This window comes from Salvia splendens, chromosome 2 (genome assembly GCF_004379255.2).
Source record: "Salvia splendens isolate huo1 chromosome 2, SspV2, whole genome shotgun sequence".
NCBI classification, from domain to species: Eukaryota; Viridiplantae; Streptophyta; class Magnoliopsida; order Lamiales; family Lamiaceae; genus Salvia; species Salvia splendens.
Window position 1 is genome coordinate 14,593,324 of NC_056033.1, and position 71,839 is coordinate 14,665,162.

The 71,839-nt window shown below is 38.4% G+C and overlaps 5 protein-coding genes across 22 annotated transcripts; 4 read left to right on the top strand and 1 right to left on the bottom strand.

The window, feature by feature from the left end:
• Positions 1-8,493: 8,493 nt before the first annotated feature.
• Positions 8,494-9,952, top strand: LOC121768406 (zinc finger Ran-binding domain-containing protein 2-like). Of its 2 annotated transcripts, XM_042164917.1 has the most exons (4): positions 8,494-8,937; positions 9,029-9,340; positions 9,464-9,526; positions 9,707-9,952. In XM_042164917.1, exons 2-4 carry the CDS (start codon positions 9,045-9,047, stop codon positions 9,711-9,713), a joined length of 366 nt encoding a protein of 121 aa, XP_042020851.1. In that variant the 5' UTR covers positions 8,494-8,937; positions 9,029-9,044; the 3' UTR covers positions 9,714-9,952. The 2 variants fall into 2 exon arrangements, with proteins under 2 accessions (XP_042020851.1, XP_042020843.1); XM_042164909.1 differs by having other exon boundaries at positions 8,498-8,937; positions 9,464-9,952.
• Positions 9,953-16,337: 6,385 nt separating this feature from the next.
• On the top strand, positions 16,338-24,892 carry LOC121789587 (tRNA (cytosine(38)-C(5))-methyltransferase 2-like). Of its 15 annotated transcripts, XM_042188057.1 has the most exons (15): positions 16,338-16,540; positions 16,610-16,720; positions 16,996-17,089; positions 17,187-17,305; positions 17,653-17,775; positions 18,045-18,178; positions 18,330-18,439; positions 18,775-18,840; positions 18,954-19,018; positions 20,256-21,344; positions 21,966-22,448; positions 23,081-23,326; positions 23,569-23,662; positions 24,109-24,220; positions 24,582-24,892. In XM_042188057.1, the coding sequence occupies exons 1-8, from the start codon at positions 16,469-16,471 to the stop codon at positions 18,789-18,791; spliced, it is 780 nt and encodes a 259-aa protein (XP_042043991.1). In that variant the 5' UTR covers positions 16,338-16,468; the 3' UTR covers positions 18,792-18,840; positions 18,954-19,018; positions 20,256-21,344; positions 21,966-22,448; positions 23,081-23,326; positions 23,569-23,662; positions 24,109-24,220; positions 24,582-24,892. The 15 variants fall into 15 exon arrangements, with proteins under 15 accessions (XP_042043991.1, XP_042043986.1, XP_042043984.1 ...); XM_042188052.1 differs by lacking the exon at positions 23,569-23,662; XM_042188050.1 differs by having other exon boundaries at positions 23,569-24,892.
• A 2,563-nt stretch (positions 24,893-27,455) lies between these two features.
• LOC121761731 (GTP-binding nuclear protein Ran2) lies at positions 27,456-29,404 on the bottom strand. The gene is made up of 8 exons (XM_042157358.1): positions 29,187-29,404; positions 28,985-29,054; positions 28,612-28,668; positions 28,393-28,510; positions 28,203-28,292; positions 27,945-28,124; positions 27,784-27,861; positions 27,456-27,700 (listed from the first exon to the last, which is right to left on the bottom strand). The coding sequence occupies exons 1-8, from the start codon at positions 29,187-29,189 to the stop codon at positions 27,631-27,633; spliced, it is 666 nt and encodes a 221-aa protein (XP_042013292.1). The 5' UTR covers positions 29,190-29,404; the 3' UTR covers positions 27,456-27,630.
• A 23,683-nt stretch (positions 29,405-53,087) lies between these two features.
• Positions 53,088-57,515, top strand: LOC121771313. Of its 3 annotated transcripts, XM_042168108.1 has the most exons (5): positions 53,088-53,215; positions 54,008-54,278; positions 54,366-54,461; positions 54,909-54,962; positions 56,991-57,515. In XM_042168108.1, exons 2-5 carry the CDS (start codon positions 54,166-54,168, stop codon positions 57,382-57,384), a joined length of 657 nt encoding a protein of 218 aa, XP_042024042.1. In that variant the 5' UTR covers positions 53,088-53,215; positions 54,008-54,165; the 3' UTR covers positions 57,385-57,515. The 3 variants fall into 3 exon arrangements, with proteins under 3 accessions (XP_042024042.1, XP_042024032.1, XP_042024035.1); XM_042168098.1 differs by lacking the exon at positions 53,088-53,215 and having other exon boundaries at positions 53,593-54,278; XM_042168101.1 differs by lacking the exon at positions 53,088-53,215 and having other exon boundaries at positions 53,593-54,278; positions 54,405-54,461.
• A 3,072-nt stretch (positions 57,516-60,587) lies between these two features.
• On the top strand, positions 60,588-61,997 carry LOC121774386. Its single transcript, XM_042171274.1, has one exon. It carries the CDS (start codon positions 60,588-60,590, stop codon positions 61,995-61,997), a length of 1,410 nt encoding a protein of 469 aa, XP_042027208.1.
• Positions 61,998-71,839: the final 9,842 nt, after the last annotated feature.

The following is a 71,839-nucleotide window of genomic DNA, read 5'->3' on the forward strand; positions in this document are numbered from 1 at the left end:
CGGGCTTTGGCTCTTCGGTGGGCAGAGGGTTTTCTGCAGCTTCATTACCCAGTGGCTTTCCTTGATCAAGCTACTTTGCTAGGCTAGATACTTGAGCTGTCTTACCTGACCCAGTTGGCCTTGGACGTTCGTAAAATTCTGTTATTGCTTCTGCGACGGCTTGGTCGTTCATTTCTCCGACCTTATTTGTCTCAAACCACTCTTCTACTTCCTTTTCGACCTCTTTATCTACAGTGGAGTCCGTGAACTGCCTATTTAAAAATTCTTCTTCCAAAAACTCCTGCACTAAGGGTTCAGTTACATCCACGGAGTACACGTTTTCTCCATCGGCTGGCCTCTTCATGGTCTCATCGATATTGAACGTATACTGCTCTCCTTTGAAGTCCAGGCTGATCGTCCCATTACGGAAGTCTATGATAGTGCTGGCTGTGGACAAGAACGATCGTCTCAGTAGGACTCCACTCGACTCTTTTGCTGTGGGCTCTGTCATCTTGATTACAAAAAAATCAGTTGGGTATAGAAAGTTATTCACCTCTTCCAGAATTCCTTCGGGGTGAATACATGATCTGTCGGCCAGCTGTATTATTATATCCATGTCGACTAGCTTGGCCTCTCCCAGCTTCCGATAGATGGAGTATGGCAGAACATTGATAGATTCTCCCAAGTCGCACATGGCGTGCTCTACCTGAATGTCTCCGATTGAAATGGGGAGTGCGAACATTCCTGGGTCGGTCTTTTTTGAAGGAAGATCATTCCATTGGATTACGGCAGAGACAGTCTCATCTGCAATCATTCTACCCTCCTCATTGACCTTCCCTGCCAGGTAGTCTTTAATGAATTTGCTGATCTGGGGCATTTTTAATGCCGTTAAAAGCGGCACCTTCACGTCTACATCCTTGAACATATTTGCCACATCGATTGTGGCTTCTTTCCTTCTTGTCACCATTCCGCGATACGGATATGGCTTAACCTTCTCAGCTTCTTTTTTCTGACTCTCTTTCGATGCTTCACCTCCCACCTTTCCCTTGCCTTTTTCTTTTGCTCGATCTTCAACTTTGGATCATCCTTCTTTTTCATGGCTTGGTCCAGAATTCTTTGCAGGAGACATTGCAGGATAACTGGGCCCTGTAAAACTCTTCCCGACCTCAGAGATACTTTGCTGATGTGCTCACGACCAGACGACTGTACAGTAGCCGGGATTTGTCCTTCATTCCCCCTTAGCTCACCCAGCGACATCGCAACTTGAGAAAACTATTTTGTTAGCATCTCCAATGCCTCCCGCTGCTTTTTCTGAGTCTCCTGGATTTCCCGCATCGCATCATTTGGATGGTGCGGTACCATTATACTGACTGGGCCATCGTTGGGGTGGCGGTTAAATCTCTGATTCTGTAGCCACCCTCCGTGGTAGTTAGATTGCTCGTAGTGTTCCTGTTGGTATGGTGGTTGATTGTAGCGTTGATTTCTCGGGTGCTGATTTCCTCGTTGGTGTGGCGGGACATAATTCACCAGTTGATTGTTTGGCTGCCTTCCTTGATTGCTAAACTGAGGGATTTGATGCTGGTACCCCCAGTCTCCTTCCTGTTGTCGGTTTGACCAGTTAGGTTGTCCTCCACTTGACCAGTTCCCTTGAGATCCATTTGACCATCCTGCCTAACCTCCCTGCATTCCGTTCCCTCCAGTGTTTGGCCTTTCCTGGATTCGAGCGGGCCAGTTGGGCTGCCCTTCAGATGGTTGCGATAGTTGGCTCTGATTCTGATAAGTCCACCTGAAGTTGGGGTGGTCCCTCCATGGATCATCCCTTTGCTTTCCCTGGATCTAGTTGCTATTTGCGTTCCAGTGGCCCACGGCATTTACTTGCTCCACCTCAGGGGGAAACTCGCAATAGTAATAGTGATGCTCTTCTGGTAGGGATGGTTGCGGCAATACTACGTTTCCTTTGGTGCAGGTGGTGGAGGTGGTCTGGCCTTTTCTACTGCCTCCAGCAGCTTCTTCTCCATCTGCTCAAATCGAGCCTCCAATTTTTCATCGTTACGTGCCTCCGCCACGTGCACTGCCCCTCTTCTATACTGGCCTCGAGATGTCTCATACGACCGCTTTGCCTCGATCAGCCTCTCCAGTATATTTTTGGCTTGGCTAAAGAGTTACTTACTGTCCAGGGAACAGGAACCATTTATATTTCACCCTCTCTAAAAGTCTCAAACTGCCTATATGTGCCGACCTTGTCCCATAAATTATTGGCAGTTAGTCATATCACGAACGAACTGAATTGTACCTTACTAATGCAACCATCTTTTTGTATGTTACAGGATATTCAGACGGGGACGATTGTTGGGCGTGGCACTGAGCGAAGTGGTCTCTACTGTATGGATGAGGTAGCTCAACAGAGTATCACGATGCTGACTCACGGATCTACAGACAGACAGGCTTGGCTATAACATCGTCGATTAGGACACCCATCACTAGGTTATCTTAAAGTTTTGTTCCCTAGTTTTGATAAAATTATTCGTATGGATTGTGATACATGTTTTTTGGCTAGGAGTCAGCGACATTCTTTTAAGTCTAATAATACCCGTGAGGACCAAGTTTTTTCTCTTATTCATTCTGATGTGTGGGGACCAGCGCCTACTACGGGCGGTCAAGGGTTTTGATATTTTATACTTTTTATTGATGAATGTTCACGCATGACATGCATCTATTTCTTGAAATCTAAGTCAGAAGTCTTTGATAAATTTGTCTCGTTCTACACTTTCGTTCAAACCCAATATAAGAAAAATATACAAATCCTTAGATCTAATAATGGGGGGAGTATGTCAATGCCCAAATGCAACAATTTTTTGCCAAAAAGGGGCTTGTACACCAGACCACTTGCCCTCACACCAGAACAAAACGGGGTAGCAGAACGAAAGAATAGGAAACTTTGAAATGACCAGAGCTCACCTTATAGAATCCAAAGCCCCAAAATCCTTTTGGCCCGAAGCCATGGCCACCTCTGTCTACACCCTAAACCGTCTACCCAGTAAATGACTCAACAAAAAATCTCCTATCCAAGTCCTATCTAACCATACCCAAATACCTCTCCCATTCACCCTTGAACTAAAAATCTTTGGATGCCCTACCTTTATTCACATACCTAAACACCAGAGATCCAAGTTCTCTCCTTGCGTTGTGAAAGGTGTCTTCCTAGGATATGCCCAACAACAAAAAGGTTACCGGTGCTACGACCCCAAGACCAAACGCATGTTTATCACAATGAACTGTGGTTTCGTAGAAAATGAGTATTTCTATCTCCAACTTAGCAGTCAGGGGGAGGGAAATCAACCGTCAGAAACTGTAAGTGACCCGCTAAGTTTGCTTCCCAGCATCCTTACCAGCCCTACGCCAAGTCCCAGTCTCGATGTGGGTCCAACAGAGAAGGTTAGCTTTAACACAGAGCAGGCCTCAAACACACTGTTAGAGGCCACTAAACCTAGTGACGAGCTCGCAATCGACTCAACTGATAATCCTGAGGTAAGAAATTCTGATCCAAGTGAATCGACTGTTATTGAGACTAACCTTGAGCGTAGAGAGGAAACCATCCAAGATGAGCCAGACACATCAGAACAGCATGCCCTTCCACCATGAAGCAATAGAGAAGTTCCCCCAAAAAGATACTCCCCAGATTGGAAGGGAAGAAAAGCTCGCTACCCCATTGCCCACTCCATGACTACCCGGATGACTGAAATGGCATGAGCATTTGAAGCTGCCCTATATGAGGATGAAATACCAAACTCAGTGGAGGAATAAATGAAGCATAAACACTGGAGAGAAGCCATGAAGAAAGAGATGGATCCTCTTCTCAAGAACAATACATGGGAGAAATGTGTACTGCCAGAAAGGAAACGACCAGTCGGATGCAGATGGATCTTCACCATGAAAAGACGAGCTAATGGTTCAATTGAGAGATACAAGGCAAGGCTGGTAGCAAAAGGCTACACTCGGACTTATGGGATTAACTACACCGAGACATTCTCACCAGTAGCTAAAATGAGCACAGTAAGAATTCTATTGTCTGTTACAGCAAATCAGAATTGGCATCTACATCAGCTCGACGTTACTAATGCATTCTTGCATGGAGAACTGAAAAGGGAAGAAGAAGTATACATGGAGGTCCCCCCTGGCTATTCAAGTGAATTCGGCCCAAGAGAAGTATGTCGCCTAAAGAAGACGATGTACGGTCTGAAACAATCACCCAGAGTATGGTTTGGAAGGTTCAACCAAGCAATGCAAAAGTATGGATACCAGCAAAGCAATTCAGATCATACTCTTTTCCTCAAGAAAGAAGGTGACAACATAACTTGTCTCCTAATCTAAGTGGATGATATGATAATCACAGGAAATGACGCAGCTGAAATCAAGAAGCTACGAGAAAATCTTTCCCAAGAATTTGAGATGAAGGATCTAAGAGACTTGAAGTACTATCTGGGAATTGATGTTCTACGATCAAAAAGGGGAATATTCCTGCGACAGAAGAAGTACGTCCTCGATCTACTAACAGAGATGGGGCTACTATAATGCAAGCCAGCAGAGACACCAATGGTATAAAACCATGGTTTGAAGATAGAGAAAGGAACAAAATCAACAGACAGAGAACGCTACCAATGCTTAGTTGGTAAATTGATCTACCTATCTCATACAAGGCCAAATATCGCATATGCAGTTGGAGTGGTAAGTCAATTCATGCACAGTCGCAGGAAGAGCACATGAATGTTGTGATAAGGATAGTGAGATATTTTAAAGGGACAGTTGGCTACGGAGTCCTGCTAAAGAGTGAAGGACAATTGGAAGTCTCTGGCTACACCGATGCTGACTTGGCAAGCAATCCAATTGATCGAAAATCAACAGCTGGGTACTTCATGTTCATAGGAGATAACCTTGTCATTTGGAGGAGTAAAAAACAGAAAGTAGTCGTACTCTCTAGTGCTGAAGCTGAATTTCGAGGGGCAAAAAGTGGAATAACTGAAATCATGTGGATGCGAAGGCTCTTGACAGAAATAAGCTTCCCACATACTCAGAAGAGTCAACTGTTCTGTGACAACGAGGCAACAACCAGCATAGCCGAAAATCCAGTCCAGCACGACCGAACGAAGCATGTGGAAATTGATCGACACTTCATCAGAGAGAAGATAGAGAAGGGAATTATTGAGTTGCCCTTTGTCCGCACAGAAGATCAACTGGCAGACATCCTAACCAAAGCTGTCCACTCGAAGGTGTTTGAAGAAGTATTAGGCAAGCTAGGTATCTCCGATGCCGTCACTTAGCTTGAGGAGGAGTGTTAGAATATGGAAATCAAATATTGGAACTAAGGAAAAGGATCATGTAATTAATATGTAATTGATAGCACCCAAAATTAGTGGATTCTTTACCTTATGTAAATTAGGGCTATCCTCTATATTAAGAGGATTGCCCCATCGATGAACACAACACAGAAAAATCATCCCAACAATGTCTACTGCTTCTTCCCTCTCGGTTATCCAATTAAACATATATGATATCCAACTCATGGATGGGAAGTTGCACAAAAGCACTGTCGGAGTGATACAGACCAAACATGAGAACTCATCCCAAAAGATTAGTCTGTTAGAAGAGAGAGCTCATTTAGTCTACATACCTCATACCAGTTGTTCTCACAATCGATGTACGAATTGAGTGCGTAACATGCAGCCATCCATTATGCCACAAGCACACAGTCAGAAATCTGTTTATGTACGTTGTAGATTAATCGAGTTCTGTTGGAAAGAAATCAATAAATCGGTATTCTGAGGCAAATCTGGCGAAGGCAAACTTGAGTGAGATGGCAAGGGCGTTTGCAGCAGCCCTCTATGAAGAAGAAGAACTACCAGGGACAGCAGATGAAGCCATGAGAATTGCCCATTGGAGAGAGGCAATGCTAGTTGAAATGAGAGCCCTGATGAAGAACAAAACATGGGAGGTATGTCTAAAGCCAGATGGAGTCCGCACGGTGGGGTGTCGATGGGTCTTCACCATAAAAAGGAGGCCAAATGGATCTATTGAACGGTATAAAGCAAGACTGGTGGCGAAAGGGTACACTCAGACATATGGAGTCGACTATGCTGAAACGTTCTCACCAGTTGCGAAGATGAGCACTATTCGGGTGTTATTCTCTATAGCGGCAAACAGAGATTGGCCACTGCATCAGTTTGACGTGACCAATGCATTCCTACATGGTGAACTGTCGAAACCAATTTACATGGAGGCACCGCCGGGTTTTTCAGGAGATTTTGAAGGAGGAAGGGTCTGTAAGCTGAAGAAGACCTTGTACGGACTCAAACAGTCACCTCGAGCTTGGTTCGGGAGGTTCACAGAGGTGATGAAGAAGTACGGATACAAGCAAAGTAACTCAAACCACACACTTTTTCTAAAGAAAAGAGAAGGTAAGATCACATGCTTAATCATCTATGTAGACGATATGATACTCACGGGAGATGATGAGGATGAGATCAACCAGTTGAGGAAGAATTTGTTTACCGAATTCCAAATGAAAGATTTGGGTCTACTCAAGTATTTCTTAGGAATAGAAGTATTGAGGTCAAGAAAGGGAATCTTCATTAACCAAAGGAAGTATGTACTCGATCTTCTGGCAGAAACCGGGTTACTTGACTGCAAACCAACGGATACTCCTATGGTACAGAATCATGGGCTGCAGATAGTTGAAGGGGCAGAATCGACCCCTCGCACAAGGTACCAGCGCCTAGTAGGGAAGTTGATCTACTTATCCCACACTAGACCTGACATTGCATATGCAGTAGGGGTGGTCAGCCAGTTTATGCATGCACCCCAAACTGCTCACTGGGAAGCGGCATTGAGGATTGTTCGTTACCTAAAGGGAACACCAGGGCATGGGATTATGTTTGAAAAACATTGACACCTTGAAATTCATGGTTTCACCGATGCTGATTGGGCTGGAAATCCTAACGATAGGAAGTCGACTGCCGGCTACTTTACTTTTGTTGGGGGAAATCTTGTTACTTGGAGGAGCAAGAAGCAAAAGGTAGTGGCTCTATCAAGTGCTGAAGCTGAGTTTCGAGGAATTAGAAGTGGTCTGACTGAAATCCTATGGCTAAAGAAGTTGATGACGGAACTGGATCTGATCTCACGAGAGTCGTGTAAACTGTTCTGCGATAACAAGGCAGCAATCAGTATATCAGAGAACCCGGTCCAGCATGATCGAACGAAGCATGTCGAGGTTGATCGACACTTCATCAAGGATAATATTGAAGCTAAGGTGGTGGAAATCCCGTTTGTTAGATCCGAAGACCAACTGGCAGACATCCTCACAAAGGCAGTAGACTCGAGGAGCTTTCATGGAGTATTGGACAAGTTAAGAATGGGTGATCCCATCACTTAACTTGAGGGGGAGTGTTGGAAAGAAATCAATCAAGGATCAATCAAGCACCAAAGAATTGATATGCACATTAATGATAATTGATACTAGGGAAAATCCTTACCATGTATAGAAGATTTCATTATGTATCATTGTGTATTTAGACAGCCCATTCCTCCACTGTAAGGATCGAAATACATGAATAAAAATACAGCTTTTGAACAAGTTCGAATTCAAAATGGTTATAAGATGGAAAAAAAAATTAAGCTTGGTTGATCAACCAAGAAGCAAGGAAACCGAACTAAGATAATTTAAAAAAAAAAAAAAGAAACCGAACTAAGAAGATAAAAATTATGTACGTATTCTGTTTTTTGTCACATTTTTCAATAACGACATTTTGCAAAAGAAAATGCTTTTAATTATTACTGCATAATTCATGAAACTCTACTTTTTTTGCGCACTCGAGTAGTTAAATTAATTCCAATAATATTTTTCATGTTGAATCACTTTGCAAATTTTAATTATTTATAAAAACAAATATTTGCATAGTTAATTGAATAAACATTTGTGAATTTTGATAAAGTTAAATATGAAAATATATTACAGTATATAATAAAATTTAATTTCAAAATTATAGTTTTATCAAATAAGATTATTTTTAATCGTAGTTATGACAGTGTCACTGTCATTTTTCTATATTAATTAATAGTTTAATAAAAATAAATAATAAAACAATAAATTGGGTTGTGATTTCAAACTTAATCTTCACGATCTCAATTTATGAAACATTTCGATTATGAAACAAATACTAGTACTCACATAGCTGGGTGCAATATTCTTGTTACATGCTCACAAAGAGTGTGCCGATGTGTGTAAATTTAATTTGGAGAAAGGGAAAATGTGTGTTAGGGAAAAAGAAAACGTGACAGCAAAAAAGGGAGGAGCAGTGTGCTAAAAGAAAAGGGAAAGATGGTCAAAAAGGGAAATTATAATATACACCATTTTCCCTTACTTTTTACTAGTACTATTTTAAATTTGAATTCCGTCCTCTTTCATTTCAGGAAACCAACTAAATCAATAATCAAATTAAATTATAAGTATTTATTTTTTTCATGGGGAGGTGAAGCATGAAATATAATGAGTTTTCCTATCCAATTCTCAGTTGACATGTTACACATAAATATTTTTTTTATTTTTGTAATTTTAATTTGTTTTAAAACTCTGGAAGGACATTGTTAGATTTTGAAGATTAATTTGCTGGACGGTGCCACCCAGAAATGGTGCTGAGTTGGCCAATTATTAGTATAAGAAAAAGTAAATTGAGAGAAGTGAGCTAAATAAATAAAAAAGTGAATGCATACAAAATCTGCATGGAGGCAATCTGATTTTGGTCTTTAAATTTCAGTTCTTTTTATGCGATTCCAGTCCTCGAATTTTGCAGCCAATTTCCCAGTATATATATATGCCCTACACCAAATACTCACACACTCTCACATTATTATTCCTCCCACGCTAATTAACTTCCCCAAAATTGGTAGAATTTCATCTATTTGAAGGTATGTTTGTTAAATCTCGTTACATTACATATATTCGCATGTCAAATAACGTCTATATTATATATATTGAATTTTTAAGTGTGAATTATAGTAGGATCGGAGAAAGGATGAACAGGCCGGGCGATTGGAGTTGCCGGAGCTGCCAGCACCACAATTTCCAGAGGAGAGAGTCGTGCCAGCGATGCGGGGGCCGGAAGCCCGGCGCCGAGTTCATCACGGGGCCGGACGTGCGGCGCGGGGACTGGTACTGCGCCGTAGCCAACTGTGGGGCCCACAACTTCGCAAGCCGCTCCACGTGCTTCACGTGCGGCGCCACCAAGGATGAACGAGGACTCGACTCCGACCTGACGCGTGGCCGAGGCCGCGCCGCCGCCTGGAAATCCGGCGATTGGATCTGCACTAGGTACGTACGCACCGTTAATTTTGTTTAATTCGTCTCCGATTTTATATGTTAATTATTGTGTTAAACTTAAGAGGATTTTGGGAATGGATAGACCCTTAAGTTCAATTTTAAAAAATTGAACAGGTATGCATGCAACGAGCACAATTTTGCGAGCAGGATGGAATGCTTCAGGTGCAATGCGCCAAGGCAAACCACTGACAACTCATTCTTCTAATCAGCTTTTCGGGTTATTTTCTTTTTTTTTTCGTATTTTTTTATCAATATTTGAATTTTTGCAATGGGGATGGGTTTGTAACCCAACTTATAATTTCTATTCTTTACTCAATATTTAATATTTAATTTTTATTTTCTTTAAAATTCAAACAGAAACTAAGAGCAAGACTGAAGCATGGTACGGGATTGTGAACGAGACAAATGATTGCTTTGAAGAATATGATTTAGCCTGCATTTCCCAATTTATCTTCTGTTTTTCTTAGTTTTGATTTCCTTAATTAGGGAATTAGCATTAGGTGATAAGCTATCATTGCAATTTTTATGATCGGATGTAGTGTAGTATTTGAATTTTGTGAGATTTTAGCTATGCATTTCAGATGTAGCCCCTTTCTGTTTCTTCTTGCTCTGATCTAATTATAATATCAATGTTGAATTGTCAAAAAAAATTCATATTTCCTGTCTTAATTAACAGTGACGGTCAAATGTTAGTAATTGGAACTAAAACAAGCTAAGAGGACTATAAGTCGTAGTCTAGTATAGTATATGAACTTCAAATAAAATAAACCTTTACTTTAATTGATGCATGCATGGAATATGATAGACCAAGAAACAATTACTCCATCCATCCACTATTCAAAGAGTTATTTTAATTAATGAGGTCAATACAGAATACATGATTTTTAATAAAAACTTATTAAAAAATATAGGTATTCCATATTTACCTCATGCATGAAACAGTTGCTTAACTTCCATAGTATATTTTCCCTATTAAAAGAAACACCGGAATACATTGATTATTTTAAATAAACACAGTATAATATATTTTTCTAACTATTTAATAGAAGCATATATAAGGCCATCCACAACGCTGTTCCTATACCGTTCCTTAAACCACTATTTGAGGGCCCCACTGTACTTTTTTACTCCATTCCTTAACTAAGGAACGAAACCTGCAACCCTCCGTTCCTTAACCGTTCCTTAACCGTTCCTTAAATTACTATTCATTCAATTTCATTTTTTTTTATTTCCAACCCAATTCAATTTAAATAAACACACTTTATTAAAAAACAAACACACTTTATTAAAAAACACACAACATTAAAAAAAATTTAAACTTTTAGAAAAATAAAAAGCACACAATTAAAATCCTAAAAAAATAAAAAGCACACAATTAAAATCCTAAAAAAATAAAAGTACACAATTTTAATAATTTCATCCGTTTGTCCAGTCGCAAGCTGGCGGATTGCTGCAGTACATTTCTGCAGCGTCGTGTGGCTGGGACGGCCAACCGCGTCGTACCCTTCCTGGAAGAACTCTTCCCGGGCTGCCAAAGTATTCGCGATGTGGAGAAATAAAGGTTTCCCCATGCGGAAACGGCGACGGAAGTACGTATCTCCCCAAACCGGGTTATCGCAGAAGTAGTCGCGTACTAACCTTGCAGCGGCTTCCTCCCGGTTACGATGGATGTACGTACGGGAGCGTCGTTGGGGCGGCGCGGCTTCTTCGGCCTCCCGTCGTCGATCTTCTTCAAGTGATTGTTGCAATATTTGACGCATTTGTTCAAAAGGATCCATTAGTTTGATTAAATTTGGGAGAAGGAAAGCTGAGTTGATTTGAGATGAAAATTGGGGTGGAAATAGAGAGGAATAGATGTGTGTTTGTGATTGAAATGAGTATGAAATAGGAGTATTTATAGAGTAAATAAATAAATAAAAAATAAAAAAAAAATACAAAACGGATATAAAAAAACGGTCACATTACCGTTGCAAAAATTTTTATTTTTTTTATTAAATTCGAATTAAAAAAAAAATTGAATTATTGCGTCACCGGGACGAAGCCCACTCGCGGGGCAGCGAGTGGGCTTCACGCGTCGAATGGGCTTCACGCCTCGGCGCGTGGCGGAACGTTTCGTTCCGCGTTCCTCCGGAACGGAACGCGGCACGGTATGGGAACGGCATGGGAACGGAATGGCGACGGAACGAGGCCTGCAACGCGTGCCGCCGCGGAACCGTTCTGCCGGAACGGCATAGGAACCGCAACGGCACAGCGTTGCGGGTGCCCTAATAACTTCACAATGATTGAGCTAGCTAGATATATCACGTCAATCTATATGCATGTCAGTAAATAATGATTACATAATGAAAGATATTCCATCCATCTTTGACATAAGTCCACGTAAGTTTTACACTTCAAAATTAAATGACACTCCCATCGAACTATCAAAATTACATATCCTAATTATACGACTTTGAGATAACATACACATTTGATTTCCATGTCTGTTTATCATAAAATAATCTATTTAAAATTAATTTATGAGAACATTTTAGTTGGAGCCTTAAAGGGGGTGACAATTAGCAATCATCTATCTAGGTTAAGTTGTTGGATTCAATCTCGTGAATTAAACATAATACTTTTTCCATCGCAAAAAAAAATAAAAACTTTTTGAAAGTCAGTTTTTAATGTACAATTAGCAAATTAAGATAGAAGTAAAAAGAAAAAATAATTGGAGTATTGTTAGTATAGAAAGAGTAAAATGTAAAGAGGAATGGCATAAAAAATCAAAATTTTGTAACAATTAGATAAAGGATCGTTAAGTGTTCTCTTTCTCTCACATTTTATTTTATCGACTTGCATTGTAATATTTGTGTATATCAGTTCCATCATATTCAATTTTAGCAATAACATAAATTGAAGCAATATTGATGACAATTCACATTGGATTCCACAGCTTAAAGAGGTGATATAATCTTTAATGTTGTTTTCATTGACATCTCTTGAGAAGCATGCTTAGAGCATCCGCAGCGGTAAGCAGGACGCTGTCCGTCCGTCCGTGCCAGCGGCACGGCACTGCTGTCCGCCGCTGAGCTCTTGCCGCTGGCGCGGCGCTGCTCGAAGCATCGAGCACGTTCGTGCCAGCGTGCACCTGACGTGACGCGTTCTGATTGGCCAACGGCATTTCCGTTGGAAATTCAATTTTTTTAAATCGAAAATAATACAAAAAAAAATATTTTCAGAATCCCAAAAATCTGGCCGTTTTTTACCGTTTTTCTAGTTTTTTTATTATCCCCAAAATCATCTATAAATACACACATTCATCATCCATTTTTCACATCAAATCATCTCTCATTCATATTTTTTCATACAACTTATATCTACATCTTCCTCTCTCACTCAAACCCTCAAATGAATTTCACCCATCTCATTGTGGAAGCGGAGCGCGAAGAACAAGAATACTATGAACAACATCGTGCCGCCTATGAAGCCTATGTCGCAGCGAATACCTCCACCCCTCCTCCTCAACCAACTAGATCAACTCGCCGATACATATGTAATTTTTAATTTTTAGGATTTAAATTATGTAATTTTTAATTTTTAAGACTTTAATTATGAAAATTTTAATTTTTAGGATTTAAATTATGTAATTTTTAATTTTTAAGACTTTAATTATGAAAATTTTAATTTTTAGGATTTTAATTATGTAATTTTTAATTTTTTTTTGTAATTTGTAATATTATTCTAGTTATTTTTAATGCATTTTAATATTGTGTAAATGTTTTTATTTAAGTTGAATAATAGAATGGTGGGACCCTTGAGCTTGTCCTAGCGAAAGAGTACAGATGTGGGTGTTGTGCTCTTGCCTAAGAACAGGGAGTAAAAGTGGGTTCGGGCTCATATCCGTGCTCGTTGGCTAACGAGCATGGATATGGATGCTCTTAACGACAGGTTGAGAGAGATATAACATTAATTGGTCAAAAAGCAACCAAATTCTTGATTGTATCTGCAAGCACTACACCATACATAGCTTTTTGGGAGATTATTGTCCCTTTTTAAAGTAGGCTTTACACGTATATGTTTTCTCAATGTAAATCAAATTATTCAGATGCCATGTTTATATGCACGATGTATTACTCCCTGTCCGGCATTAAATGTTTCAGTTTTTCTTTATTGTCCGTCCATCAAATTTTATTTCATTTTTATTATATTTGATAAGTGGACTATATATTCCACTAATTTATTTTTAATATTTTATTATAAAACCAATATAGTAGAGTATAACACTAAGCCTCGCATTCCACTAACTTTTTCAATCTACTTTATTTTATAAAGTCAAAAAATTTCTTAAAATCTATGCTAGTCAGATATAGGGCATTTAATAATGAACGGATAAAGTACTTATTTAGCTTTTTTTTCTATCCATGAATATAGTGCATAAATAGTAAGTATTCTCTCCAATCCAATCAAAGTTAACCGAGATATTTCTTTTGTCACACAATTAAAATTAAAATGGTGTTTAATGTATTAGATAGAAAAAGAATAAAGTAGATAATTAAAAGAAAATACTTACTTTCGTCCAAAAAAATAGACTAATTTTACCATTTTGGGGTGTCCACTAAAATTAGACCAATTATAAATATGAAAAGTTTTAAACAAACACTAAACCTGCACATCATTTTAAATGTGGAACCCACAATCTACTAACACTACTTCCACATTTTTTTCCTCATCTCTCTTACTTTACCAATTGCGTATTAAAACCTGCATCATTTACAACTTTATCAATTTTTTTGTGGACCAAGGTAGTAGTAGAAAAGTGAAAAGATAACAAATTAAAAGAGAAAATAAACTAGATAATTTAAAAATAATAATGGAGATTGAAATGGTTAATTCTTGCCAAAAGAATAGCAAAGAATTATGACTGATTTAACTTGGGATAGTGGAAATACCACACCAGCACAACATAAACGAGTTCAAGTATAGGATCTTATACAGTACTACCAATCAATTCATTTTCCATCCACTTCAACTGGTTCTTGATCTATAATGTAAACAACATAAACTTGGAAGTAGTAGAGTGAAATGACATAAAAAAATTGGAAGGAGTAGAATGACATGAAAAAATACATTTGAGTAAGGAGTATATATAGTTTAAAGTTTAAAACTGTAGTTTCATTATTTTTTGAGACCATAGAAATTTGGAGAATGATTGTAGTTTGGTGACTGAGAATTTGATGTTCGAAAACTTAACCACCTTGCCTGATTATTGCATTAATTATACAATAAATTAAATGAGACGGTGGTAACCCAGTTACGATTTTTTTTAAATTAAAAAATTAGATATATTTGAAAAATATTTTCGAAGGTTAAATCATAAAGTATACTTAACCCCACAAAATATAAAGAAGAAAAAGATACATGTAGCATATTATTGTCATTCAAAGCTCTAAAGTTCATGACTTTGAGATGGGGAAAATATAATCATGACTTCAAAGTGGTGACATATGGCCCTCCAAAAATGTGCATTTAAAGAAAAAAAGTGGGGATTTTTATCACTTACTGTTATAGTCAAAACACAAATAACTAAAAAGGATTTTTTTTCCATCCATTTTATTCTTAGTGCTACAAAAAAGATTACTTTCTTATCCCCCTTTAATTTTTATCAAGAGCATAAGAGTGTCCACAATGGGGGAGCCGCAGCCCGCGGCTCGGTGCGCGGCCCCCCATTGCAGAGGCCGAGAGCCGGGGCCCTGAGGCGAGAGACGGGGCTGAGCCGCGGCCGCGGCCTTCACGCGGCTGAGCCGTGTGAGCCGCGACCCTCCATTACAGCGGGCCGCGTTTCGCGGCTGGGCCGCGGAATTTTTTATTTTTTATTTTATTTTCGAAAATTATTTTATAAATATACACTCCCTCCCATTTCCATTTTTCCACCTCTTTCTACACTTCCATTCCCTTCATTTTCACTTTCAAACACTACAAAAAATGCAAGGTGGAGATGGTAATTCCCCGGGGTATGGAGACTCGGGATACGACAACTTTATTAAATTATGTTTGATCCCCAAATTATTAGTCTACAAAAATTTAATATAGTTAAATTAAAAAATAATATTAAAAAAAGAAAATAAATTAAATTTTTTTTAGAGGGCCACATTTGGTGGCCCTACATTTGGTGGCCCTTGTTATTAAATTTTGACTTTTACCATTATGAAGGCCATAAGAGAGCCACGAATGGTGGCCTGGCCACATTTGGTTGCCTTCAAGGGCCACCATCGTGGACACTCTAAAGGACATATGTTAATTGAATCTATTAGTGGGCCATGCTGACTTTGTTACAAGGCCCATTTCCAAGAAGAACAATCAGTGAAGTGCATGTATAGTGAACTTCTACGATAAAGCCACCCCTCCAAATCCAAACATTGATATAATTCTCATCATTTTTTGCAATTTCAAAAATTGTAGTAGCAGTAGTAGTATATAAATTCGAATCAAAAGTTATGCATGCTATGAATTTTTGACTTCATATCACGTGCACCAAACCTTGCTCACGATCACATCAGATCTAGGATATAATTTTGGATGGGGTGGAATTAATGAACGATGGTGAAAACGAGGGGAAAGAGTTTTTTTACATCAATGAGTGGTAAAACTGTAATTTCGCAAATTAAGCTGTAAAAATCCTAACAATGACGTCGCTTGACATTTTTTTCTTCCAAAATAATTTGTGCAGATCGAGGTGGCAATCATAGCGTTTTCTGCCAACCTAAGGAAAAATTAGGCCATCCTTGCGATTTAGAGCGACAATGCATATTGATTATATATATACTATTACATTTCATAAAAAAATGTATGGATTATGCTAAGCTACAAAATTTTGGTTTAACATCACTTAAAGACATATGATCCCCAAAAACTAGGTCACAAATTATGGATTGTCATTGGACAACATTCATAACTCAACCAAAATGAATACGATCTATCTAGAAAAAGATTAGGGGATATTGTTGCTGAAGGCCCAATAGGAAATTGAAAGCGGCCCATAATTATTCATTTCACAATGCTAATCCAATTCTCAATTCAAAGTTGAAAAAGAAGACCAACTGCACGAACCGGACAATAGCGCCGTTGCCAACTGGAAAAATGGAGGGTTTAAGCAGAGAGACGGAGAAGCCATGGCGGGTACTCGAATTCTACAGTGGCATTGGTGGATTGGTAAGATTGTTTTTTTTCGTTTTTATTTACAGCTTTTTTTGTTCTTAATTTTGCTTTCGATTCCGATAGAGGTATTCATTGATGGAGGCTGGCGTGGATGCTGTGGTAATTGAAGCATTCGACATCAACGACGTCGCAAATGATGTTTACGAGCACAATTTCGGCCACCGTCCGTACCAGGTAGCATATCCGTACTAATTCATTTGGTTAGCTAGCTTTGTATTTTTACTTTTTAGTATAATTATTAGTTAGCGATGTTAGTCTTTGCATTATGATTAGGTTGGTGCGTGTTTGAATTTAATGCTAAATCGTACCTGTGGCGATTCATTAGTTTGCTTTGCTTTATTTTTCAGATGATTATAAGTTAGAGATGTTAATTACTGAACATATGATTTAAGTTAGTGTGTGTGAAGTTGATGCTGATTATTGCCCATCTGTTTTTGGTGTGATTGTAGGGAAATATTCAGACATTGAGTGCTGCAAACCTCGACAAATATGAGGCTGATGCATGGCTTCTGTCTCCGCCTTGTCAACCATATACACGACAAGGTGGTTGATTTCTTATTTGATCTGCAATATGCAGATTGTATGTTTGTGCGCATATTTACCTTTTGTGTTATAGCTTTTTAAAAGTTTGTTTATTAAGGTCTCCAGAAGGGTTCAAGTGATGCTAGAGCTTCTTCGTTTTTGAAGATTCTTGAACTAATACCACAATGTTCACGACCCCCAGTTATGCTACTTGTGGAGAACGTTGTTGGATTTGAGGTTTGTGGTTTATGTGTGCCTTTCATTAAGCGAAAATGGTTGTAGTATTGAATTTGTTGAACCACCTTTCTAATAAAAAACAACTTTTAATTACAATGTATCCAAGAAATTTTGTTATGGTTTGGAGTTGTGGGTGGGTGGATGTTTTTTCCTTTTATTTTCCAATGCCTTTTCGTTTATCTATCAAGAAGATATATGTTTAAGTTTTTTCATTATTATTACTCTTATTGTTATTGTTATTAAACCTGAGGATATAATTAGCTGATAGTATCGTTTTTGTTTAACAAGGCATCCATGTATACTTTCCCTCTATTCAGTTTGGTATTTGTTTCTATTTCTTTCTGAAGACATCTGATACACATGAAAAGATGATCACCATGTTGCGAGAAAATCATTTTGACACACAAGAATTCATTCTAAGTCCTCTGCAATTTGGTGTGCCATATTCTCGGCCTCGCTATTTTTGCCTGGTCCGCCTCTCTCTCTCTCTCTCCTGTTACAAACCACACATTTTCTATTTGTCCAATTACTTTTGTACATCTAGTGTATTCATGTGCATTCTTCCCACCTCTTTCTTGTGCATCTACATGTAAAGATGGTGCCTAGGACGTGATATGAAATCTTAACACAGTTATACATAGAATCTGTAACCCAAGTAGAGAAAGTCCTGTATATATTCTTCAGCTTTCATTCCTGTTATTGAATGTTCAGCATAGTATTAATCCATTGTGAACTGCAGTCCAAGCGGAAACCTCTTTGTTTCCTGAAGGCCCAGTACAATAATGTGCTACTTTGGGGCCCATGCCCTATACTTGGGTACGAAGAAAGCATGGTGACAAGTGAAGAAGCTGAATCGGATAGATATTGGAATAAGTTACTTGAAACTACTCGATCTATATGTGATTTTTTGGAATCAACCGAAGTTACTTGCCTCTTTGGTCTTGATACTTCTTAAAAACATTTGTTCACATTTTTCTGTTTCTGTAACTCTTATATCATTAAATTGTTCCCTTGACTGATTTAGATATTGTTTTCCCCGAATCAAGACGTTGCTGTTGCTTCACCAAAAGTTATTTTCGATATGTGAAGGGGACAGGTTCCCTTTTGGCTACCTGTCCTGTAAGTCTGCATCAGGTATACACCTAATTTTCATTGCAATATATCTACTTCAGATATAAGCACTTACAATATCAGCATTTCCTATCTTAGGCCATGAAAACCATATATTTCTGATATTTGATGAGTGTCAATTATTGACATGTTCCTTTACTCATTAGTAATTTTCTGGCGATGGGTATTAATCTGAATATTTTGATGCATATATATCCATGTTTATGTATGAGAGTGTGGAATATCTGAATATGTCTGCAGCATTTTTTTGGGTACTGGTGATTCTGATATTACCAGATACATATTTGTTTGCTTTTATCAGTAATAAAGCAACCGTATGCTTTTATTATATCATGCAGGGAAAGAAGAAAATTGAATTGCCTTCCTTGCAGGAGCTTCAATTTAGATACTTTACACCCAGGGAGGTATGCATTTGTTACTCTCATGCGTCACTTCAATTCTCAGCTCTTTGGGCTTTGGTATTATTACAACATAAATTTTGTTCTCTCAAGTGTTTTCTCTCCAACGTCACTGCCAGGTCGCCAATTTCCACTCTTTTCCGGAGGACTTCCAATTTCCACAACATGTTAGCCTTCGTCAACGGTGCGCCTTACATTTCTTGTATCATTGTTTGAGATAACATGCAAAAGCAGGCATCTTTGGGGCGCCTATTTCTAACTCATGTGGAACTTAATGAAATGATGAATGAATTATTGATGATAATTTGACATAAAGAAGTGATTTAAATCAGGTGTTCCCTCTTCAATTGCTTTTAAATTTTTGAATAATAGTGTGAATAATTTCATCCTAGTGCAGTTTGTCTCCGATTCATAATAGTCTCTACCGTTAGTGTCACATGATTACTCATTGCAATTTAAACTAATCATAAAAACATTCAGACACAAGTCCTTCTTTAGTCTCCAATGCGGTAACCTTTAGGACACAAAGCTACCAAGATTTCCTTCTTGTTTGGCACTATGATCCCTTAATTTTGATTGTTTTGTTCAAGATGCTGCATGTTAGGGACTTCAATGAATCTGAGAAACACTTTGGATAAGACTCTCATAAACTTGGATGATTAGCTCTAATTTCATGCACATGTATAAGAAACCATCAACCACATGCGTTTGTATCTGTGAATTAAACTTTCTGTGTGCCCCAGTATAAGGTCACAATGAGCCAACTTGCGTCCAAGAGAGTGGCGGTTACATAAAACCACCGAAGATACTAAGTAGAAGTAATTTCTTCTGACAAATACATGATCAGAGTATTTTTTCAATCTATTTACTCATCAATCACCGTAATGCTGTTTTGATCCCCCCCGGTGGTACTAACTTGTATGGATGTACTACATACTCATCACTTAGGTAATATTTTATATCGCTGCACATTGCACCAAATTGTATACTAAAATTGTGTTCCATTTACTGAAATAAACGGGTCATGGCCCAACCCGAAATGTAGTTTTCGGATTTCAATCCCAGTAATATCTCCTGGTTGAACTATTTATTAGAGTATATTAATGGGGTGGAACAATTAGGAGATTAGGTAATGAGGCTTGAGGGCTTTGAATTAGGTAAAAATGAATAATTGACATGAGACTAAAATAAGGTAACTGAGAAGTTCTTGATCTTGGTTTGACTCTATTATTGGTAAGTTAGGAAGTGTATTTATTATTGGTGATTAAGTCGCTTGAATTCTAGTTCGTATCTGACCCGATTAAGACATCTAACCCCAATCACTTTTTCTTCTATCTCTTTTATTTTACTTGTATATAAAAAAAATGTAAATAGTGTTATGTGTTTAATATTTAAATGTTTTTGTATGCATTAAAATGCAGATAATGGAGATACGCACTTAGATAATGTGTGTTGGATTGGAATCATCACAATTCACATCATCAATGAAACCCTTAACACCATCTGAAGTTAATGGGTTCGTGAATTTTTGGCAAAATTTGAGCAATTTATAAATCATAATGTGTTGGACCAATCTAGCAAACATAATGCTTTGTACAAAACTCATAAAATATTTATATATTTAGGATCAAAATGAACCTATGTTTAAGCGTTTAAATATTCAAGTTAATAACTGGATCGAAATAGCTTGATCATCAAAATTTATGTTACCGTCACTTTTAGCACAAAAAATGAACCAATGAATAATGTTATTGAAGCTATCAAATATTAATGTTATAGACACAAATCATAAATAATGGAGTACTCCATGTTTAGGATAAAAAAAACTTTAGTCTAACATTTAATACGTGTCACAAGTTCATGAACAATGAATTTTCAAAAAAATTATAATTATTGTTTTTCAAAACTAATAAAATTCTACTAACTTCTTTATTATTACGATTTTAATTTTCCATTTTCTTGAATTTTTTTCACGGCAAAACGTTCTCCTCCACATTGATTTGGTCTTTTCTTTTATTTTCTATATTTTTATTTGTAATATTTTTTGTATATTTCTTTAATATATTTGTAATTTTTTAGTGCAGTTAAAATGTCGAAAAATTACGTACTACTATTTATTTTAAATTTATTAATAATTTGACTTAATTATATTAGGTGTAGTATGGAGTTATTACTAAAGATAGTGAATCACACTAAACAACAGGAGCGTGAGATTTATATGATCAATACATAATTAGGTAGCTTCCATTCGGCGTGCATTACGCACCCCCTACTTTATTTTGAGCCAACATTTTCATTTTCCAATTCTACCCCCATCCTCAATATATATCTTCTTTTTTATTTTATTTATAATATTTTCTTGTCCCAAATTGATTCTTCAAAGCTCACGAAAACAAACCCTAGGACGTAAAATTGAAGAATAAGAATCTGTTTCTCATCGAGCATCTGGGATTTGAACTGCCTAATTCAGACTTTGGTGATCGTCTTTACCTGTCTAATTTCTCGAAAAGGTTAGTGATATTCTCAGTTTGCGAGGTTTCACTTCTGCTATTTTTCAATCCCTAAATCGATCGAAATTTAGCTATTCTATTGTCTAATTTCTCATCATCTGCAAGTTTTCTTTCTAATTCCGTCGTTTACTGTTTGCTATTAAGAAATTTAGTTCCAGATTTAGCGTCCCGTACTCTTTTGCCATTGTTAGTGAAATTAGTTTGATAATATGGATGAATTGGAAAATTTCCAGTCCTTTTTATCAATCGACTGGTAATTTTGCATTTGAAAATTGACATAGTATTTTCTTTGTGTTTTAGTACTATTTTCTTTTATTTTTTTGGAAAATAAGTCATTACGGTGATTATTTCAGGAATATGCATGCGGATGAACTGATCCTCCGATTTACATTTTTTTCCACAACTACGAAAAATCTAGGCTTCTTTCTTATAAATTCTGTTGTAGTTTGAGGAATGTAAAACGATTAATAAGTTACAGTTTTTTGTGGAGTTTTTTAATGCATTTTTTATGATCGTTCAGGAATTACATACCTTTAGTACCACCAAGATTTGCCTCGATCGATCCTCTTACTTATGTTCCTCTTTCTAAATTCTAATTTACATATTCCCTATATTTCACAGACTTTTGATACCTGTTAAAGAAGATAGATGGCTATGAGATTCAAAGCTGGGGACACGGTTGAGGTGATGCAGAGTAAGGAGTTACCAGCTTCGTGGCGTGCTGCAGAGATACTATCTTGTAGCGGGGAGACTTATACTATCCAATATGTTTGCTATCCTGGTATGGAAAATAAGCGGCTGGTGGAGGTGGTTTCAAGGAAGTTATTGAGACCTTGCCCTTCTACGCTACAAGGTGCCAAGTGTTTCATAACAGGAGACATGGTTGAGGTCTTCCATCAATATACTTGGAAGATTGCTGTGGTCTTGAATGTTCTAGGAGGCAAAAAAGAAAGTAGAACTAATAAGATCCATCACAAGGTTTCGACATGTAAGAAAAAATATCTAGTGAGGCTACTTGGGTGTTCAAAGGAATTGGCTATTGATAGAACGAAGGTCAGAATGAGACAGACATGGCATGATGTGAAATGGCTTCAATTGAGGAAGGTATGTCTGGTTTCTAGCTATTTGTGTGCTTTCTTCTGCCACTTTGTGGATTTCTTTTGCCCTCATCTGTTAAGTTCTTCTCATTTTGACTTTGCATGTTCATCGTATCTGTTGAAATTTGTGGACAATTAAGTTCATTTAATTTTTGATAAAAATTTTTGCTCCAAATATCAATGTTATCGAATAGCAGATATGGTGGCGCCATGGCGCTATGGCATGGCGTTCGGTGGTGGAAATGCCATGGCGCCATGTTGCTGCCATAGCACCGCCATATCCGACATAAGACAACATTGCGTGTGTACTGCATTTAGGAATGGGGCCTTATTCAAGAAACATGGAGGTTCGAGTTGTATTTTATGCTTTATTAATTGTTTAAAGTGTTTTAGATGTTATATTTTTAATATTTTTTTTTGAATTATAAATAAATATATATGTATTATTTTATTTATTTAATTATTGACCGCCATATCCGCCATAAGCCGCCATGTGGCGGTTTTTAGGCAAACCGCCATAAGCCGCCATACGAGATTGATAACATTGCCAAATATTCATTTAAGTTTTCTCTTTTACTGCAATCAAGTTCTTTTAGATCTTAAATTTACTCAATCTGATCGCCATATTCCTGTTTGCAGATTCCTCAAGCTGGGGATGATGTAATAGTGAGCAAGCCATCAAAGTCAAAATCTAAATATCAACCTGGAGATGATTGTGGAAACTTCCAAGATGAAGCTGCAATGCGGGAATCTGCTGTTATCTCTTCAAGATCCTTAAAGAGGATGTCCCCCTATATTTCCTCAATTGTTGAAGCCCATGAAGGACCTGTACAAAAATTTAGAGCAGCTGAGAAAGAAGACCGGAAGCAGCGAATAATTGATAAGGTACATGCTGTTGCTTGCCCAAAAGAAATTTTGGGTGAAACATACATGCATGCTTCCCATAATATTATATCAAATGGATATGCTCAAATGGAGAGGGAAAAACAAAATGCCATGCTTGGATATTCAGGGTTCAGAGACTCTGAATTAAATTGTTCCGACAGTGATGTTTGTTCTGTTGGTAGTTGTAGCATTACTAACCAGAGTCTTAAAAGCTATTATAATTATTTTATGCATGTGCATAGCCAAGAGACGGACACCCATAGTGATGCAGAGTCGTTTAATGGTTCGGGCTTTGAGAGGGAGAATTTCTCTCTCCCCCCAAAAGAGGAGTTTGAGGTTAGTATACGTAGCTTAGAGTTGCATGCTTATCGCAGCACTCTGGAAGCTTTGTATGCTTCTGGTCCCTTAAGTTGGGAACAGGAAGCATTATTGACAAATCTTCGTATTACGCTCCACATTTCAAATGACGAACATTTGAAGGAGCTGAAGCACCTAATTTCCACTAAAACTGCAATTACTGTTAGATGATTGTACAAAATGTTCATATATCATTGCCCTGTTTTAAAGCAAAATTGTAGAAGTTGCTCTTTTGTCAACATTGTAAGAAGAAACATGAATGCAATAAGTTGTATATTCTATCTATTTCTGTGCACAGATTGACATTTTGTAATTAAGAGATACATGTCAATTGTTAATTGATCATCAATGCAGTGTATTTTTACCCAAGGCTTTAAGAGTACCTATTTTTGTTGATGATCTGTTCTGTCTTCTGTTGCTTCTAGTTATTTTTGAAATGAAGGGAGTAAAGCTCGTGCTCATGCCTAAAATTGGGTGCACCATCCAATTATTTCATGTCTGATGTTTACGAGATGCCAATTATTGTTCTGTGATCATGTAAGAGACTTCTATTTGCACCCTTTGGTATCATATGTCCATTAACATCATTACAAACTTTCAACATTTTGACAGCTTTGCTTTTAATGATCTGTTGAGAAATTGATTCTTGAAGCTTACAGTTGACTTTGAACTGTAATATAATGGCTAGTTGTTCTTATCTGGATCTTAATCAAAGTTGCATTTCTGGCTATACTTTTACCTACAGAGTATCTAATCTGTTGACTGTTGACTCTTATAAAGTTGGGATACTGCTTTTTAGATAAATTCTGTATGCAATGTATCAATAAATTTACTTCTGCAACTATGATTTACTCCATTGGACTTTGGCTGCTCTTGAATCCTGTACTTTATTTTCCAGGGCTACAGTTGGAGGCATGCATCATTTGCTTCCAATGGTACAAAGATTATGCCAGGGTTTGCAGCCTCTCTTGGCATTGAACTTTGGACGATTCAGTCGTCTACTTTCACCAATATGCCACGGTTGTGGCCACTCCTAAGTTCCTCTTTTTTCTTTGAGGAGCACTGATTCAGATTACATTTTGACTATATTGAAAAGTTATACTTTTTCCATAAAGGTATATCATGCCAACAAAGATTATCTACGTTATAGTTTGAACTGTATGTGTAATAAGTTATCTTCTGAAGCAGAAATTACAGCCTTTATAAAAACACTGTGTATGGCGGTATAATTTTAAACTTAGGAAAAATGAAAATAACGAAAAACTGCCAGTTTGATTGCTAGGCACATTGCATGAAGTCATGCTTCATTTGCTTAACAGCTTGTGATGGATCAAATGAGCCTTGAAAACAATCTTGAGTTGGAGATGAATTTTGGTACTTGAATGCAGCTGCAGTGCTCAACCAAGTTTTTTTTGTTGTGCTTGCAGCTGCAGTGGAAGTTTTGTTAGCATTTGGACCGCTAGCAACACAAACTAATTCTCATTTTGGAAAAAAAACTTCAGGAAAACATTTTGGGAGCATTTCAGATGTGAAAATTTCTGTACAGTTGTGTTCTGGTGTTTGCAATGAATCAGTTTATCATGTTTTATATAGTATAGTAGTACTCCCCCTCTCCTTCTACTAAGGCGTTTTTTTCGGCACGGGATTTAAAAAATTGTACTAAAAGTGAAATGAGTTGAGTGACAATGACTCTGAGAATGCGTTTAACGTAGGAAAAGAAAAAAATAGAGAATAAAGAATAGTAAAGCAAGAAGAAGCCAAAAGAAGAAATGACTCGGCTAGACGGCTACAATGGAACAATCTTAAAAGGAATATAACTTAGCTACATAGGGAGCGAGGGAATATTACTTTTCTCTTGATTTACTAAATCCTCAACCGCAAAGAGAAACTGAAATAACTACCAACCCAAGTAGTTGACGTGAATTAAGTTATTAGTAGTAATACACGAAATTATATATAAATCAGAAATTTACAAGAGAAACATTAGGGCGCGGTCCGGCCTGCAGTCCACCGCGTTAAATGCACCAAAGTTCCGGCCTGGAACGATCCTGGTGACGCAGTCGCGTCCTGGGGCTGCGCCCGGGGTCCGTCCCGGCCTGGTGTTAGGCGTGCCCGTGACACACACGAAGAGTCCCGGTCCATCGTTGGATGTCTTGCGGGCCGGGCCGCCAGTCCCCTCCATTTTTATTTTTATTTTTATTTTTATTTCGTTTCATTTGCCTATATATATACTCAATTTGTGTACCATTTTTCCACACTTTGTCCATTTCAATCCTCTTGTATTTCAATATTTCTAGCTTCTATGGAATGGTTTAATAGCGACGAACGCCAGATGAACGAGTTCGTCAACACCAACAATTGGTACGTGCCGCCGTCGCCCAATCCAAATGCGACGCCTAGTCCAGGGGTGGCTACCAACATAGAAATAACATCGTCAGTTAGCACTGATGAGTACGACATCAGTGATATGGAGCCCACTGAAGGGAGGGGCAAGGGCAAGGTTGCGGATGATGAGGGGCCGAAGAAGTATAGTCCGCAGAAGACATTGTGGTTGGCCAAGAAATTCGTCGACGTCTCCGAGGATCCTATCATCGTCAACCAGCAGAACGACAAAGTGTTCTAGCAGCGGATTGCGGAGAAGTACAACGCTGGTCGTCCTAGAGGGTCGTTCGAGTGTAGCTACGTGAAGCTACGCAAGCATTGGGGTCGGGTCCAGAAGGAGATGAACAAGTGGAATGGCAAGTGGACCAACGTAATTCGGATGTGGCCGAGCTGGCACATCGAGATGGACCTCGTGGAGAAGGCTAGGGCGGAGTTCTTCTCTGACGGGAAGAAGCAGTTCAAGTACTTCGACGTTTGGAAGATTGTAGAGAAGAGCCCGAAGTACACCGGTGGGGCAGAACCAGCGGCGGCAAGTGGGGCGCTGAAGAGAACCAAAGTTTCCGCCACCAGAAACTACTCTTCGAGCGAAGGAGGTCCGACAATCGACCTCAACGTGAAAGACGACGACGTCTTCCTCTCATCCCCTAGCACTCAAAGCCGTCCGATGGGAACAAAGGCGGCAAAGAGGAAAGCGAAGGGGAAGGCAATTGCGAGCTACTCCGCTATGCCGCCGTCGCAACCCAATCCTTCCCTGGATAAGATAAACGTTGCGGTTGGGCCACCTGACAGAGTTGACATCGAGGGATACTTCGACAATGTCGGAGTTCGAGCTCGAGTTGCACCATGAGATGATCGTCTACCTTCGCACCAAAATGAAGAACTAGTTTTTTCATTTTTTTTATTTTCTAGGACTTGTAATTTTTTTTCTAGGATTTGTATTTTTTTTCTAGGATTTGTAATTTTTTTTTTAGAATTTGTAATATTCTTTTTTCGACAGAACAATGAACTTTTCCGATTTTAATTGTTCAACGTATTCTATTTTATGAGTAAAATAGGTTGAAGTTGTGAATAGTGCAATTTAATAGTTGTGGCCTGAGATGGGACCTACAGGGTTAGAGTTGTCGTTTGGGACACAAATTTAGGAAAATAATGATGTGGAGGGAACTTGGGGCCTGAATTGAGGATAGGGTTGGGGATGCTGTTAGTAATACTAGGAATTTGAGAGAGATGTTTCTTGTTAACTTGATTTCTGAACACATAATTAAATTGATCACAGTTTCATATTACTACTTTCAAGGCTCAACCAAATTTGAATAGCACATTTTCCAACAGAAATTTCAATTACTCAAATTTGGTTGGGATATCAATTTGTGTACGTTACACAAAAACATGGCAAATATTTATATCAATTACTCATATAAAAGCCAAGTTGATACAAATAATATCCTCACAACCATATGAAATTAACGATCCACCTGAAGCAGTTCAAGAGAATATACATCTCCATTAGAACCCCCTCAAACTCAGATAACAAAATCCTCACGACCCCCAACAAGCTATCCTTCTTAGTCAAAGGACTCATCATCATCATCAGGAAGAGGCTCGTTAGCTGCCCGAGCAAGCTCTTGTTCATGCCTACAAAAAGGAGTGATGGATTTACAAACAGCGGAGTTTCAAGTGTACTCGAGCATATCTCAATGATAGAACAGAGGACTTACAGTTGCTGGGCAGCTAAATCAATTTGAACCTCAGGAGGAGCCAGGGCCGGTGACTCAACAAAGTGTAGGGAAGAATCACTGCAGCCAGGAAAAAAATTTCAAATTGCAATATTATATATAATGACTTGAGAAAAAATACAATAGTCTTTCGCTTTATATACCCAGCAAGCTTCCTGGCCAGATACAAGAAAGGCTTCTCGAAGTTGTAGTTACTCTTAGCTGAGATTTCATAGTACTGCAAGTTCTTCTTCCTATGGAATGTAACTTGTTTTGCTTTCACCTGCCTGTTCTTGACATCAACTTTGTTCCCACACAGCACAATTGGGATATTTTCACAGACCCTAAAATTGAAAAGAATTAGCAAATCAATGTTGCATGAATTATAGCAACAAATTTAGCAAACATGGCAGAACACATACCGGCAGAGATCACGGTGCCAAGTCGGAACATTCTTGTAAGTCAATCGAGCTGTCACATCAAACATAATGATGGCACATTGGCCATGGATACTAAAACAGTTCGAACAAGTCAAAACATTAGTCTATTGAGATCTTGTTTAACAGTCGTTACGAAATAATACAAAGAAACCGACAGAATCAATTCACTTACTAGTATCCATCCCTAAGCCCACCAAATTTCTCTTGACCAGCAGTGTCCCAGCAATAAAATCGGATTTTCCCACAGTTGGTGAAGAAATCCAATGGATGAACCTCCACACCGATTGTTGCTGTAAAAAGGAAATTCCATTGAGTTAAACCATTAACATAATCTTTGCAAGCAGACCTTTTTATGCAAATGATCATGACAAACAATGAGAATTGATCTTACGTTCATATTTCTTCTCGAATTCACCAGTGAGATGCCTCTTCACAAATGTAGTTTTCCCTGTATGATCAAGGAAAAAAACCCTCAAAAATGGACAAAAAAACACAAGCCATTTATGCAAAATCATATAACTTAAAATTTGGAGTAAAACACAGCAGCTCAAATTAATAATTAGTCTAAAAACTCACAAGTTATCATGTAATTAGAGAATTAATCTCAACTCAGATCTCAAAACAGTAATTAACAGTAAGACAAGCTGCAGTGACCGACAAAATCAAAATCTACTCTAAAAAAATAGTTTCCATCGAGATCACAGGAGATCAGACAAATACGATTAAAGATGGCAACTGCGAGGCAATCAAACGCAAAAATTTACCAGTTCCACCATCTCCAACAATCACAAGCTTGAAGCTAGGGTAATCCACAGTCTGCTGATTCGGCAAAGCCTAAAATCGCAACAGGATCACAAAATTAACAAACCGTAAATCATCGAGTAGCTCATATCAACTCAAACGCAAATCCGCAATCACAAATCACAGCAAAAGAACAAAAAAGACACAGACAGTAGAAATCATTACCATTCAATCGACGCCTGATCCTTTAGAGATAGGCAAAAAAGCAACGTCGAATGGTGCAGCTAGAAAGAAATTCAAGATTGATAGGAATTGGTTAGCGTTGGTGAGTGTGATTGTGTGTATATATTAAAGATTGGAGAAGCCCTAATTAAAGATGGTGGGAGGGTTTTTGAATTTGTACTAGCTTTGAGCCAACGCGATTATGTATGCCGTTGGATCAAAAGCGGGTGATGGATCACGTGGAAATCGGTTTGAATTTGAAATCTGTAGCATTTATAACCGTTGTAGTATGTCACCCGTAAAGATGAGTTGGGCTTTTTAGGCTGCAATCTAAAGGATCAGTTGGGCTTTTTTAGGCTGCAACCCAAATTGGTAAAATAATACTCCAAGCACATTAATTTTGTGCAAACTATCTGTATTTAGAGATATATTTTAATAAAAATATTTTCATATTCAAGATACATAAATTATTTTGGTAATAGTAACAAGTACAATTTTAATAATGATATTATGTGTTCATGAAAAATAGTTATTTTTTTGGATTTTCCACCAAATTAGTCTCTATTTTATTTTTTTTTATATATTTCACTAACAATAGGTCTATCATTTTTTCTCTATATTTCTCTTTTAATTTATTAATTAAAACACGTGTCGTCCACAACCATGAATGGTATTGGCGGACGAAGCTAACATATTACTCCCTTCGTCACACTTAAGATCTCCACATTCTTGAGTGCCACGAGATTTTATGAGGAGTTGTTAGGTGGAGTAAGTAGAGAAAAAAATGAAGTTAAATAAGTATTTTTATAAGGACAGATAAGTGCGGGATTTATTTTTAAATATAAAAAGTGGACATTTTAAGAGAGATAAACTAAAATGAAACTTGGATATCTTGAATGATATGGAGGGAGTAATATTTATGTGTGTTAGTCCAAGGTCCACGATTATACGAGCTTAGATAAAAGAGTAATATTTATGTGTGTTAGTCCAAGGTCCACTATTATATGAGCTTCGATAAAAGTTTTCCTTCGAGTGGCATCATATATGTCATTGTGGAATTTTAATAGACTAAAGTCCCAAAATTATCCTTAACATACTGCGTTTTTTTTATATTTTAGTTCAAAACATTATCTTTTGAATTATTCGGTCCCTCACATTTGAAATCGGATCACATTTGCTCCATTTTGGACGGTTCCGTCAAATTTTTGACGTTTTTAATTATCGGGTCACAAATCCGTCACTAATCCGTCACTAACTGAGAGAAATTAATCTGTCACTAATCCGTCACAAATCCATCACTAATCCGTCACAAATTCCGTCACTAATCCTCCATTTCATTTCTCCCCTTCCCCTCTGAAATCTCATGCTCTCTACGCCATGGCAGCCGTCGTTCACACCATGACTTCCGCCATCCGCGACCCTGTGGTAGTTAGCCCCTCTCGAGTTCTCGTCTCCCTCGCCGTCGTCAACGCTATGGCCGCCATCGTTTGCGACATGGCGGTAGTGGCGGTGACCCGCTAATTTGTTGTCGTGACGATTCTCCGAGTGAGATCCGAGCCGGCGTGCTCCATGGCCGCTGTTGTTTTCCATTTTTTTGTGATTATGGATTGAGAATCAATTTTAGAGGTTCAATTCTTCCATCTGGATTCCGTTTGCGCAAATTTGAGCCAGCAAATCGATTCTAGGTTCCTTAGTTTTGATTTTAAAACTCGATTTTCTCTCGTTTATGAATGAATCTATTGATTATGGAATTTTTGACGAATTTTGGATCTGGATTTTGGCAAATGCAATTTCTACAACTAAAAAAATGCATAGAAGAGAAGGGTAATAATGTCACTTTAGCTCCACTTAAACAATAATCCAAAAAACTATTAGTGACGGATTAGTGACGGATCAGTTTCTCCCAGTTAGTAACGGAATAGTGACAGATCGGTAATTAAAACAGTCAAATATTTGACGGAACCGTCCAAAATGGACCAAATGTGATCCGATTTCAAATGTGAGGGACCGAATAATTCAAAAGGTAATGTTTTGGAGCAAAATAAAAAAAATGCAATATGTTAAGGACCATTTTGGGACTTAAGTCATTTTAATATTAGTTTAAACGTGTAAGTGTAAAGGTTAGATCAAAACAAAAACGGCTAAAGAAAGAAAATAATAAGTGCATGGAACACATACTCCCTCCGTCCCAAGTTACTTGAGTCGTATTTCTTTTTAGGTTGTCCCAAGTTACTTGAGTCATTTCTCTTTTTGGCTAAAAACAAAACATATAATTTCACCTACTTTATTCTTTCTTTTACTCTACTCTCTCTTCTTTCTATTACTTTATTCTCTCATCTACTTTATTTAACTCACTAAGCACAACTTTCTTAAATCTCGTGCCGAAAAGAAATGCCTCAAATAACGTGGGACGGAGGGAGTATAAAATTTGATCCAAAGAGCACCTAGTTAAGTTAGCCAATTATGCTAGCAACTAAGAGCATCCACAATAGTGGAGATCGGGCGTCTGATCGCGCGAAACCAGGCTTGGGTGTCCTCGTCCATCCATTGCAGGAGCCCGATGCATCGGGTGCCCGAGCCAGATCTCGACGATTTTGTAAATTTTTTTATTCTTTATTTAACCAATATAAATACCCTAAACCTTCGTTCACTTTTCACACACTTACACACAATACTCTCTACTCTACTCTCTTTCTCTTCTCTTTTCTCATCTTCATACTTTCAAGAATGGATCCGAGTCAATTCCCAAACCCGCATAGTGTCGACAAAGATATGTCGATGTTTGGCGGCAGCGGCTCCCGTTGGCCCGACCACGAAGACTACTGGGTCGAGACTCCTGAATCTGTAGGGTCCAATTTCGTTTCTAACTCTGGGTTCAATCTGTTCTTCAACACCGGCGCGTAGCGGGTTGAGGACATGGAGCCCAATTGTGGGCAACCTCCTGCCCCTGAGCCACCGAGGAGGAAAAAGAAGATGGCGCGGAAGGAAAAGGCACCATCCGTCCTAGTCCCACTCCCATCCAACGAGCCCAACGAAGAGTACGCCACGAGGCGTACTGACTACGAGATGGAAGAGTACATGAAGGTGGCTCAATGTTGGGTCGATATATCGGAGGATTCGATAAACTCCAACAACCAGACTTCGGGTAGGATGTGGGATAACATTGAGGCCAGATACAACTCGGTGAAACCGAGTTATGCGTACAAGCGGACCAAGTATCAGTTGCGCAAGTGTTGGGACCAGCTCAAGGTCCACGTCAACAACTTCAGCTATATCTACACGAAGAACAAGGACGGAAGGGGCAGCGGTGAGAGCACATGTCATGCAGAAGTTGATGGATGAGTACCAGTCCCAGTACGAGCAGTTCAAGTTCTACAACATTTGGCTGATCTTGAAGGACAAGGCGAAGTTTGACGGAGGGATATCGGTTGCATCCTCAGCTGCGAAGCGGACGAAGAACACTGCCAGTGGCGGTTACACGAGCAGTGCCCCATCTCCTGTGGATCTGAACGCTGAGCCGAAAGGGAGTTCCGGCACGCCTACGTCTACTTTTAGACGTCCCATTGGCACCAAGACTGCCAAAGCTTAGGCCAAAGGTAAGGCAAAGGCGTCCGCGTCTGGATCGACTCCCTGCAGGCTGCGCCTCTTCCGTCTACTCAGCTCGTGGCCTCAACACTCCAGGAGTTCGGTGGTTTTCGCGAGGTGTACGAGTATAGGTTTATACTTGACGCACAAACCAGCCTTCATCAGGAAACCGATCCGGATAAGCAACGAAGGACTGAGAGGATGATTAAGAATTTGAGCCAGAAGTTAATTTAGATGACTAGTTAGATTTTTATGAATTTAGTAATTTAGTTTAGTAATGTAGTTTTTTTTAGCTAAGTATGATGTAGTTTTTTTTAATTAAGTAATGTAGTTGTTTTTTAAAATTTGTGATGTTTAATATAATATACAGTATTTTAGTAATTAAAATTAAAAATACAAAATAATAACATTATAAATTTAATGTTATTTGAGTTTAATTAATAGGGCGGACACTAGGGCGAAACCATTGCAGAAAGAAGGGGTGGACTACGAAATGCTAATGGGACAAGCCCACTAGAACGCCCTCTAAGGCATCCATTACGGATGCTCTAAATACGTTTAAGGGCATCCATTGTGGATGCTCTACATATGACAATGTAATAAATATAGCAGTAATGGTTAAAATTGCTTGGGTGTTGGGTCCATAGTCCCCAAGCCTCTACATGGCCTCGCATTTGGATTGATTTAAGTGGGTTGTGAGTTAGCTCGACCCACCACAGGATTTTAAGACATGCAAAATAATTTAAATTATATAAACATAATATATACTCCACTACGTATGAATTTTTTATATATACGATCAGGTTCTGCACTGCCATATTGTTGTGCTTAGATATTTGAGTTTTGGATTGCCATATTTCCAAAATGTCAATACAATCAACAAAAAAAACGTATGATATTAAAGTCAATTTACAACAAATTAGTTGTAACTAACTTTTGAAAAATCTCACATAACTTTAAAACGCATATAATTTTCTTGATTTAAATTATTTTTTTGTCCAACATTATATCAAATTAAAGATAATTTCAATAGGATTCTAACGAGATCTCACTTGCATATGTTCCGATGTCAAAATTTGAAAAAAAAAATCGCAAAAATTTCAAAAATTTTCAATTTTTTTGTAGAGCAACAAATGTCAACATAGTATATAAAATATGTCAATATAATACATGTAAAATGTCATTCTTAAAGCAATGTGTTGATATAAGCAATGTATTGACATTTTCAAAGTATTGTGTTGATATTTTCAAAACACTATATTGATATTTTCATTCAAAACCCTAATTTGGTAGTTTTTTTAATCTTTTTTGATTTAATTAATAAAAACGAAAATTACACGTGACAAATTTTAGACCACTAGATTTCTAAAATCCTATGATCTTAAATTAGTTGTAGTTAGCAACTAGATAATGAGTTAGCAATTGATCACTGGTACTGTCCAAGTCAATTAATGTTTTAAGTTTAATAAGTCCAAAAAATTTAAGTTAATTTTTTCTATAGCTCGAAAAAATGTCCATCATTAATACGTAAATAATATGAGTGAGCTAATCCGAACTCGAGGGAATTGACATGATTGAGATTCCTAGTTTTAAAACAAAATAATTTGTGCCACCCCTTATCCCCCTCACTTGATGGTATGCGAACAATTCAAGTTTATCTATTACGTATTCTCGAATATGAACGTCAGGTTTTCTTCTCTTATCCAAAAAAAATATCAGGGAGTATAAATATTTGATGAACAATTGAACATAAATAAGTACTATAACTAACTGATGATTTATTAGTTACACAAGGTTACAAAGTGAGCAGCCCTACATATTTATTCACTGATGTTTAATACTATAGAATATAGAAGCAAGACTTGCTTTCAATAAAATTATGTAAGACCATCACCAAATTCAGTGCCTAAATAATTTATTTATATCACCTTTCCATATATAGGGCTCAGGATATTAAAGGTAAACGAGCTGAGCAAGATAATCAAGCAATATATATATCTCCCAGCAATATATATATCTCCCAAAGATTCTGTGGATCTATATATCAGAGTAAGAATTTCCCAAGCATGCATGCTTCAAGAAACAATGTAATGTTAGGAATTCTTGTATTCATCTAATGAGCGCAGCGGAAATTGCAGACAAGAATAACAGATCTAGATTCATAATCATATTGCAAGTTGAGCACGTAACACACAACGAAACTAAATCTTACTTGTTGTGTTGTTCTCTTCTTCGATTGAATCCTGCAAGTTGAATCCACTACTATCGAGGTCCACGTGCAATCCAATCCGATGCAGGAACTATCCCGGTACAATTGCTCCGTAGAAGAAAGCTAGGAATTCTCTCTACAGAGCTTTACGTATTTTCTCTCTAATGTTACGCTATTTCTCATCTCCCACAATGGAGAATAAATAACCATATATATAGACAAAGAGTCATTAGAGTTTCATGATTGTTGGGCTTATGGACTAATTATAATTGTAGCCCAACTATAATTATTTAATCCATATTAATCTAATCTAGCCCATATCCTTTCAATCTCCCACTTGGACTAGCATTAGATATAATACGCAGTTCCAACTTTGTACCCTTGAGCGGATCAAAATACACTTATAGTGTGACCCTTTAGGCCCCCATTATCGACGACGATCTAATCGAAGTCTGCACAAAACTCCTAGACTGCGTTGGCAGCGTAGCTCGATATATGACGGACGTTTACGTGAATTCGGTAAACAAGCCTTTACACAAAGTTTATAGTAATATCCTTTCATTCACGAACCACCCGATTGAGCCTAAGATTTGTCATGTGTCATCCAAATAGCTCAATCACTTTATCTCATCTTTATTAAATGACCCATTCGATCATATTCAATTACTTTAATCGAATATATCTTTGCATTGGCCAATGACTTAATGGTCAAGTAATATAGAGAATTTGAGTGTTCTCTCGAAATTCTAATCGAGGAATGAATCTCATTCTTGGCTCAACTACCATTTCCCTTTATCTTATGATGTACCCAACACAAGCCCGTGTCTCAATCCTCCTTTGGGAGGCAAAGCGTTGGACAAGATCAAAGCACACCACTCAACAAACAAAATGTGTAATGACCTCAGATCCTAGGATATTACATACTTCATGTACTAATAAACTGTAGACACTCAACAAAACAGTTTAATAGTAGGGTATACCAATACTCTCCAAAGTATACCATGTGTCCATCACGAGTATCTAATATCTCATAGTTGTGAGAACAACTACATTCTCGAAGAATGTGATGCAAACCCAATGCTAACCTATAACATATCATCAATATCCCATTCTTGATGATCATTGGTTAGGGCTATTTTAGAATTATACTATATCATTAATGTCTCACACCATTAACGACAGTCATAATTCAAGGGAACAAATATTTAGAATAAAATCAAACATTTAAAACAATTATTCCAATAAGTGCACAAAACCCATAGAAAATGAAATTTTCATATAATGTGATCAAGTAATATTGTCTCAACACAAAATGTTTCTAAGACATATAAAACTGTAACTCCCACTGATTCAAAGCCATCTACCAAGATGCTTAACACCTAAGCTCTCAAAGTGCTTGTTGTGTTTTGCTATACATAACGGTTTGGTGAAAGGATCAGCCAAATTATCATCAGTGGGTACTCTTTCTAATTTTATGTCGTCTCTTTCAATTATTTCTCTGATCAGATGATATCTTCTGGGAACATGCTTGTTCCTGTTCGTAGCTCTGGGTTCTTTTGCTTGCGCAACAGCACCAGTGTTGTCACAATACAAAGGTATTGCACTATTGGCACTCGGAATGACACCCAGTTCTTTAACGAACTCTAACAAAGCAACAGCTTCTTTGGCGGCTTCAGATGCAGCAATATACTCTGCTTCGATGGTGGAATCGGCAGTTGTACCTTGTTTGGAACTATTCCAACTCACTGCTCCACCATTGAGGACAAAAACATATCCAGACTGAGACATATAGTCGTCATGGTCTGTTTGGAAACTAGCATCAGTGTACCCAGTAACTGATAACTCTGGTTGTCCACCATAGACTAAGAAATATTCTTTAGTCCTTCTAAGGTACTTAAGAATAGTCTTAACAGTTTTCCAATGTTCCTCACCGGGATTTTGCTGAAATCTGCCTGTCATGCTAAGCGCATAGGCCACATCTGGCCTAGTAGAAATCATGGCATACATAATAGATCCTATAGCCGAAGCATACGGGATCCTTTTCATGTTGTCTCTTTCTTTGTCAATAGAAGGACAATCCTTCTTTGACAATACAATGCCATGTCCCATAGGAAGAAAACCTTTCATAGAATTCTCCATTGAGAAGCGCCTTAGCAACTTGTCTATGTAAGTGGATTGCGATAATCCTAACATCCTATTTGGTCTATCTCGATAGATCTTAATTCCAAGGATGTAGGAAGCATCACCCAGATCCTTCATCATAAAGGAACTAGACAACCATTCTTTCACGGATTGCATCATGGAACGATCGCTTCCCATAATCAAGATGTCATCAACATATATGATAAGGTATACGACGTTTCCATTTTCGCGTTTACTATAAACACATGGATCCTCTTTGCTTCTGACGAAACCAAACGATTTGATTGTTCTGTCAAAACAAATATTCCAACTCCTCGAAGCTTGCTTAAGTCCATAGATGGACTTCTTTAGCTTGCACACTGCATTCGGCCTTTCTTTCGATACAAAACCTTCAGGCTGCGTCATATAGACATCACCTTCTAATTCTCCATTGAGAAATGCGGTTTTGACATCCATTTGCCAAATGTCGAAATTGTAGTATGCAGCAATTGCAAGTAATATCCTAATGGACTTGATCTTAGCAACTGGCGAAAAGGTTTCATCATAGTCAATGCCTTCGCGCTGACTATAACCCTTTGCCACTAACCTAGCCTTGTAGGTTTGTACTTTGCCATCTGCATCTCTCTTCTTTTTGAAGATCCATTTGCAACCTATGGGGTAAACCCCATCTGGCAAGTCAACTAGTTCCCAGACAAAGTTGAAGTACATCGAGTCCATTTCAGATATCAAGGCTTCAAGCCACTTCTCTCGATCGGTGTCTGACACCGCCTCGGTATAGGTCTTAGGCTCATCGTCATCTAAATCAACTTCATCATCTTGGTTCTCAACCATTAGATTCAGTCTCTCAGGTGCACGACGAATCCTTCTAGGCCTATTGTGTTGGTTTTGCTCTGGTTCAGGCTGTTCATTCTGTATGTGAGAAGGTTCAGGAATATCACTATGATCTTCTTGAGGTAGATGTGATGCAACTATTGTATCATCTTGTCTTTGATGCATCTCATTGTCTTGAGGTGGTCCTTCGAGAGTCTCTCTAAGGTCCTCTCTAAGAGTAATTTCCCCTCCCAATAGATCATCAAAAACTCCCACTGAGTTATTGTCCAATCCAGTGGATAATATCTCATCCTCATTGTTAACTTGTGGTTCTTGAATTTCTTCAAGATCTACTGTATTTTGACCTTGTTCCTTGCAGATATAACTGTCTTCAAGGAACGTCACATTTCTTGATGTTATCACCTTGTGATTTTCAGGACAGTAGAAATCGTATCCTTTAGTTTCTTTAGGATATCCCACAAAATAACATTTCTCACTTTTAGTTTCCAATTTATCAGTCATCATTTTCTTAACAAATGCTGGACAACCCCAGGTCCGGATATGGTTAAGACTTGCTTTCTTGCCACACCATAACTCATATGGTGTTTTCTCGACTGATTTAGAAGGAACTCTATTTAGAATGTAAATAGCCGTTAGTAAAGCATGACCCCAGAGAAATAAAGGGAGACTAGCTAAACTCATCATGGATCGAACCATATCTAATAATGTTCGGTTTCTCCTTTCAGATACTCCATTCATTTGTGGTGTACCAGAAGGTGTCCAGTCTGACTGAATTCCATGCAATTTCAAGTAATCAAGAAATTCTCGGCTCAAGTATTCCCCTCCTCGATCTGATCGAAGAGTTTTGATACTTTTCCCAAGTTGTTTCTCAACTTCACACTTAAACTCTTTAAATTTATCAAAGGCCTCAGATTTGTGTTTCATAAGATACACATATCCATACCTTGTCAAATCATCAGTGAAAGTAATGAAGTACGAATAACCACCTTTTGCTTGAGTTGGAAACGGTCCGCACACATCTGTGTGGATCAACTCTAGCACATCATTAGCATGCACCCCTTTCCCAGAAAGTGGCTTATTAGTCATCTTTCCTTTGAGACAGAATTCACAAGCACCATATGATTCAAAATCAAATGAATTTAGATAGTCTAACTTTCTCAATCTCGCTATTCTTTTCTCATTGATATGACCAAGTCTACAATGCCAAAGATAAGTAGCATTATCCGTATTACATAGCTTAAGTCTTTTATTTTGCACATTGAGAATATTCCGTTTGTATTCAAGCATATATAATTCATTCTCTAAAGAGGCATTTCCATAAAACAATCCATTATTAGAAAACGAGCATCTGCTGTTTGCAAAATGGAATGAAAAACCTTCGATGTCCAACATCGGAATGGAAATAATATTCTTTGAAATAACTGGAACAAAATAACAATTATGTAAATCTAGTCTATGTCCTGAGGGAAGATCTAATCTATAAGTTCCCACGCGTTCGGCAGCAACTTTTGCTCCATTTCCAACACGTAGGTCTACTTCCCCAGGCCTCACTTTCCTGCTGTCAATTAAACCTTGCACATTATTACAAATGTGTGAACCACAAGCGGTATCCAATACCCAGAATTGTGAGTTATTCATAGACATATTTATCTCAATGACAAACATAGCTGAGCTCCCACTCATTGCACCTTGTGCCTTGAGTCTTGGGCAGTCTCTCTGCCACTCCGTGAAATTTGACCTAGTCAATTTGTTTGTTTCCATCATACACTCATAAGATAAGTTTGACATATTATCTGAACAGAAAATAAAACGAAAGCAAATCAGAAAAGCATGCAAAGATCACATTCGCATCACTAATCAAACAAGGGCTTATTGTATTGATTAGCTCCCACTAATTTTGACATATATTATGTCCCCCAAACATAAAATACGAATTTATATCAAATATAAATTTTAGTGGTCCAAGATCCAAGTCTATATTATTACAGCCCCTGCTTTGGCTGATCACTACAATAATATCACAAGGTAGGCCTCCAAGCCAATTGCAACAACTATTTTGCAATTCTTGGTTTATTAATCCAATTAATATGCATCCATAAACTATTTAGGTCGCTTTGGCGTCACTAAACAATTTAAGCAAGTCAACCCCATCACACGATGCCAACCATGCATCTATGAATGAGCCTAGCCTTGTAGATTTAGAGTAAACACTTTGGCGTAAAACTCGTGGTCGAAAAGGCTAGGAACATCAAACAATTATAATGGACGATGCGTTTGTTTCAAAACAAGACTTTTATTTTATGGGGAAAAGTGTGATACTAGTTTTGTGAATATAATATCCAATATTAAATTTCAAACAATTACTGGGCGCCGCCTACCCAGACATAGTATAACACGGACTACAAATACTGGGCGCCGCCTACCCAGACATAGTATAACACGGACTACACATACTGGGCGCCGCCTACCCAGACATAATATAACACGGTCTCTAACTACTATAGTTGAATAAATAAGCATAAATCAAATAGCATACTTATCACATAGGATATCAAATAATGCTCAATGAATAAAATCAAAATTTTATTCTATAATTAAATGTGGACTTAACGATTATATCAATTCTGAATCAATATAATTGTAAATTTAATATTAATTCCAAATTAATATTGTGATGTGGAGTATATGTTATCATTTCTAGATGATAACTATGTCCCAATTTGTTAATCCAATTAACGAAATTTAATCCAATCTATATTAATTCTAAATTAATGAATTTGTAAATCAAGAAATAACTCCAAATCATCATTAAGCACATATTATTTATTATTCCAAAATAATAATACTATTAACAAATTCTAGCTCATTAATCCATTAATCCAATTAATAATTTATCATCTAATCTATACCAATTCCAAACTAATATAAATAGATATTTAATATTAATTCTAAAACAATATTAAAACACATTTACTATTATTTATTTACTATCATTATTTTAAATAATAATTTATTGGCTTGATTAATATTATTGATTCTAAATTATCACAATCACATATTTAATATTAATTCCAAATTAATATTAATAATATATTTAATATTATTAGTATTCAGTAATCGAATTAATGAATTTAAATAATAATCTATATTATAATAATTGTACTTGATTAATTCAAAATCAATATTAGATACACAAAATCATTATCTTTTAGTTGAAATCCAATTTCAATTTTCCAAAATCTTCAAAACTCAATTACTGTTTATAACTCGATATTTTATTGAATTCCAAAATCAAGTTCAAGTATCACGTCAGAAGACATGGTTTTGGTTTGCAAAACATTCTAAGTACAGTTGTTGTGTTGGAATCCAAGTTCCAATTATCACACTAATTTTCGAAAGAATTTTGAAATCCAATTTCAGAATTTTGATTTCCAAAATCATCCACAAATTAATTTGGAAAAAAAATTAATTATGAATCAAGCCCCGGGCTCTGATACCACTGTTAGGAATTCTTGTATTCATCTAATGAGCGCAACGGAAATTGCAGACAAGAATAACAGATCTAGATTCATAATCATATTGCAAGTTGAGCACGTAACACACAACGGAACTAAATCTTACTTGTTGTGTTGTTCTCTTCTTCGATTGAATCCTGCAAGTTGAATCCACTACTATCGAGGTCCACGTGCAATCCAATCCGATGCAGGAACTATCCCGGTACAATTGCTCCGTAGAAGAAAGCTAGGAATTCTCTCTACAGAGCTTTACGTATTTTCTCTCTAATGTTACGCTATTTCTCATCTCCCACAATGGAGAATAAATAACCATATATATAGACAAAGAGTCATTAGGGTTTCATGATTGTTGGGCTTATGGACTAATTATAATTGTAGCCCAACTATAATTATTTAATCCATATTAATCTAATCTAGCCCATATCCTTTCATGTAAGTCCTCTGAATTTCTCTTGTTTTGTGTTCTTCTTTTAGTTTCATCAACACTGTTTGGATGATGATAAATTCATAATTATATGTATTTCTTAATATAAGCTCCCTAAAGAATAAATTCATTAATCCAACATATTTTCCATACTTTGTTAGAATAGTATCGAGAAACACAATCAAGAATCAATGAACAAGAATGATGAACACACTTTGGGAAAAATTTGGAAAGCTTTCTTGAGAAAAATCTAAAATGGATGTTATCTGTTACAAACTGAAAACATCTCTCTCTCGTTCTTATGTATGAGAACCGAATAAGAGAGCTTAACAACTAACTAACTAGAAAGCCGAAAACAAACACAAAAAACTGTTACGAATCCAACGGCTAGTTGAATCTACGGTTGACATTCAATCTTGCAGATGGCGCGCTTGATCGGACGGCTCCTGAAGCTCGGGAGCTGTGACCTTCTTTTCGGCAGCTACGAGCTCGGGACTCTTCTCGGTAGTTACGAGCTCGGGACTCTTCTCGGTAGTTACGAGCTCGGGACTCTTCTTCGGTAGTTACGAGCTCGGGACTCTTCTTCGGTAGCTCGGGACTTTTCTTCGGCAGTTACGAGCTCGGGACTCTTTTCGGCAGCTCGTAACTTTACTATTTTCCTCACACTCAGCAACTAATAATCATTATTCACAATCTCCACCTTGAATATTATTTGCTGAGTGATCAACTTCTTTTACACATTCCAACCAACTTCAAACACAACTCAAACTTCTCCCTCGGTAAGGTTTTGGTGAGCATGTCGGCTGGATTTTCCAAGGTGTCTACCTTAAACACCTTCACCCTTCCCTTCTCTATCTCTTCACGAATGAAATGCAGACGCACATCTATGTGCTTGCTCCTCTCATGAAACACATTGTTCTTAGCTAAGCTGATGGCACTTTGGTTGTCACAACCAATGGCTACTGCCTTCTGACTAACACCAAAATCTGCAGCTATCCCCTTCAACCAAAATGACTCTTTCACAGCTGCTACCAAGGCCATATATTCGGCCTCTGTGGTGGACAATGCAACCACACTTTGCAAGCTGGATTTCCAGCTCACTGCACTTCCATATAGGGTGAAAATGTAACCTGACTGGGACTTTCTACTGTCAATATTCCCAGCATAATCACTATCACAATAACCCACCAACGCATCCCCTTTTACCTCCTCATTTCCCTTGAACAGGATCCCAAGGTTTCCTGCTCCATTCAAGTACTTTAATATCCACTTCAAGGCTGACCAATGCTCCTTGCCATGGTCACTCATGAACCTGCTGGTTACACTGATGGCTTGAGCCACATCTGGCCTCGAGCTGATCATTGCATACATGATACTCCCCACAATATTGGCATAAGGGACTTTCTGCATCTCAGCTCTCTCTTCCTCAGTTTGTGGCTTCTGTTCAACAGACAATCTGAAGTGTTGGGCCAGAGGAGTTGCTGTAGGTTTTGTGTCTTGCATCTTGAACTTTCTGACCAATCTCGAAATGTAATCAGACTGGTTCAACCAAATCTCCTTCTTGGATCTATTTCTAACAATGTTCATGCCCAAGATCCTTCTAGCATTCCCAAGATCTTTCATATCAAATGCTGACTTCAGATCCTCTTTGATCTCTTGAATCACCTTCTTGCTTGAACCAGCAACTAGCATATCATCCACGTACAAGAGCAAATAAGCCACCACCAGACCCCCTTTCTTCTTGATATAAACGCATTCATCATATTTCGATCTAGTGAAGCCATTTGCCAAGATATGATTATCAAACTTGATATGCCATTGCCTACTAGCTTGCTTGAGGCCATATATACTCTTTTTCAATAGACAAACTTTGTTTTCCTCCCCAGCTTTGGCAAAGCCCTCTGGCTGTTGCATAAAGATTGTTTCCACCAAATCTCCATGCAAAAAAGCCGTTTCCACATCGAGCTGCTCCAGCTCCCAGTCCAGCCTTGCAACCACTGCCAAGAGAGTTCTTATGGATGTGTGCTTCACCACAGGAGAGAAGACCTCACTATAATCAACTCCATACTCTTGTGTGAAGCCCCTTGCTACAAGTCTAGCCTTGTATCTGATTTTCACATTATCAGCCGACTCCAATTTCTTTTTGAATATCCACTTGCAGCTCACAATCCTTCTTCCTTCAACTTTGTCTACCAATATCCATGTCCCATTTTTCAGCAAGGAGTCTATCTCCTCAACCATGGCTTTCATCCACTCACTTCTTTCTTTGCATTCCATGGCAGCTTTATATGTGGCTGGTTCCCCAAACTCCACCTCCTCAGCTACACATAATGCAAAGTAAAGCATCTCTGAGTCAGCATATCTGGCTGGCATTTTGACATTCTTTCTCCTGACTCTATCTCGAGCTAACTGATATTGGCTGAGATCCTCAGTCTCTGCATCTGACCCTTCTTGTGGCTGATCAATATTTCCATCATTTGCTCCACCTGGAACCACCTCTTCAGACTCCACTTCAGGCTCCACCTCAGGCTGTATTCCAGATCTCATAGCTTCATCAGATACTGCAGCAGCCTTTGCAGAACCTTGTGACTTATTGAAGGGCATCACAAACTCATTGAAGACTACATCTCGGCTCACAATGATCTTGTGATTTCCAGGTTCAATGCTCCAAAGCCTGTATCCCTTTACACCAGGTTGGTATCCCAGAAGCACACATTTCACTGCCCTTGCATCCAGCTTACTTTGCTTGAGGTGTGCATAGGCTTGGCAGCCAAATATCTTGAGATCTGAGTAGTTTCCATATGTCCCATACCATTTAAAGTCTGGAGTGTCACTCTCAATGGCTGAAGAGGGGCATTTATTCAATAATTTCACAGCAGTTGCAGCAGCTTCAGCCCAAAATTTCTTCTCCATTCCTGAACTGAGCAACATACACCTTACTCTCTCTAATATGGTGCGGTTTGCCCTTTCTGCCACCCCATTTTGTTGGGGGTTTAGTGGAACGGTTTTGTGGCGTCTGATCCCTCTATCCTGGCAGAATCTATCAAATTCTTTTGACAAAAATTCGAGTCCATTGTCTGTCCTCAGACAGCCCAGAGATCTGCCTTTCTCTCTTTCAACCATAATGCACCAATCTCTAAACTTAGTAAAGGCCTCAGATTTTTCCTTCAAGATATATAGCCATATTTTTCTGGAATAATCATCTATTATGGTCATATAATACCTCCCTCCTCCAACTGAATTCACAGGGGAGGGTCCCCACAAATCACTATGTGCATAATCAAGAGGTGCTTGTGATAGATGTTTCCCTTTTGGATAAGGGAGCTTCTTTGACTTGCCAAGAATACACTCTTCACATGGCTCACCATTCTTGCTTTCCAGCCCATGAATAACTCCCTTTTTAATCAACTCCTTAATGCTCCCAGCTGCTGGATGCCCGAGTCTCATGTGCCAAGTTTTCACAGATTCTGGCACAATGTTGTTCAGTTGACTGCCCCTGATCCTTACTGCAGCTCCACACAAGTAATAGAGGCTTCCCTTCCTCTCTCCATGCATAATCACAGTGGCCCCCTTCTTGATTTTCATCACTCCATCCGAGGACTCAAAAGTGCACCCCTTCTTCTCAAGCATCCCTAGTGATATAAGGTTTCTCTTCACTGTGGGGATCAGCCTAACATCGCTCAAGATTTTCTCAGAGCCATTATCCAGCCTGAGTTTTACATTCCCTATAGCTTCAACATGACATACTTGATTGTTCCCAAGTATAACTGTCCCAGTTGACTCTCTCAAATCAGAGAAAAATTCCACACATGGACATATGTGGAAGCTGCACCCGGAGTCAAGAATCCATGAACTCCCATCCTCATATGCCATAATATTCAATACCTCAGGGGACTCCTCAGCTTCTTCCACAAAATCAGTGGTGTTCTTCCCCTTTCCAGATTCAGCAGCTTGTTTCTTTTTCCAAGCGAAGCAATCCTTCTTTAGGTGACCCGGCTTCTTGCACCAAAAACAAGCTCGAGTCTCCTTTTGATCAATTGAGGGTGCCTTGCTGTTCTCACCAATTTTCTTGAACATCTTCTTGACTTTGAACTTTCTGACATTGAGGCTCTCTGGAACAACTTCAGCCTCCTTGCATCCCTTCTTGTGCAGTTCTTTGGCCCTCAGAGCATTTTGAACTTCTTGGAAAGTAACCGTGCCTTCCCTTCCAAAGAGTATGGCATCTCTCAATTGATCATAGGACTTTGGCAAGGCATTTAACAATAGTATGGCCTTGTCTTCATCACCAATGGAAACATCAATGTTTTCCAAATCATCCACTGCCTTATCAAAGTCTTCCAGCTGCTCTAGTATTCCCTTTTCCTGCGAAAACCGGTATGAATATAGCCTCTGCTTCATGAAGAGGCGATTTGCGAGGGACTTTGTCATGTATAGATCCTCAAGTTTCTCAAGAACCCCAGCGGCGGTTGTCTCTTTTGCAACTTCCCGCAACACCTTGTCGCCCAAGCACAGCACCACCGTGCTGTGTGCCTTTGCAAAAATCTCTGCGCGCTTGGCCTTGGCCTTTTCATCGAGCACTTGGCCTTCACCTTCCTTGCTCGCCGGCGCCAGAGCCTCAGACAAACCCTGCTGGATCAACATCGCCTTCATCTTCATTCTCCAAAGGCTGAAGTCGTTTTTCCCGGTAAATCTTTCTGCTTCGAATCTTGAAGCCATCATCAACACCGATTCAATCTGATTTTGATCGATACTCTTGCCGGATAGTTCCCACAGACGGCGCCACTTGTTAGAATAGTATCGAGAAACACAATCAAGAATCAATGAACAAGAATGATGAACACACTTTGGGAAAAATTTGGAAAGCTTTCTTGAGAAAAATCTAAAATGGATGTTATCTGTTACAAACTGAAAACATCTCTCTCTCGTTCTTATGTATGAGAACCGAATAAGAGAGCTTAACAACTAACTAACTAGAAAGCCGAAAACAAACACAAAAAACTGTTACGAATCCAACGGCTAGTTGAATCTACGGTTGACATTCAATCTTGCAGATGGCGCGCTTGATCGGACGGCTCCTGAAGCTCGGGAGCTGTGACCTTCTTTTCGGCAGCTACGAGCTCGGGACTCTTCTCGGTAGTTACGAGCTCGGGACTCTTCTCGGTAGTTACGAGCTCGGGACTCTTCTTCGGTAGTTACGAGCTCGGGACTCTTCTTCGGTAGCTCGGGACTTTTCTTCGGCAGTTACGAGCTCGGGACTCTTTTCGGCAGCTCGTAACTTTACTATTTTCCTCACACTCAGCAACTAATAATCATTATTCACATACTTTAATCTTATAAGCAACAATCGTGTTACAAAAAGAACCCTACTAATCCATCCCTTCATTTTTTTCAAATTCATCGTAACGATCAACTCTATGAAAATCTTACTTATTGTTTTCCTGAAGCTCACAGCATTGGCCCCGATTAATCCCAATTTGGCACTACTTCTTTTCTTAAAAAGTACAATAATTGGAAATAACAACATTCTGGATCAAACTTGACATAGGAGCTTATAAAATGTCCAAAATAAGCTTAGTTGATAATAATAAACTAAGTTGAAATTGAATTTGATTATTTTATTCACAGAAAGCCGGACAAGGAGAGAAACCTGAAACAAGCAAACATTCAAAAGGAAAAAGTTCAATGCAAGGAAGAAGGGTGAGTAAATTGAGCTTAATTTCATATGTTATTATTAATCTACCATAATTTATTTATATGTATTCGATTTACATATGCATGTGTGCGAGAATATTCTTTGTTGTCCACATTCGCACATTTGTATATTCTTATTATGACAACAGCACATACGTCATGGAACTTAACTAATCCATAAAAAAAATTTATGAAATAATACAATATGATAATTGTTTATAAGAAAAAAAACAAGTTACCCCGGATAAAATCTTGGATATCGCATTTAGATTTATTTGGTTGGGGTTTTTATTGTTTAATGATACTAATTTAGTATTCGAATGTTGGAGAAATTTCTAGGTGGAAAGTTAACACTTATCGTATTTATTGATGCATGTCCCGTATAGGGACGTGATCAGTTGCTAACTCTGCTAACTCATTAACGCAATGTATTAAAAATGTCAGCATGATGATATTAAAATGTCAACACATATTTTTATTGAACTTCAATATACTGTGTTGATATTATGTGTTGCCATTTTTAATACACTGCATTGATTAGTTAGCAAAGTTAGCAACTTAAATAGTTAGTAATATAACGTAGCCATGTCTAGTATATGTATACATATTAGTACTTTTTATATATACAAATATGTTGTAGTCTGTTTTTAACATCTATATTTCTAGTTTTACAATCTCCATTTTTTCACAATTGTATATAGATCCTACAAGAATTGATGATTTAGATGATTAGTCTGTAATAGTAAATGTGAATTTAAGTAATTAACGTGTGCGACGATCGTTAGGGCTTCTCCAAAAAACTTACAATTCTATTGCGAAAAATTTAGAATCCATTTATGTATTACTACTTCTTAAAGTAATTAATTTGATTAACAAAATATTAAAAGCTCCCATGTCATCTTTTTCGAATTGTAATTAAGAATTCGACATAAATCTATGAGTTTAAATTAAGCTAAGAACGAGAGGTTTATGTATCTTACATTAATATTACTACTTCTTTTATTATCTTCTTCATTAGGTGATCTGTCGACGGTTGCTGAGGGAAAAAATTAATAGAAAATTGAAAACTCTCCAGGAATTAATTCCCAATTGCAGTAAGGTCCGTTGATTAATATCTTTATTTATTCAAATTTTATTTGTAAAAGGTGCGAATTTAAATATCATTCATATATGATTAGTTAACTAATTCCTCTTCCATTTCAAGAGAGGCAAGCACCTATCTTGGATGATGCCGTCAAGTACATAAACAACCTTCAAATCCAACTATCCACTTCTTGTTTCAATTTTAATGTCTTTATTTATTTAAGGGGAAAATGAATTCGTTTTTAAAATCATTGAAATTTACTTGATCCCTTGTATTTGCAACATTAAATTTTATCATATGACTAACTCTCTCAATCATAGATGTCAATGACGGCAGTTTGGCCCACATATGGATCTAGGGATGCATCTCTCTAGGCTTATTGTGATCAAAGTCCATATCTTAGTCCTATTCTTATTATGATAAATTTGCCCAAACTGCCCGCCTTAAATTTATTTAACTAGATTGTCGGGCCGCTTACGAATAAGCTAACAGGCTCTACTAGTTTAAGGTTCTTAAGTTAACTACACATTTTAATGATGCTAAACTAACTTCCTAGTTTCCCTTCATTTTTCATGAATATATAAATAATCACAATAAGTTAAATATATTCATATTGCACCTTGGGTTGATGTAAAATGTCTAGTTGACTTAAGATGCTCAAACTTGTGGGCCCAATGAGCTTAATCATGATCGGTCTACCAGTCTAATTAAGTAAAGTTGAGGAGACCAATCCGACAAATTATGATGATAATAATAATAATAATAATAAAGCTCAATAAACTGAATATTGTTTGTGATTTAAAATAGTCCATAAAGTTTAGCTTATTTGAATGAGGTTTCAAAATTTCTTATTTGAATATGTGGAGCTATGAGATGAAAGCCCATATATTTAGGATTGAGACTGTAAAATTTGATCAAATTCTAACTTAATTAGCATGAATCCGTTCAACCTGCAACCATGGGCGAACCCAAACTCAAAGGAGGAGGGGCTTCAGCCCAAATATTTTATTTTACTTTTTTCTTTTAAAAATTTAGTCAAGTTTAGTGTAATCTATAATGAAAAAGCTCCTATAAATTATCTAAATTACTAAAAAATATATATCAAAATGAAATTTAGAAATTTTAACCTTTATCAATAATTATTTTTGCTTCCGCCCTTGCCCGCAACCTACATAAAACTCACAAAATATGATTGACTAGCCGATTAACCTCTTAAAAACAGCATAGAAAACGAATTTTTTTGTGTTCAAAAATTAGGTATATATATTTATTTTGAGGAAACGCCAATATTCCAATTTTCCAGTTGGAACTTGCCAGAACAGCCATTTGTTACAGATATCACCGCCTTGGTGATTTGTTGGGCTTGAAATTCACAATATTATTCTATCCGTTCCGATAATCATAACCTTTTTTAAACTTAATTTATTATCAAAATATACGAGTAATATATGCTCCACTATCAAATAAGTATAATATGAAAATGAGAATTCTTATGCTAGGATTTGTACAATAGATCAAGATACGAACGCAATATTTTTTATTGTCGTTTAGACAGGGGCATATACACATCTTGGGGAATGGGGGTAGTGTTGCCCACCGGTTCCGGTTCCGAACCGGAACCGTGTCAATTTTTTCGAACCGGAACCGTCGCATTTGGAATCGCGGTCCGGTTCCGGTTCAAGTTTTTCGAACCGGAACCGTCACCGAACCGCCGGTTCCGGACAGTTCGGAACCGCCGGTTAACCGGCGGTTTCACGGTTCCAGTGAGAAAACCGAGGCAATAGGGGGGCAGCTTTTTCAGCCGGTTTTGTCGGCCAAAACAGGCGGTTTTTGGACCGGAAACCGGCGGTTAACCGTGAAACCGGTGGTTTTCGGTTCCGGTGCGGAACACGAGGCAGATGATTTGTTGACCGAACCGGCGGTTTCGGCGGTGAAACCGGCGGTTCCGACGGTTTTCCGCCAAAACCGCCGGTTTTTCGAAATTCAAAATTTTTTTAATTTTGATTTTGAATTCAAATTCATCCATTATCCCCCCATTTCATGTTTTTTTTATTTACGTTCCGACGACACTTGTAAATTATATTACATTGTTGTATGTTGTATACGTGTATATGTATTGTAAATTGTAATGTATCGTTGTCCGTTACAACTCAAATTCAATAAAATTGATATCATTTTCACCTTATTCGTCTTATTTCAATTTAAATTATCCGTTGTCTTGTTTCAATTTATTGTATAAGTCCAAATTTCAAATTACATAGAAAAAAACCGAACCGTGAAACCGCCAGTTTTCGAACCGGAACCGTGTAAACCGTCCGAAAATCGGCGGTTCCGAACCGGAACCGGAACCGTCGGTTTTCGAACCGAAACCGGAACCGTGAAATAGCCTCACGGTCCGGTTCCAGTTCCGAATTCCTATAAACCGGAACCGGCGGTTCCGAACCGGAACCGCCGGTTTTGGAACCGTGGGCAACACTAAATGGGGGTGGGGCATAGACCCAATTATTTAGGAAAAATCGAACCTAATTTTTTGAAATTTCGCTATTTATTAATAAATTTATAAATTTTATAATAAACTAGTAAATAAATAAATATATTTAGTATTGGTTTTTATCCTTAAATAATAAGATGCAGCGAAGCCAGAATTTCAATCTTGAGTGCCCAAATTGCTATTAAAATTTGTTGTATGTTTCAAAATCAACAAGCAGAGACAACTTGAACATGAGTAACTAAGGTGTTGTGTGTGAGAGATGGATAATGGGATGAATAACTAGAGGGTGAGTAATAGAAATTAGAGATACAATGACAACATTAATATCAAAATACTTAAAGATTCAATTTTACATAATGAAGAGCATAGTAATGAAATTGATTTTATTAATTTTATATGTTTATGCCTTTTGTTTTGTTTTTATAATAAAATGTGTAGTAGGGAAATTGTTTTTTCTTATATTATAATTCCATATATGTTTATATGGAATTAAAGAATTACTTCTATTTTAAATTTTTTTAAATAAAAAAAATATTATTGAAATTGATTTAATATAATACCACTAAGTATTATAAAGTATAACATATGTATGGGATTAAAGAATAATTTTTATTCTTAAATTATGAAGATTATTGTTTTTAATTATAAAACAAGGTTATTAATACAAAAAAGTAACTATAAGATTATAAAACACAAAAGAGGAACACATAACGATTATAACGATTTCAAGCATAATATGCACAGAAGGGATTCAATCTCAGTCCATTAATCGCTAGCCAAATATCCAAACTAACTGCGCTAATTTCATATACTCCACATGTTAAATATTTCTTCATACATATACTCCCTCCGCCCACCAAAAATAGAGCACATTTGTCATTTTTAGTTGTCCACAAAAAATAGAGCACATTTAAAAAGGGAAAGTTTTCAACAACTTTTCTCTTATTTTTTTTCCTCTTTCTTACTAATAATATGGACCTCATATTCCACTAACACTACTTCTATCTTACTTTTCTCTCTCTCTTATTAATAATATGGACCCCACATTCCACTAACACTAGTTCTCTCTTACTTTTTTCCATTCTCTCTTACTTTACGAATTGCACATTAAAACATGTGTCATTCACAATATGTCCTATTTTTCGTGGACAGAGGGAGTATCCATTCCATGTTAATAGAGTCATTTTTCTATTTTGGAAAGTTCGGTTAATTGAGTCATTTTTATTTTTGGCAAAAAGTAGTTCTCACTTTTACTTTACCATCTCTTCATCTCTCTTACTTTTTCCATCATCCATTTAACACACTATCTTAAACTCCGTGTCGAAAAGAAATGTATATATTAACAACGAACGGAGGGAGTATATAGGGAACGTTTGAATGGCTGAAGGGGTTAGGTTTGAAACTCACCTATCCTGTCAGGAATTATATACTCCTATGTCCTATTGGAATTAAATATTTATGATGGTAATATATTGATGACAGGCAGTACCATGCTTAGTTTGAATATTTACATTAATTTCCAGAAAAGTACTCCGGCATTTTATAATACTGCAATTTTTTCTCTCTTGGCTCCATACAAACTGCGCTGACTTCAATTTGTGTATGGTGATAGTTTACTGCGAATCCTTCACAATTTTCAATTTCACGTTAATTACTATTGGTAACACACATCAAATTAACGTTATGAGGAGAGTTACTGGTGTAAGCAGTTTTTTTTTTTTTTTTTGAGTTTGAATCAAATGGATTGGTAATATGTTTTCAAACTTAATTACGTGTGAAATTGTATATATTTTAGAGGTTAAGTAATGAATAGTGCCATGTGCACTAATATTGTTTGAGCTAATTAGTCAACTCCCTCCGATCCCTCTCTCTTTCTCATATATAGATGTAATTATATGTTAGGAATTGGCATTTCTAAAACTCAAAGCCTTCGATGAATTCATCAAGTTTTTTTTTCTCTCTCTCTCTCTCTATCTGCACACACACACACACACACCTTGTTGTGAATACTTTGACTTCTTCTTGGAAGGCAAATGCTAGCTAGCTAGTGAAGATAAAAGGTATGAACTATGCACACATGTCTCTCTCTTGGAAATGATATGTTTCAATGTTTATCGGGTATAGGAGATATGTAATATATATTGTTACTAGCTAGATGTGAGGCTATATTGTCTGTAATTTGGTTATGTTTATGATTGTTGTTTTTAGATCTTACTATATAGGGCATAGAAGCAACTCAATCTCATATTTGCAGCAAAATATAGAAGATAGCTAGAGAAAAAAGATTATTAATCAAGGCAAATCAATCAATGATAGATGTGATACAAATTTTTTTTAGGTTATGCTTTTGACTCGGCTCAAATTCATTTAGATCTACATGTCTAACCCATTGGGCTTATTAAGCGAATAAGAATTAATTAGTGGGCTAATATATTGGGCTTTTGATTAATTATAGCCTGACATTTCTATAATGAATGATCACTCAATTAGTCTCAAATCGTAGTTTAATTGCAAATGATCACATTCGTTATCCATACATACATGAGTCAGTGTATTTATACACATGGGCTCAATATCTAACTTAGAGCATGATCATTATCCTAGCTATTTCTAAACACATTTCCAATTCAATTATCCTAGTAAACATGTATTGACTCGTTCCACAATTACAAAATACAACTTTTAATACCGACTAATTAAAATTGACATAACTATGAAGTCAACTACTACATTCTCAGTACTCTTAAAAACCCTAAATCATCTCTTGTTGCTCTCATTCGACTATCTCTCTACAATGGATTTGATCTTCGTTCTCCTAACTCAACTCATCAACACCACCCCCTTCGAACTAGAATTCGAAGACGCGGATGGCAACCGCAGCTTGCTGCCTAGTCTGCGTCCGGGCAAGACCGGATTCGCTAAGCAAATCCGGATCCTCCGCCATCTAAATAGATCCGGCCGGGCCTGGAAATTCAGGGTCCTGGTTGATGGGAAGTTCACGGGAATAGAGATGGATCCTCAGGTCGTCATGGATTGCGTTCGTGTCGTGTTTTGTGTCGAAGGAGGCGTGCTCTGCGTTAAGAGAGTACATGAGAAGCGAGTCGATGCCTTCTTCCGACTAAGGTTTTATTACTACTTTCCAATTTATAATATATTTTCAAACAAAATGGATACATTTATTTGATTATTTCAAATTGTGATCAAATATAGCTTTTTCGGGTGCATGCGAAACTTTTTTTGGGATCGTAGAGGAGAATTTGAATCCATGTGTCTATCACACACACAAATGCCTACAAATTTAAAGAGGTATGATTTGTTTTTTTATTTTCAAAATGAGTTGTGGTATGTATTTTACTTTGGGGTATGGATATATATATATCTTTAATTTCTTTTATATGGAGCAATTATCAGCACATATTATTTCGTATATTGGTGTTCATTTATGTGTAAATCTTGAGATTGATTAATTGCCAATTTGGCATATATAGAACTATATTTATGATATACATCTAGTAAGGATATTTTCACTGCAGAATCTAAACTCATAAGTAGCATATATTATGTGATCTAGCTAGCTAGCACTTAATCGGTATTAATAAACTATGTGTGCATATAATGGGCTTATAAAATTACAAACAAAAGGACAATGGTAATTATTAGGATGAATTTTACATTTTTGCTGCTACTGAATGCTGCTATGTATTTCCATATTAATTTCTGGTTGAAAGTCGAAACAAATTGGTATTGGTGCAGGAATGAAGAATGCCAATGTCAGCATTTGCCTCCGTATGTTGGTTTGAAGAATAGGTAATTAATTCACTTCACACTATCTCTAAACCTTATTGTGCTTTCTTGTCTCTTTAAGAGAGAAATTTTATGCTTAGCTATATAGTACTAATATTAGTTATATATATATATATATAAAAGGTCATTCGCAGCTTTTCAGTTCAATGTTCTTTTTAATCGCAGCCCTTGAATCCTTTGAGTGGATGGTTGTGATGATCTGCATTATTTGATGAAAAATTTGCATTATTAGTCGGTGTGCATTATTCAACTGAAAATCTGCATTATTACACTATAATGATGCATTATTAGTCGGTGTGCATTATTCAACTGAAAATCTGCATTATTAAATGACACGTGACATCAATCTAACCGTCGGATGACAAAATCGTGATATATATATATATATATATATATATATATATATATATATATGTTTGTGTTAAAATGACAACACCATTTAAGATGGCACTGTACCATTAAGGACAACCGTTAGATTTAGGAGCATATTCAACCTTAGTCTGCCACGTGGCAGACTTGCTTGCTTATGTATCGTAGATTGCTTGATTATCTTTGATTCCATATCACTGATTGCTTGAAACCATGACGTATTGCTTGCTTATGTATCACAGAATGCTTGTCTATGTATCGCAGATTCCTTGCCTTGATTGTCATTTCAACTATGGTGTCACTATAGTGCTCTGATTTCGTATCTCATATTGCTTGGAACCATATGCCGAATTGCTTGCCTATATATCACATATGTATTGCAGATTGCATGTTACTTGTTGTCACGTTGTCACTTTAAGAGTGGTGTCACCCTAACGCACCCCTACATATACATATGTGCATCGGGTAGTGATAAAATGCAAACTCTATATATTGTACAAACTCCAAACTTTTCAACACAATGTCAACACAATGTAAAATTTTAAGATTTTGATGTCAACACAATGTAAATATAATGACAACACAATGTCAACGCGATGTTGACACTATGTTGATATTTTGTGTTGATGTTGTTTTGTCATCTGTTGACATTTTTTAACGGTCCAAATCACAGTTTGAAGTTTGTATGATATATAGAGTTTGCATTTCATTACATCCCTATCCTTGTGTGCATATTGAACATTTTATCGTAAATTAATAGATACATATGGCCATGATCTCAACACTTTTTTAGATCATTACTAAGAACCAGTATCTATAATTGATTAATGAATTAGATGGTGTGTATTCTATTCCACGGATATAAGCATTTATTAACCGATATCAGTATAGAGGTAAAATGAGCATAATGGTTTTCTATCTCTCACATAATATCAGTATATATATACTAGTATATCAGTATTTTACGGTGGTGTTCGGTTTCCTAGATAAAATAATACCAAGATATAATCTAGGATCGAGTTGTGAGATTATTTTAGTCATAGAGTGTTAGCTATGAGTAATTATCCCATGATTATCTATCTAGGATTGAGTTGGGAGATCAAATCTTATGAACCAAACACACTACTAATTTAATCCGGGATACAATCTTGCAAACCAAACACCCCCTACATGTATAATATTAGTATAGGGTTCTACTAGCATAATAACTAATCAATGGTACTCTAAAAAGGGAAAAATGATCATCGTCTTTGTCAATAATGATATCGTATCAAATTGAAAATGATAATGTATCGACATGATAATATGAAAGTGTATAAATGATGTTGGTCTTCATCAACAATGATATTAATTAGCTTAATATCTGATGGAGGATCTAGATTAATGATCTAGATATTAATCTCGATTCGTATCATTTCGTGTAGATAATATATCATTTTTATTTCATATAAAAACAAAACTCAATATCATGTTCAATTCGATATAATATCATTATTGGTGAAGTATATCATTTGATCACGTTCCTCTTGTGTGTGAGAGAGTATGATAAATTGCATGTGTATTAAACATGATCGTTGTAATTATTGACTAAATTGAAGTATTGGAACTTTATTTATTGGTGCTCTCTCCCAACTTTTGTGAGATATAAGATTTTTATTTTAGAGGCGAAGAAGATGGAAGTAAATGCTCAACAAGAAGGGCAGAGGAAGATGGAAATGAATGCTCAACAAGTGAGGAAGAAGCAGAGGCAAATGTCCGATCATCGGCCTCCGATTCTCCGGCCGGGGCGAATAATATAAATGTAGGGGACAACCTAAAAGAGAGGACTAAGAATCTCAATCCGCATTTGGACCCGCCAATAAAATCTAGAGGGCGGATAGGCAATACCCCTCGGCCTCGGCCTCGGCCTCCAAATGATAACGTGGCGCCGGCTCAGAGAGGCAGGCCAATCGATTATGAGCCATCATCCAACCATGTGGTTGAGAAGGATAGTTTTGTCCACGGTATGCTGCTAGTATTTGCTTTTATAGTTTTTATATGGTTGAGGTTCTTTTGATGTACTATCAAAAATTAAGATACTCCATATATGTATTGTTGCAACTTTTGCAAGGGGTGTGCGTGGAACAAATATATTTTGGGATACTGCTATAATGTGTAATGTATTGAGTTTATTTATGTAAGTTTTTCATTTTTGTTGGTCATCCAGATATATTTTGATTATTGGAATTGTAGAAACGTTGAATTATATGAGTACTACTATTTGGCTGCATAATTTAGTGTTGGAGATATAGCTATAAAAAACACTAACCGGGCGTAATACAACTCGAGAGAAGACAAATAAAACAGAAACGAAAATTACAGTGGAAATTCGAAACTGTAAAGATGAACTTAGCCGAGTCGAGGAAGGCCTCTTTCCGCAAGATGAGATACGCCCCGGTAGTGTTCTCGATTTTGGCGTGTCGTCCCCAAAGATAAAACGGCTACGTCTCGTTCGTTGCAACACCGCAGTTGGAACGAGCTCCGGCGAACTGGAAGAGGAAGAGGGAAGAGCTTCGAAAAAGACTTATGCAGAGAGAAAGTATGCTTGTGATGTTTCTGTGTGTGTAATGCAGTGGAATGACTAGCCTATTTATAGGCCAAGCCACCATGCAGGGTCAACCAAGCAATTAAGGCTCATTTGTAACCGTCGTCGGTTACAAGCTTGTGGCAGGAGTGTGCCTTTCGTGTGTGGAGCGTGTGGATTTCTCACGTGGCAGCTTTGACTGTGCCACTGATAAACTCGTATTTTAACTGTTTTATTGGGCGTTAAACGTGATGATAATTGGTGTTTAAATGCATATTACTTGATTTTACGTCCATATTTCACTATAAATGTGCTTTGATGAGTTTATCCAGTGTTTGAAGTTAAAATAGGTAAAAAATGGTCAAAATGAGCCAAGCCGTGACTGGGGTCTGCCTCAAACGTTAATCTGCCTATCAATATGGGGCCCAAATCCTATTTTGAGAGTATCATTATCTTCATCATCGAAAGAGCTTCGCGTGGGTACCTCACACGCCCCAATCGGAGTTCGGATGAGAGAGATATGGCCGATCTACGAAAGACGCGCGGACTGTCGGGAGATACCTGGGCGGGTGAATTTTATGTGCAATAATTCCACCCGGCCGGGTGGCCAATTTTGTTCATAAAGAGTCCAGAGACTTCTGCCCGACCGGGTGGATTTTATGTGCAATAATTCCACCCGGCCGGGTCCATCTGACTGACGATTTTTAGCCCAGACGTGATTTTTCTAAAGGGAAATAAAAAGAGAAAAGCTAGGGCAACGAAAGGGTATTCTCAACTTTCCGCCAAACACACATTCCCTCTCTCTGAAGAACTCTTGGAAGAAGATTGAAGATTCAAGCTTCAATTCCTCCGCCAACTGTAATTCGTATCATGAATTCTATTGTTTTTCTTAGTTTTGATTTGTTTTCTACCATGAACATGAGTAGCTAAGCACCTTTCATGTAGAATTCTTTGTGAAGATGCATTGATTCATAGTTTTAATTCAATTAATTTCGTTTTTATCTTGCTCTTGTAATTGTTTGAATTATTCTTGTGTTTTTTCCTATCAATTGCTTGATCACCAATTGGGAGTGTAGGGTTTCTTAGAGTAATCGGGAGATGAAATAATTAATCTTGAAAGAGGAATAATTCACGCCTTAATTCAATAAAACTCGGGAGAGTTGAGATTATGAGTGGGATCTTTAATCTAATCAAACCTTTGGGAGTTAAGTCTAAGATTTAGAAGGGGACTTCACTTATTACACCTAATCTACAGATTTCTCACCTCGGGAGGGGGTCTAATCTACCTTTGTGATTGATTCAACAATTCTAGAGACTTTAAATGGTAAATTGGTTTTAATTAGGTTAGGCTATGAGTTGTGCATCGGATCCTTGAATTCTGCATATTGCTTCATCACCTTACACAACTTGCTTTATCGCTTTCTTGTTAATTGTTCTATTTTATTTTCTGAATTTGCATGCTTTTAGTAGTTGTTAGTTTCAAAACCAAATTTACTGATTGTCTGGATAGTAGTTGAAATTTGTTCATGGTACTTAGGTTTACACTTAATTGTCTCTGTGGGATACGATATACTCTTGCTTGCTATTTGCTACGATAACCCCATACACTTGCGGGTATTAATTGGGTAAAATAAAGTTGAGTCAAGTTTTTGGCGCCGTTGCCGGGGACAATTTTTGTGTTATATAGCTTGATATCGTGATAATAATCAAGATTACTACTTTAGATTTTACTGCTTTATGTTTCTTTCAATTTCAATTTTAATTTTTTTGAGTTCTCACATTTGTGTTTCTTGTTCAGGTGTATGCACACACGTTCTAAAGGCTTGCCTCTAGAACCTTTCGATCCGGAGATCGAAGCAACAAACCGGACGAGGAACGCTTATAGGAGGCTCACACAGAAAGTTCAAGCTTCTTCGCCTAACCGCATAGGAGCATCCTCAGTTCAGAGGGACCTTTCACCCATCCGATCACCAGTTCAGGACCATCAACTGTTTGATCCCGTTTCTCCTAGTCTGATGGAATACGAAGAGGGTAACAACGATCCACCACCCCCTCCTCCCAATTAAGCTGAGCTTCTACGACAGCTGGAGGAGTTGCGTCAATAGGTCAACCGTGGACCACCTGTGCCTGTGCAGAATCAATATGTATACCAAGGCCAGGCAAATCCAACCGTCCATAGCAACACCGCGGCCAATACTTTTGAGTTGAAAAGAGGACTGATTCAGATGGCGGAGAACATTGCTTTTAGGGCAAATCCACAGATGATCCTAACAAGCATATCACCAAGTTCATTCAGATTTGCAACACAACAAAGATGAATGGAGTGACAGATGAGCAATTCGACTAGGGCTGTTTCCTTTCTCTTTAGAGGATTCAGCAAATGATTGGTTGGAGAGTTTGGAGCCAGGATCAATAAGAACATGGGATGCTATGGTGGAAAAATTTTTGGAGAAATTCTACCCCCTAGTGAAGCTATAAAGAGACAACACGAGATCATTGCCTTTCAGATGACTCCTACAGAGAATATTAGAGACGCATGGGGGAGGTTTAAATCTTTGATGAAACGGTGTCCCAACCATGGGTTAACCCCGACAGTCCAAGTTATTACATTTTTCAAGGGATGTGTACCTGAAGCACAAAGAGAATTGAACTTGAGCTCAGGCGGTAATTTTCTCAAGAAATGAGTGAATGAAGCCATGGAAATAATAGAAGAGCTTGCATCTAATGACGAAGGAAGGAGCAACGAAAGGAGTAAGGTGCATAGGGTAGCGTCTACTACAGATCATGATCCTATGAGTGCCCTATCCGACAAGCTGGATGCGCTGACTATGAAATTTGACTGCATTGCAATGGGACAGCCGTCTCAAGAACCCCAAGGAAAAATGGGGGACGTGAACTATGTGAATCAATGGGACAACAACCGGTACTTCAATAATCACCGCCCCAACTTTCAGGGTGGAGGATATAATCAGTTCGGGAACAAATGGCATCCCAATCTCTCTTATGGAAACCCAAATAATGCTCTGCAACCACCCCCGGGGTTCACAGTTACTGATGGAGTGGTTAATGATCCGAAGAAGATGATCACGGAAGACATACTCAAGTCTTTCATGCTACAGTCCAACAAGCTCATGGAGCATAACAATCAAAGGATGGAGAAGGTTGAGACAGATGTGCAAAGTATGGCCACTCATCTGAAGAACATCGACACACAGATCAGCCAGATTTCCCAGACTGTGAGTACTATTACTCAATCGGGAAAATTCCCTTCGAACACCATCATAAATCCCAAAGAATGCAAAGCTGTGCATCTAATGAATGGCACTGTTTATGAAGCTCCCTCACTGCCTGCGACCACATCTGATACCGTTCTTGAGCCCAAGGCTGCCGTGGCAGAGAAGGAAAAGGAGGCTGAAAATGAGAATACTGGCACCACTTCTGGAGTAAAGGTGTCATTCGCGCATGTACTGAATCAGAAGAAGAAGAAAGATGATCAGTTCACTCGATTTCTGGACATCTTCAGAAAGGTGCATGTGAACATTCCTTTGATCGAGGCACAGCAGCAGATGCCTAAGTACGCTAAGTTTCTGAAGGAGGTGATAGCCCAGAAGACCAGTTGGGGGCAGGTTGACACTATTAATCTAACTGAAAATTGCAGTGCTCTGCTGCAAAGGAAACTGCCTACCAAGCTGAAGGATCCTGGAAGTTTCACTGTCGACTGCCTCATTGGGGGCTATAAGGTGGAGAATGCTCTCTGCAATCTAGGCGCGAGCATTAATCTAATGCCACTATCGGTGTTCAAGCAAATGAACATTGGTACTTTGAAGCCCACCTCAGCCACACTACAGATGGCAGACAGATCTGTCGTGTATCCAGGGGGCATCGTGGAAGACCTACTAATTAAGGTCGGGGAATTTATTTTTCCCATCGACTTTATGGTCTTGGACATGGAAGAAGACAAGGGAGTCCCCCTACTGCTAGGACGTCTCTTCCTTGCCACTGCTGAGGCAAATATAAACGTGAAAAAAGGGAGAGTTGACAATCTTCATGGGAGAAGAAAGTCAAACGTTTTCCCACAAACCGAGAAGCATGGATGGAAGAACTGAGGAGTGCAAGGTGGTGCGTCTGAAGCACCAAGAGACTACTGAAGAAGGAGGATCGAGTGCAGTCAGAAAAGTGAAGCAGAAGGACTTTTATGAGCTTCACATGGAGATGATGGCTTCCACTGACTTGTAGCCAATAGCATGGATCGATGCAGAGCATAGTCGCCCTTCACCGGTGCACGCGGTGATCACTACTGAACCCCCTAGGATGGGGGGTAAAATACCAACTGATGTCAAGGGAAGAAAGATAACTGCTCCAACACTGAAGGAGCCTATCCCGAGAGAGCCTGAAAAGTGGTGGCTCACCAAGACGTGGAATGAACTATTTCCTCATGGAGGAGGAGCCAAGCGATCACCTGGAGGCAACTCTGGGATGAAAGGGGATCTCGGTTGATATTTGAAGACGTCGGGCACACGACGATAAAAAGGTGCGCTGCATGGGAGGCAACCCATGGAAGGTATCTTGTATTGTTTTATGTATTTCTTTTAGTGTGTTTGCTCAGACGGCGGCGCGCGCGTATGCGCGTGTGTGGGCTCTTTCACCCATCTTGATCCACTATAATTATTAAGTAACATAAAGTCACTTAATTTAAACACAATAAAAGATGTGTTACTTCTCCAATGTGGGATAATTAACACTAGTTAATTATTCCCTAAGCTCAAACTTTAAGCTTTAATTAAAAGCTAACTATGCCCAACTTTAATCCACTATTTCTCACTCACCAGAAATCGGATTAGAGAAAGTGAATATACTACATTTATCTACGTAAAATGTAGATCGACGCTATATCATTTAATTTCACAAAATTAAATGTCTCGTCACATTTATTGTTTGGTCAAAATCCATTGACCGGGCATATTTAATCCATGATTTTACAATCCCCCACATGAGTGGAAATAGCCAAATGCGTATGCATGCAGACACAAGCTCAACCCTCGAGAGGTATATAAGCATAACGATAGGTAGTTGTTGGCTTTGAACCCTCCACAGTCGACACCATCGGATACACAGGCGGGTTAGTAGCGCGATGCTTTGAACTAATCCCCCACGGCGTGCACCGAGACAATGATGTTAACACTTAAACACCTCAACCTCATCTGTTCTTACGTTTTGTGTCCATTGCGGTCTTGGACACCACTTTGGATTCATAAGTGCGTTTTATGAAGCGACCACACTTCGCACTTACATAGGTGATTCTTAGTCAAGTACCTTGCCATACTTGGTCTCTTTGAGAACTCCATCTCTTTGAGATTATTAAGAACCATTAAAAGTCATAGACTTAGCCTTTACCACTAGGCAAGTTCTCCAACACTCTATAGCTCTCTAGGGAATAGATATAGTTGAGTGTTTCTCATGAACTCTCATAGCTTAGTTGTCCCTTTGAACCAAGTTCTTGGGATCTCCAGTCATCATGGTTGGGTTACCACTATGACAATTCGTCAGTTTGTGGATTTCAAACTCATTCCCACTAGCAACTTATTCATTTGATCACGGTTTAACCCTTTGGTTAGCGGATCCGCTATATTATCTATTAACTTCACATAGTCAATTGTAATCACGCCAGTTGTGATCAAGAGTCTCACGGTGTTATGTCGTCGACGAATGTGTCGAGACTTCCCGTTGTACAAGCCATTATTCACCCTTCCAATAGCGACTTGGCTATCGCAGTGAATCATCACCGGAGGTACAGGTTTAGACCAACATGGAATGTCCTCGAGGAAATTCTTAAGGAACTCGGCTTCCTCACCAGTTTTGTCTAAAGCTATGAATTCGGATTGCATGGTTGATCGGGCTATACAAGTCTGTTTCGTGGATTTTCATGAGACAACAGCACCCCCAATGGTAAAGACATATCCACTAGTGGAAAGTGAGTCTTTATTATCGGATATTGCATCACAGTACCCTTCAAGTACCGGGGGGTATCTTGCAAAATGCAGCCCACGATTTTGAGTATGTTTTAAGTATCTCAAAACCCTTACAAGAGCTTTCCAATGCTCTTTGCTACTCGTGTAGTGTGCTAGCTTATTCACGGCGCAAGCAATATCGGGTCTCGTACAATTAGTCAAGTACATAATGCACCCGATAACCTTCGCATAATCTTCTTGTACGACAGGTTCGCCTTTGTTCTTGCTAAGGTGAACATTTGGCGCTATAGGCGTCTTAGCCGGCGTGCTGTCATAAGCATTGAATCTTTTTAGCACTTTCTCCACATAGTGAGATTGTGTTAAGGTGATTCACTCGGATGTTCTTAGAATCTTCATTCCAAGAATTACATCGGCTAGACCCATGTCCTTCATGTCAAAATTTCTTTTCAACATGGCTTTAGTTTCCTTAATCATTCGGGTACTACTGCCTAGACGTCACCACGGTTCGGAACCGTCGGTTCCGGTTCAAGAAAGGTGTCAACCTGAACAGGCCCGGCCAAGGTTCGGCGGTTCCGGTTCCGGGCCGGTTCGTCCGGTTCGGCGGTTCATTTTATTTTTATTTATTTATTTTTACATTGTAAATTTGTAATTCAAGTAAAATACGTAAATATATTTGCATAAATAAAATTAGAATAAAGCGATGTTCAAATGCAATTTTATTGATACAAATTACAACTTCAAAATTACAAATTACAACTTTAAAATTGAAAATTACAACTTTAAAATTACAAATTACAACTTAAAATTTACAAATTACAACTTTAAAATTACAAATTACAACTTAAAATTTACAAATTACAACTTAAAAATTATAAATTACAAAAGACTTAAAGTCTTGATTACAATTTACAAATTACATATTCGAAACAAAGGGGAGAAAAAAAATAAAGGAAAAGGACTCGAGCTCAACTTAAATTTAAAATTTAAGTTGAGATGCCTACGTATCCTCAATGCTCAATTGCATTTTGGAATCAAAGTCCACGTAGTTCTCTTACCTTGCTTACCTATTTGGCTTGATCGGAGGAATTGGCGCCTACTCTTCTTCGTCGGCGAAGTAGTCTTGGTCGGGTTGTACTACTTGATTGTCCCAATCCAGTTCTTGGTCTCTAATTTCGGCGGAGCACCAATCATCAAGTAACATGGTGGCTTCCATGTTTTGCCCGGTGAGTCTACTTCTTCTGTCGTCCAAGACGTTGCCTCCAACACTAAAGGCGGACTCGACGGCGATAGTGGAAGCCGGAACCGAAAAGATCTCCTTGGCCATTGATGCAAGGATGGGAAAATCTTTCTCGTGTGATCCCCACCAATCTAGGACGTCGATTTGTTGAGGAACGGGACCTCCTTCTTCCTCATTGAATGAAAAGTGTGAGTCAAAATATAAATCTAACTCACTTGTCAAATTTGCCGTCCTTCCTCCGCTGCTGAAGCCGTATAGGTCCGCCAATTGGGATTGGGCGTCGGGGTCATCAACTTGGAAGAAGCCAAAGTTATGTGTTTGACGGGGGGGTCTAGGTCTCTCAACTTGAAAGAGAGCCTGCAAGTCGAACTCAAAACTTCTTTGGAGGCTTGGGAGGTGGGGGAGGTTTATTTGGAATGTTTGGGCTAGGTTTATGTAGTTTTCGTCGTCCTCTTCAGTTTACAAAGCTCGGAGTGGTTCAAGATCAATAGAAGCCAAATTGTTGTAATAAAATTCTAAAATTTTGAAAGTACCAACTAGTTTCCACTTTGGATCCAAAACTTTGGCAAGCAAAAAAACCGTTGGGATCTCATTGAAATACTTGAGCCATTTTTCAACCATATAATATAAAACACACATTAACTCAAGATTGTGTATGGAATTTTTCATTGCAGTTTTAAAACCAAGTGATATGATCATGCAATGTTCTAAAATACGAACGGATGTGCAATAATACACACCCGATAACTCAACAGTGGCATTTCGAAAACCTTTGAATAATTTAAATAAGCTCATGCTTTGATCCCAACAAGAAGATATTAGATATAAATCATCAACATGGTAAGTTCTATAAAAATCAACCAAATATTCTATATGCTCTAATGTAGAATGCAACATATCATATGTAGAGTTCCATCTAATAGACACGTCTAAAGTAAAAGTTGTGTACCTTATTTTCTTCGAGTGGCAATACTTCTTCCACGCCTTGCCAATTTGAGGTTTCCAATGATTCAAGGATACAGTTGTAGTAATAGGTTGAATATGTCTTTGCCATAAAGACAAAGTATCTTGTACACATAAGTTTAAAATATGACAAATACATCGTTGGTGAAAATACTTACCACTTATCACTGGGGAGCAAGCCGCAATTAAATCGGATATACTTGCGGTGTTAGCGGTTGCGTTATCAAAACCAACCGAAAATATCTTGTTGCATAACTCATACTCATTCAAAACTTGAATAATTAGAGATGCAATTGCTTGTGCGGTGAGTGGGGAAGGAAATTGTCTAAAACCAATTAAACGTTTATTTAAAGACCAACTATTGTCTATAAAATGACATGAAATTCCCATGTAAGAATTTCGTTGGAAAGAATCCGTCCACACATCGGAGCAAATATTAACTTTGTGCCCCAAGGTGGATAGAAATTTTCCAACCTCTCTTTTTTTGTCAAAAAACTGACGGTTGTTAGATCTTTGAGCAGTAGAGGGGGGAATTCTTTTTGTAGCAACATTAAAAGCGGTTTGCATAGTAACTTCATATTTTTTGTCATTAAAAAAATTGAACTGCAAATGTTTCATTGCCACCCATCTTACCATAGCATCGGTAACATTTTTGGGGTCATATTTAAATAGAGGCGTACCTGTTTGAGACGATGAGCCAGAGGGGAAGTTTATTTGGCTTTGGGACTTAGTATGCCCATATTCCACGGGGTGTTTTGACTTCAAATGGCGATGGAGAGTACCATATCCCCCACCGGTTCCAAATGGATAGACTTTATCGCAATAGTTGCAGTATGCTTTGAAATTACGATAGTGGTCGGATCATTAGGATTTGAAATTACCACCGGGACCTTCTTGTAATGTTTGGTGAAAATATCGGATTTCAACTTGGGAGGCATCTTCTTCTTTTGTCGTCCTGCGGAAAGAGGAGGAGCATCGGCCTCCTCATCATCATTTTCGCCTACTTGGCCGGTGCTAGAAGGGGGGAATTGATGCGATCCATCATCGCCTTCGTCCGACGATAGATTCGCATCGTACTCGAAACGCGAAGCCGAATGTGAATGCCCCCCTTGTTGGTCGTCGTCGGTGAGGGCAAGTAACAAGGCCGCATTTTGATCTTCTTCCTCCTACGAAAATTATACAACTAAGTAAAAATACTAACACAAAAATAAAACACATAGATACATAGATGTTGAAAAATGAAATTATGAATTTAATAAAAATGAATTAACAAAAAACAAAAACATATTAGAACTTACTTGTGCTCGAAGAGCGGCTCACCTTCCCACCTCCTCCGCAACTTGTGCTCTAGTAGGGGCACGACGACGACGAGTATCACTTTGATCTTGGGCAATTCCCTTGCCCCGATCACCGCCACGGCGAGATGAAGACATGATGTTTATGGAAATTGAAAGTGGAGAATAGAGAGTAGTGTGATTGTGTGAATATGATAACGTGAACAACGTGAGTAAATTATGAGCTCAAATAACGTAAACAACTTGAGAGAATGAGGATGGAGAATAGAGAAATTGAGATTGAGAGAGAAATTCTTATTAACACAAGAATGGGGTGAGTAGAAATGAAGAGGAGGGGGGTATTTATAGGGGAAAATTGTGATTAAATAAAAAAACTTCAAAATTTTGAAAAAAACGGTGAAACCGCTGGTTTACCGTCGGAACCGCCGGTTTTCGGGGGAAACCGGCGGTTTTGTCGTGCACCTCTTCGCTGTTTCCATCTTGCACTATTCTACTCAAATGGTCCGCCACCTTGTTCTCGACTCCTTTCTTATCTTCCACTTCCCAATCAAATTCTTGTAACAAGAGTACCCATCGGATCAAACGGGGTTTGGATTCTTTCTTGGCAATCAGATACTTAATCGCTGCATGGTCAGTATATACGATGACCTTGGATCCCAACAAGTATGGTCGGAACATCTCGAAAGAATACACCACTGCCAGCATCTCCTTTTCAGTGGTATCGTAATTTCGTTGGGCTTGATTCAGAGTCTTAGATGCATAAAAAATTACGTACCTCTTCCCATCGATCTTCTGACCCAGTACGGCTCCCACTGCATAGTCGCTGGCGTCACACATTACTTCGAAAAGATAGTCCCAGTTAGGAGATAGTCCCAGTTAGGAGCCCGTATGATAGGTGCGGATATCAGCTTTTCCTTGAGAAGGTTGAAAGCAGTCTTGCATTGCTCATCAAAAACGAACTCCACTTCATTCTGAAGAAGTCGGGTAAGGGGTTGGGCGATCTTGGAGAAATCCTTGATAAATCTTTGATAAAATCCGGCATGCCCCAGAAAGCCCCTTATCCCCTTCTGATCAGTAGGAAACGACAATTTGGATATAACGTCCACCTTGGCTCGATCCACCTGGATTCCTCTCTCTAAGACCACGTGTCCTAGAACAATCCCCTCGGTGACCATAAAATAGCACTTCTCAAAGTTCAAAACCAAACTCTTTGCTTGACACTTTTCGAGAACTATGTTTAAGTGATGAAGGCATGAGTCGAAAGAATCTCCGTAGACCGTAAAGTCATCCATAAATATCTCTATACAGTCCTCAATTAGATCGGAGAATATGCTCACCATACATCTTTGAAACGTACCTGGAGCGTTGCATAGGCCGAAAGACATGCGTCTGTATGCATAGGTTCCGAATGGGCAAGTGAATGTAGTCTTGTCCTGGTCCTCAGGATCCACGTAAATTTGGAAATATCCGCTATATCCATCCAAAAAGAAAAAGTACTTCTTACCAGCTAGTCTCTCCAACATTTGGTCGATGAAAGGCAAAGGGAAATGGTCCTTCCTCGTTGCATTGTTCACCTTTCGGTAATCGATGCACATTCGTCAACCCGTGACTAGCCTCGTTGGGATCAGCTCATTCCTCTCATTTTGAATGACTTGGATTCCCGACTTCTTTGGAACCATGTGGATCGGGCTGACCCACTCACTGTCCGGCACTGAATAGATAATCCCGAGCGACAACAATTTCAAGATTTCCTTCAATATTTCTTCTCGCATGTTAGGGTTTACCTTCCTTTGAGCATCTCGATGCGATTTTGCTCCTTCATCCAGCCTAATATGGTGCATGCAGACGTCAGGGCTTATCCCCACCAAATCTGTAAGACTCCATCCAATCGCTTTCTTGTTATTGCTCAGCACAGTCGGTAGCCTCGCCTCTTGTTCCTTTGTAAGGCTGCTGCTGATGATCACTGGATATGAGTTCTCCTCTCCGAGGAAAGCATACTTCAGATTCGATGGCAGTTTCTTCAGCTCGACTTGGGTTGGAAGTGTGTCTTCGGGTAGAGGGTTTCTTTCAGCTTCTCCTTCTTTTTCTAATTCTCCCCCTGGGGGTTCCTCTATACTAGCTGGTAGCTGAGCCCCTGCGGCTCTAATGAACTCTGATTTCTGGCAAAATTCCTTGATCGCTCATTCTATTTCTTCATCAGTCAACCCTTGGCTACTGATCAGATCGCACCATGCAGCAGCTTCTACGTCAGCCTGCTCATACACATCTAAAGCTCGAAGTTTCTTCTGCAATAGTTCGGTCTCAAGAAATTCTTGGACTAAGGGGTCAATCACATCAACATAGCATAAGTTTTTAGAATCAATAGGCTTCTTCATGGCCTCATTGATATCAAAAGTAAATTTCTCCCCATGGAAATCAATGCAAATTGTCCCATCAGCCATGTCTACTATTGTCTTGGCCGTTCTAAAAAATGGTCTCCCTAACAATATGCCACTAGATTCCCTAGCCTCGGACTCACTCATTTTAATCACATAAAAGTCAGCAGGGTAGGTAAAATCATGCACTCTAACCAACACATTATGCATGACCTATCAGCCAGTTGGATCAACACCCTAGTACTCGACAATCTAACTCCCTTCAATCGGTTATAGATTGACAATGGCATAACATTTATAGATGCCCCCAGGTCACACATTGCATGCTCGATTTTTACATCTCCTACAGTTATGGGTTGAGTGAACATACCTGGGTCGGCTCTTTTGGGTGGTAGTTTTTCCTCCACAATCGCCGACGCTATCCCTTCCACCATGATCTTCCCATCCTCCTGGGCTTTCCCGGCTATGAACTCCTTAATGAATTTCCCAAGAGGGGGTAGCTTCACGGCTTTGAGGAATGGTATGGTGACATCTAATTTCTCAAAAATCGACAAGTAATCCACCGGGTTCTCCTTCTTTCTTTTTGTAACAAAGCGGAAAGGGAATGGTTTCTCCCCTTTTCTCTCCTCTACCGGTCCCTCAGCAACCTCCTTGGAATCTTCCTTGGGCAAATTCTGGAACTAAGCTTCCGTTCTGGATTCTACCTCTTGATGGGGTTCCTTCCTGACCAGTACGTTCTCGGGTTCACCTCCTCCACATGGCGTCTCCCCCAAGAAAAATGGGTCTTGCATCCGAGGCATGGATCTATTAAGCTCTTCCACTGAGATGGTGTCGCCCCCTATCTTCGTTCTACTCAGCTCTCCACTTGGTTGTTTCGGTCGAGGTCCATCATAAGTAGTTCCTGACCTCAATGTAACCTTACTCACATTCTCCTTTCGGGTATTTGGATTGTAGACGGGAGTTTCCCTGCATTTCCTTTCAAATCACTCACCGAACTGGCCAGCTGGGCCAACTGCCTATTCATCATATCCATGTTCGCTTTATGTTCCTTCTGGGCATTTTGCATCCTCTGCTCTACTTCGTTGTGGGATTGCAACTCGCCCTTGATACCTTGCTGCGACGCGAGCAATTCTCCCATCATGTCCTCCATGGATCGTCTGGTCCTGTTGGAATATTGTGACTGATTTGGGCCTTGGTGCTGGTTATACTGGGAACTTTGGTTGTGCTGGAAATTTTGGAAGTTTTGCTGGTTCTGGTTAGGTGGGTATTTGTTATACTGGCCAGGAGGGTTATACTGGTCTTGGTGATATTGGTTCTGGTTCTGGTTTTGTAAATGATTTTGGTTCTGATGGTGTTGGGGTGCTTGATTCGGCTGATTTGACAATTTTGGAAGTTTCTCTGGTGGGGTGGTATGTAGACAGGGTTTGGGTTTTGGTGTTGTGGGTTTTGGTTTTGGGATTGTTGGTTCCTTCCTGACGCTGGCCCACGGTTGGGGTTTTGGTTCGAGTGGGGGTTATATTGGTTCTGACCTTGACCTTGGTTTTGATTTTGGTTCCCATCTCTCCATCGAAAATTTGGGTGATCCCTCCATGGTGCGTCCCGTTGTCTCCCCTGGATCCAATTCCCATTTGAGTTAAAATACCCGGCAGCATTAGCCTGCTCCATACTGACCGAGTCGTTTGGCTGATCATAGCTCGGTTCTTGGTTTCCCTGTTCTGCACCCTTGTAGTTCCCAACTGGGGAAGTCGGCGGTGTATTCTTCTCGATTGCACTCAGGAGTGACTTCTTCAGCTCATCCATCTTCAAATCCATCTTCTGTTCAAGATTCTGCTCCTGGTCAGTAGACGAGGCACTTGCAACCCTTTCTCGGTTGTATCCATCCCTTGAATGGTCATACTCCTTCTTCGCACTCAGTAGTTTCCTTAGGACCCTCTTCGCTTCGATGACCCGTAGCTGCGTGAAGCTTCCTCCCGACGATGAATTGGCCAGGTCCTTGGTTGTTATGTTCATCCCCTCATAGAAGGTATGATGTATCTCAATGTCCGCCATGCGATGATTGGGACATGCATCTAAAAGGCCCATATACCTCACCCAATAATCGCTCAAAGG

Coding starts and splice junctions, on each gene's coding strand:
- LOC121768406 (XM_042164909.1), top strand. CDS start 9,045: ATGAACAGGCCGGGCGATTGGAGTTGCCGGAGCTGCCAGCACCACAAT. Junction 9,341..9,463: donor GGCGATTGGATCTGCACTAG/GTACGTACGCAC, acceptor AAAATTGAACAG/GTATGCATGCAACGAGCACA.
- LOC121789587 (XM_042188019.1), top strand. CDS start 21,993: ATGGCTATGAGATTCAAAGCTGGGGACACGGTTGAGGTGATGCAGAGT. Junction 22,449..23,080: donor AATGGCTTCAATTGAGGAAG/GTATGTCTGGTT, acceptor TCCTGTTTGCAG/ATTCCTCAAGCTGGGGATGA.
- LOC121761731 (XM_042157358.1), bottom strand. Junction 28,669..28,984: donor TGTTGGAGATGGTGGAACTG/GTAAATTTTTGC, acceptor TTGATCATACAG/GGAAAACTACATTTGTGAAG. Junction 28,293..28,392: donor GGGCTTAGGGATGGATACTA/GTAAGTGAATTG, acceptor GAACTGTTTTAG/TATCCATGGCCAATGTGCCA.
- LOC121771313 (XM_042168098.1), top strand. CDS start 53,869: ATGAAGTCAACTACTACATTCTCAGTACTCTTAAAAACCCTAAATCAT. Junction 54,279..54,365: donor GATGCCTTCTTCCGACTAAG/GTTTTATTACTA, acceptor GATCAAATATAG/CTTTTTCGGGTGCATGCGAA. Junction 54,963..56,990: donor TATGTTGGTTTGAAGAATAG/GTAATTAATTCA, acceptor TTTTTATTTTAG/AGGCGAAGAAGATGGAAGTA.
- LOC121774386 (XM_042171274.1), top strand. CDS start 60,588: ATGGAAATAATAGAAGAGCTTGCATCTAATGACGAAGGAAGGAGCAAC.